Raw genomic sequence first — 72089 nt, forward strand, 5'->3', positions numbered from 1 at the left:
ACTGATGACATAAAAATCCTCTCAATATATGCAGCATGGAAAAAGACTGAGAATTTGAAATCCCAAATCATGACTCTTTTACCAATGTCAAAGCTGAATCGAAAGTGAAGCTAATTGCATGATGAGAGAAAGAACCTTATTCAGCACATAGCCAAAAGGTAATTTAAGAGAATGTAGTTATGTTACAAGAAGAATGTAGCAGGTTTAGCTCAAAAGAATTCCTTTAACCTCCTATTCAAGAGTAGATATTTTACTGACACTAGTTCAAAGGTTATAAATTCAACAAACTGGATATTTGTATTTCTCATATGGTTATTATATATTTTACCAGACAAGCAAAAGTGATTATCAACATGTTAAATCTCTTGCAATGTATGGGTGGGTTATGAAGTCAGAGATTTGTAGATGATGTGACATTTAACTACATTTGAAGAATAGTCTTTGGATGATAGGACAGGAAAATATAGGAAATACTAAGTATGACACTGAGCATGAAGGATTGCTTGAAGTAGTAAATAACTATTACATTTTAAAGGGTTACTGATAGGAAAAAAGAAAGGTACAGTTCAAGGAAGTAGGAAATAAGTGTGCTATAGCTGTGGCTCTACTGGTTGCTCTAAGGACCTAAGCTGAGTCTGTTTGTTTCTGTTCCTTGTGCTGTCATTCCCCTGGGTGTTCAGCTGAGATCCTCACAAGGCAGCACTGCATTCCATGAGGGCAGTGAACTGGTGGCAGCTCTGAAACCCAGTTAGGCACCTGTTGCCAGATCCCCCTACTTTAAAGAGAGGGAATGTTCCTTGATGAGGGTGAAGTTCTTATACTCAGATATGGTTCTGTAACTCATGGCTTTCCTGACATTGATTGAGCACTGGATGGTTACTTCTTTTTACAACTGTCTTCAGAACACAGATAAATAAGAGAAGAATCTATCTTCTAAAATCAAGGTAGTTGAATAAACATAATAAGTGTACTGTGGTAGTATAACACAGATAAATGGGTACAGAATTGGTAAAATTATATTACATATTTAGAAAATGTTAAGTAGTTATTATGGGTAAAATACAAATTTTATTGGCACCATGATATATCTGAATGTGAAAGACTTACACATTCTAGGGCTTCCCTGGTGGTGCAGTGGTTGGGGGTCCACCTGCCGATGCAGGGGATGCGGGTTAGTGCCCCGGTCTGGGAGGATCCCACATGCCGCAGAGCGGCTGGGCCCGTGAGCCACGGCCACTGAGCCTGCGCGTCCGGAGCCTGTGCTCTGCGACGGGAGAGGCCACAGCAGTGAGAAGCCTGCGTACCGCAAAAAAACAAAACAAAACAAAACAAAAAAACTTACACATTCTAAATTGAGAAGGCCATTTTGTAAAATTCAAAATTGTTAGAATATTCTTAAAGGCAAAAAAAAGAGATCCATAAAAGTTAAAGTTTCAAAGTGTGTGTGTGTTTCAGGCTGAGAAAGATATGCATAAACAGGACCACATACATCCATAAGTAGGGTACCTGAGCTAGAGGGCTGGCAAACTTTATATATTCCATCATGGAAAAAAAGGAATTCAGTACCCAGCAACTAGTAATTCTGCTAGATACTATACAGTTGACTTTATTATGCCTTACAGCACCCTATTTTACCAAGTTTTTAAAGAATGGTCATTTATTTTCAAGATGAGGAAGCAGAAAATGAACGATTGTCATTAGCTTGTTTAGTTCAGTCAGTGTCAGAGCTGAAATTAGACTCTAGGTGTGTTCAATTAAATAGCCCGTGTGATATCCAATAAACCAAGTTGGCACAGTTTCCTGATTCAGGTCCATGGACACTCTGTTAAGTTTATAAATTGTAATAATGGGTAAAAGATATTTGGATGTTTGTGACTATAGTCTCTGCATTAAATATTTAATAAGAGTTGTAAGAATTAGGTGTTGAGAAGTAGAGAGGAAAAAATCTACTGAAATACATACTACTAACAGTGAAGATTAGCTCCCAGTTTGAGTTCCCTAAAATAAATGAGCATCAACACTTGAAATAAATCTTGGATGACTTTTGAGTTATTTATTTTATCTAAATACATTTTAAGGTGTTTGCAAATAGATTCCTTCCCTGCTCTCACTTGCCCCATCCCATCCTAACTCCCGAAGGTTTCACAATAAATTTTACCCAGTAGCAAAGAAAAACAAAACAAAACAAAAAAAACAGTTTTTATTATAGTACCTAACTTCTGATGGGAAGGTAAACATTAAATGTTGTTTTATTAATGAATTGAAATGGTCAAATACACAAAAAAGCTTTGTAAGATATCCAGAGAAAAACAGCAGGCAACTTATTGGGAAAAATCCAATTTGAATGACAGTAAACTTCTTATCAGAAACCATGGAAGTCAGAAAGAAGTAGTACAATATTTTTCAAGTGCTGAAAGAAAAATTAATGTAAATTCAGAAACTTAAAGTGAGTCAAAATATTAATTAGGTGTGACAGGTCACTGAAGACATTCTCAGATCAAGAAAAACGAAGACAGTTTGTCACAGGCATACCTATTCTAAAGAATGGCTAAAGGAAATTCTCTAAACAAAAAAGAAATAATTTGAAAAACAAACTTTGATGCTTCAAAAAGAAAGACAGAACACAGTAAGCAAAAATATGGGAATATACGTTTGGCTTTTATTCTCCACCTGAGCATTTAAATTCTGTTTGACAATTGAAGTGAAAATTGTGAAAATGTCTGATATGTTTTTAAATGTATACAGAGGAAAGTTTTAAAGCAATTATACTGTAAATGAAAGAAAGTAAAGAAATTTAAGAGGAGGAAAAATGTCTCTGTTTCATTCAAACCAGTGAAATGAGGACACCAGTACACAGGGATAAGTTATGTGGATATAATACAATGCTTAGAGCAAACAATTAAAAAGCTATGCAAAGAATTACAATCAAACACAGTACAGATAAATGAAAATAAGATTTTAAAATGTTCGAGTAACACAGAAAGGCAAGAAAAAGAAATAAATGAAAGAGAAGAACAAGAGAAAAATTAAAATATCAGACTTAAGCTCTAACAAATCAATAATTACATAATTTCTAAATCAGTGGCTGGCAGAGTGGATTAGTAAACATGCTTCCACTATACTCTGTGTACAAGAAACTCACTTTAACTATAACGATATAGACAGGTTTACAGTAGAAGGATGGAAAAATATACATCATAAAAATTTTAATAAAAGAACAACAGGCATGGCTATGTTAATATTAAAAAAGCCACAATTTAATAAATATTACATAGACTTCCCAGCAAAGAAATTTACCAGAGTAAGCGAGGGTCATTATATAATGATAAAGGATTGATACAATAAAAAGACATATTTCTTTAAAATATTTATAGGAACATTTTCATATCCAAAGATACTAAAGTTTAAAGAGCTATGTAACATGAAGACAAACATTTTCAACTCCTATCTGCAGAAAGGATTAACTTTTGATAATAAAAAAAACATTACACGGCTTCCCTGGTGGCGCAGTGGTTGAGAGTCCGCCTGCTGATGCAGGGGACACGGGTTCATGCCCCAGTCCGGGAAGATCCCACACGCCGCAGAGTGGCTGGGCCCGTGATACATGGCCGCTGAGCCTGCACGTCTGGAGCCTGTGCTCTGCAACGGGAGAGGCCACAGCGGTGAGAGGCCCGCATACCGCAAAAAAAAAAAAAATCATTACAAATTGGGAGGGGTGACCTTCAAGATGGCAGAGGAGTAAGACATGGAGATCACCTTCCTCCCCACAAATACATCAGAAATACATCAACATGTGGAACAACTCCTACAGAACATCTACTGAACACTGGCAGAAGACCTCAGACTTCCCAAAAGGCAAGAAACTCCCCACATACCTGGGTAGGGCAAAAGAAAAAAGAAAAAACAGACAAAAGAATAAGGACAGGACCTGCACCAGTGGGAGGGAGCTGTGAAGGAGGAAAGGTTTCCACACACTAGGAGCCCCTTCGCGGGCAGAGACTGCGGGTGGCAGAGTGGGAAACTTCAGAGCCACGGAGGACAGCACAGCAACAGGGGTGCGGAGGGCAAAGCGGAGAGAATCCCACATGGAGGATCGGTGCCAACCGGCACTCACCAGCCCAAGAGGCTTGTCTGCTTACCCTCCGGGGCGGGCAGGGCTGGGAGCTGAGGCTCAGCCTTCAGTCAGAGCACAGGAAGAGGACTGGGGTTGGCGGCATGAACACAGCCTGCAGGGGGCTAGTGCACCATGGCTGGCCGGGAGGGAGTCTGAGGAAAAGTCTGGAGCTGCCAAAGAGGCAAGAGACCATTGTTTTGGGACACACGAGGAGAAGGGACTCAGAGCACTGCTTAAAGGATCTCCAGAGACGGGTGCGAGCCATGGCTATCTGTGCGGACCTCAGAGACAGGCATGAAATGCTAAGGCTGCTGCCGCCACCTAGAAGCCTGTGTGCGAGCACAGGTCACTATCCACACCTCCCCTCCCGGGAGCCTGTGCAGCCTGCCATTGCCAGGGTCCCGGGATCCAGGGACAACTTCCCTGGGAGAACACACAGCACGCCTCAGGCTGGTGCAACGTCACGCCGGCCTCTGCCAATGCAGGTTGGCCCCGCATCCGTACCCCTCCCTCCCCCCAGCCTGAGTGAGCCAGAGCCCCCGAATCAGCTGCTCCTTTAACCCCGTCCTGTCTGAGCGAAGAACAGATGCCCTCCGGTGACCTACACGCAGAGGTGGGGCCGAATCCAAAGTTGAACCCTGGGAGCTGTGTGAACTAAGAAGAGAAAGGGAAATCTCTCCCAGCAGCCTCAGGAGCAGTGGATTAAATCTCCACAATCAACTTGATGTACCTGCATCTGTGTAATACCTGAATAGACAATGAATCATCCCAAATTGAGGAGGGGAACTTTGGGAGCAACTGTAGACTTGGGGTTTGCTTTCTGCATCTAATTAGTTTCTGGTTTTATGTTTATCTTAGTTTAGTATTTAGAGTTTATTATCACTGGTAGATTTGTTTATTGATTTGGCTGCTCTCTTCTTTTTATATACATATATTTTTTATTTTCCTTTTTCTCTTTTTGTGAGTGTGTATGCTTCTTTGTGTGCTTTTTAATGTATAGCTTTGTTTTTAACATTTGTCCTAGAGTTCTGTCTGTATTTTTTTTTCTTTAAGTATAGTTTTTAGTACTTTTTATCATTGGTGGATTTGTTTTTTGGTTTGGTTGTTCTCTTTCTTTCTTTCTGATTTTTTTAAAGTTACTTTTTCATTTTTAATAATATAAAATTATTTTTATCTTAATAACTTTATTTTATTTTACTATTTTCATTCTTTTTTTTTTCTCCCTTTTATTCTGAGCTGTGTGGCTGACAGGGTCTTGGTGCTCTTTCTGGGAGTCAGGCCTGAGGTGGGAGAGCTGAGTTCAGGACATTGGTCCACCATTGATCTCCCAGCCGCATGTAATATCAAATGGCAAATCTCTCCCACAGATATTCATCTCAACACTAAGACACAGCTATACTCAACGACCAGCAAACTACAGTGCTGGACAACCCAGGCCAAACCACTAGCAAGACAGGAACACATCCCCACCCATTAGCAGAGAGGCTGCCTAAAATAATAAAAAGTTCACAGACACCCCAAAACACACCAATGAATGCAGTCATGCCCAAACCAGAAAGATAAGATCCAGCCCCAACCACCAGAACACAGGCACTAGTCCCCTCCACCAGGAAGCCTACACAACCCACTAAACCAACCTTACCCACTGGGGGAAGACCCCCAAAACAACGGAAACTACAAACCTGCAGCCTGCAAAAAGGAGACCCCAAATGCAGTAAGTTAAGCAAAATGAGAAGACAGAGAAATACACAGCAGATGAAGGAGCAAGGAAAAACCCACCAGACGAAACAAATGAAGAGGAAATAGGCAGTCTACCTGAAAAAGTATACAGAGTAATGACAGTAAAGATGATACAAAATCGTGGAAATAGAATGGAGAAAATACAAGAAACATCCATGAACTACACAATAAATGAAATTAAAAGTTTTCTAGAAGGAATCAATAGCAGAAAAACTGAGGCAGAAGAACAGATAAGGACCTGGGAGATAAAATAGTGGAAAAAACTACTGCAGAGCAGAATAAAGAAAAGAGAATGAAGAGAATTGAGGACAGTCTCAGAGACTTCTGGGACAACATTAAATGCACCAACATTCAAAGTATAGGGGTCCCAGAAGAAGAAGAGAAAAAGAAAGGGACTGAAAAAATATTTGAAGAGATTATAGTTGAAAACTTCCCTAATATGGGAAAGGAGATCAATTCCAGGAAGCACAGAGAGTCCCATACAGGATAAATCCAAGGAGAAACACACCAGGACAGATATTAATAAAACTATTAAAAATTAAATACAAAGAAAATATATTAAAAGCAGCAAAGGAAAAGCAAGAAATAACATACAAGGGAATCCCCATAAGGTTAACAGCTGATAGTCCAGCAGTAACTCCGCAAGCCAAAAGGGAGTGGCGGGACATATTTAAAGTGATGAAAGGGTAAAACCTACAACTAAGATTACTCTACCCAGCAAGGATCTCATTCAGGTTTGACAGAGAAATTAAAACCTTTACAGACAAGCAAAAGCTGAGAGAGTTCAGCACCACCAAACCAGCTTCACAACAAATGCTAAAGGAACTTCTCTAGGCAAGAAACACAAGAGAAGGAAAAGTCCTACAATAAAAAACCCAAAACAATTAAGAAACTGGTAATAGGAACATACATATTGATAACTACCTTAAATGTAAATGGATTAAATGTTCCAACCAAAAGACATAGACTGGCTGATGGATGCAAAAATAAGACCCATATATATGCTGTCTACAAGAGACCCATTACAGACCTTGGGACACATGCATACTGAAAGTGAGGGGATGGAAAATGATATTCCATGCAAATGGAAATTAAAAGAAGGCTGGAGTAGCAATTCTCATATCAGACAAGACAGACTTTGAAATAAAGACTATTACAAGAGCCAAAGGGACACCACATAATGATCAAGGGATCAACTCAAGAAGAAGATATAACAAATGTAAATCTTTATGCACCCAACATAGGAGCACATCAATACATAAGGCAAATGCTAACAGCCATAAAAGGGAAAATTGACAGTAACACAATCATAGTAGGGGACTTTAACACCCCACTTTCACCCATGGACAGATCATCCAAAATGAAAATAGATAAGGAAACACAGCTTTAAATGACACATTAGACATGATGGACTTGATATTTATAAGACATTCCATCCAAAAACAACAGTATACCCTTTCTTCTAACGTGCTCATGGAACATTCCCCAGGATAGATCATATCTTGGGTCACAAATCAAGCTGTGGTAAATTTTAGAAAATTGAAATTGTATCAAGTATCTTTTCTGACCACAATGCTATGAGACTAGGTATCAATTACAGGAAAAAAATTCTGTAAAATACTGAAACAGATGGAGGCTAACCAAACCCTACTAAATAACCAAGAGATCACTGAAGAAATCAAAGAGGAAATCAAAAAATACCCAGAGGCAAATGACAATGAAAATAGGATGACCCAAAATCTATGGGACACAGCAAAAACAATTATAAGAGGGAAGTTTATAGCAGTACAATCCTACCTCAAGAAACATCTCAAATAAACAACGTAACCTTACACCTAAAGCAATTACAGAAAGTAGAACAAAAAACCCGCCAAGTTAGCAGAAGGAAAGAAATCATAAAGATCAGATCAGAAATAAATGAAAAAGAAATGAAGGAAATGATAACAAAGATCGATAAAACTAAAAGCTGGTTCTTTGAGAAGATAAATAAAATTGATAAACTATTAGCCAGACTCATCAAGAAAAAAAGGGAGAAGACTCAAATCAATAGAATTAGAAATGAATAAGGAGAAGTAACAACTGACACTGCAGAAATAAAAGGACCATGAGAGATTACTACAAGCAACTCTATGCCAATAAAATGGACAACCTGGAAGAAATGGACAAATTCTAACAAAAGCACAACCTTCCATTACAGAACCAGGAAGAAATAGAAAATATAAACAGACCAACCACAAGCATTGAAATTGAAAGTGTGATTAAAAATCTTCCAACAAACAAAAGCCCAGGACCAGATGGCTTCACAGGCGAATTCTATCAAACATTTACAAGAGAGCTAACACCTATCCTTCTCAAATTCTTCCAAAATATAGCAGAGGGAGGAACTCTCCCAAATTCATTCTTCGAGGCCACCATCACCCTGATACCAAAACCAGAGAAAGATATCACAAAAAAAGAAAACTACAGGCCTATATCACTGATGAACATAGATGCAAAAATCCTCAACAAAATACTAGCAAACAGAATCCAAGAGCACATGAAAAGTATCACACACCATGATCAAGTGGGGTTTATCCCAGGAATGCAAGGATTCTTCAATATATGCAAAAGCAATGTGATACACCATGTTAACATATTGAAGGAGAAAAACCATATGATCATCTCAATAGATGCAGAGAAAGCTTTTGACAAAATTCAACACCCATTAATGATTAAAAAAACCCTACAGAAAGAAGGCATAGAGGGAACTTACCTCAACCTAATAAAGGCCATATATGACAAACGCACAGCCAACATCATTCTCAGTGGTGAAAAACTGAAACCATTTCCTCTAAGATCAGGGACAAGACAAAGTTGTCTACTCTCACCACTAGTATTCAACATAGTTTTGGAAGTTTTAGCCACAGCAATCAGAGAAGAAAAAGAAATAAAAGGAATCCAAATCAGAAGAGAAGAATTAAAGCTGTCACTGTTTGCAGATGATGTGTTACTATACATAGAGAATCCTAAAGATGCTACCAGAAAACTGCTAGAGCTAATCAATGAATTTGATAAAGTAGCAGGATGCATAATTAATGCACAGAAATCTCTTGCATTCCTATACACTAATGATGAAAAATCTGAAAGAGAAATTAAGGAAACACACCCATTTACCATTGCAAAAAAAGAATAAAATACCTAGGAATAAGCCTACCCAAGGAGACAAAAGAGCTGTATGCAGAAAAATAGAAGACACTGATGAAAGAAATTAAAGGTGTTACAAACAGATGGAGAGATATACCATGTTCTTGGATTGGAAGAATCAACATTGTGAAAATGACTATACTACCCAAAGAAACCAAAGATTCAATGCAATCCCTATCAAACTACCACTGGCATTTTTCACAGAACTAGAACAAAAAAATTCACAATTCGTATGGAAACACAAAAGACCCTGAAGAGCCAAATCAATCTCGAGAAAGAAAAACGGAGCCAGAGGAATCAGGCTCCTGGACTTCAGACTATACTACAAAGCTACAGTAATCAAGACACTATGATACTGGCACAAAAACAGAAATATAGATCAATGGAACACGATAGAAAGCCCAGAGATAAACCCACGCACAAATGGTCACTTTATCTTTGATACAGGAGGCAAGAATATACAATGGAGAAAAGACAGCATCTCTAATAAGTGGTGCTGGGAAAACTGGACAGCTGCATGTAAAAGAATGAAATTAGAACACTCCCTAACACTGTACAAAAAAAGTAAATTCAAAATGGATTAAAGACCTAAATGTAAGGCCAGACACTGTAAAACTCTTTGAGGAAAACATAAGCAGAACACTCTATGACATAAATCACAGCAAAATCCTTTTTGACCCACCTCCCATAGAGATGGAAATAAAAACAGAAATAAACAAATGGGACCTAATGAAACTTAAAAGCTTTTCCACAGCAAAGGAAACCATAAACAAGATGAAAAGACAACCCTCAGAATGGAAGAAAATATTTGCAAATGAAGCAACTGACAAAGGATTAATCTCCAAAATATACAAGAAGCACATGCAGCTCAATATCAAAAAAACAAACAACCCAATCCAAAAATGGGCAGAAGACATAAATAGGCATTTCCCCAGAGAAGATATACAGATTGCCAACAAACACATGAAAGGATGTTCAACATCCCTAATCATTAAAGAAATGCAAATCAAAACTATAATGAGGTATCACCTCACACCAGTCAGAATAGCCATCATCAAAAAATCTACAAACAATAAATGCTGGAGGGTGTGTGGAGAAAAGGGAACCCTCTTGCACTGTTTGTGGGAATGTAAACTGATACAGCCACTATGGAGAACAGTATGGAGGTTCCTTAAATAATTAAAAATAGAACTACCATACAACCCAGCAATTCCCCTACTGGGCATATACCCTGAGAAAACCATAATTCAAAAAGAGTCATGCACCACAATGTTCATTGCAGCTCTATTTACAATAGCCTGGACATGGAAGCAACCTAAGTGTCCATTGACAGGTGAATGGATAAAGATGTGGCACATATATACAATGGAATATTGCTCAGTCATAAATGCAAACGAAATTGAGTTATTTGTAGTGAGATGGATGGACCTAGGGACTGTCATACAGAGTGAAGTAACTCAGAAAGAGAAAAACAAATACCGCATGCTAACACATATATATGGAATCTAAAAAAAAAAAAAAAAAAAAAAGGTTCTGCACAACCTAGGTGCATTACAGGAATAAAGATGCAGAAGTAGAGAATGGACTTAGGGGGAAGGGTAAGCTGGGATGAAGTGAGAGAGTGGCATGGACATATATACACTACCAAACATAAAATAGATAGCTAGTGGGAAGCAGCCGCATAGCACAGGGACATCAGCTTGGTGCTTTGTGACCACCTAGAGGGGTGGGATAAGGAGGGTGGGAGGGAGACGTAAGAGAGAGGGGATATGGGGATATATGAACACGTATAGCTGATTCACTTTGTTATACAGCAAAAACTAACACACCACTGTAAAGCAATTATACTCCAATAAAGGTGTTTAAAAAAAAAAAGCCATTACAAATTGGTGAGAGAAAAACTGAAACCGTGACTAGATACATGGGCGTAGGTTACAAGCAGCTAATTTTCTCTAGATCAGTATCTAATGACCCGTATAAATACAGAAGAATATTCAACCTCACAAACGTAATTAAATAAATGCAAATTAAGAGAAAATGTAATTTGTTAAGCTAATGAAATAAAGGAAGATTAGCGAGTTGATTTGAAAATCCACCGGCAAGTTGCAGAAACATCTTTATTATAGTCATTTAGCTGATGAAATCGACATACAAATGCTTGTGAAAATTTTTAACAACCTCATTTTTAAAATGAATCTGACAACCTTTATAAAAAGCCCACAAATACCTATACCCTTTAACATAATATACGTTTTTCCAGGAATCTTTATGAAATAACCTGTGACAGAGATTTACATGTAAACATATTGATCACAGTGCTATTTGTAATAATAATAAAAGCTAATATATACTGAGTGTTTAATATGGGCAAGATCCTACTATGAAACCTTTATATATTTGTGATAAAGACAGTTAGTGTTCATCAAATATTTCAGGTGTTTCTCCATGTTTTCCAGCCTTTACACCACTTCCATTGAGCCCAAGTGGCTGTTTTGGTCAATAGACTGCCCGGACCTGAAGTGTGTTGCTTCTGGGCTGAGGCAGTTACAAGCCAGTGTACTTTGTCCACCCTTCTCGTCCTCAGCTAAGAGCACCTTCGAAGCCATGTGAACTTATGCTTGTGATGACAAAGAAGCATTACATAGGGAAGATAGTCTTGTTTCTTAAGTTAACAGGTAGAAGAGATTTCCAGTGATACATGTCAGACTTGATGTGAACAAGAAATATGTTTTCCTGCCAAGTCACTGGGATTTCGGTTGGTATGTTATTCCAGCATAACCTTGACTGACTAATAAGTACATTAACACACGCAATACATTAGAAATCCCTAACAGGTAGGAACAATCATTTCTTCATGTTACATGTGAGGAAATTAAGATATAGTGTGGTTAAGAAAAAAATTATCAACGTGAAACATACCGTGAGTGCTGCCTGGTCTAATCTTGCTGTTTATTATGACTGCTGATTCTTGCTCATGGGAGTTCATTCCAGCATGTGATTTGTAATTTTATAATGTGTAGCTTAAAATTTGCATAATATACAGCTATTGTTATAGTTTTATCTGTGAGAATTGCTCCGCTCCTCTTTTGTGGAGAAATTGTATCCAAGGATTGGCTTTAAAGGCAGTCTTCCTATCTATTATAAAAACTATTGTTATTGAAATCAGTTAAAGTAAAGCTCCAGGTCTCGTAAAAAAAAATATACTAATATAAATTGAAATTCCTCTTACTACAAATTCCTAGAAAAGAAGCAAGATATGTAGTAAACATTGTTTTAAATGCATAGCTGAGCTTACAAGAAAGGAAAATCATCAAATACTAGAAATAAAGAAGAAACTCTTAATAAACAAACTGAGGCCATGAGCAGATGTTGTCACTGCCGTGTAGATGTGATTGGTCACGAGGGGTCTTTGGGGTTGGTGCCCACACAGGAGGAGTGGTGAGGACCTTGGTCTCCACATGAGAGGGTGTGAACTGAGAGATGCCTCCAGAGCCAGAATCTTAAAGGAGTAAATCTCACTGGACCAGGGGAAAAAAATCAGCTTTTGGCACAGGAAGAATAAATGTCTTTCTCTGCCTCAAATCTGACCAACCAAAAAGTTTCTCATAAATATATGAAAGCTTAAACTTGCGCTTCATATGGAAATTAGAAATTTATACCATATTTGTGTGCTGAGAAATCTCAAGGTGCAAAAGTTACCCAACTTAAAACAGGTTGATGGAGCTTCTGCAGCTACAAAGAAACAAAGGCAAATGGCTCGGGTGGGATACTCTCACCAAGCAGGAGAGGAGGGATTCTCATGGGGAAAAATGATAACAATTACTGTGCATTAGCTCAATGTCAAAAAGAACAACCCAATCCAAAAATGGGCAGAAAACCTAAATAGACATTTCTCCAGAGAAGATATACAGATTGCCAACAAACACATGAAAGGGTGCTCAACATTACTAATCATTAGAGAAATGCAAATCAAGACTACAGTGAGGTATCACCTCACACCAGTCAGAATGGCCATCATCAAAAAATCTAGAAACAATAAATGCTGGAGAGGGTGTGGAGAAAAGGGAACCGTCTTGCACTGTTGGTGGGAATGTAAATTGATACAGCCATTATAGAGAACAGTATGGAGGTTCCTTAAAACACTAAAAATAGAACTACCGTATGACCCAGAAATCCCACTACTGGGCATAGACCCTGAGAAAACCATAATTCAAAAAGAGTCATGTACCACAATGTTCATAGCAGCTCTATTTACAATAGCCAGGACATGGAAGCAACCTAAGTGTCCATTGACAGATGAATGGATAAAGAAGATGTGGCACATATATACAAGGAATATTAGTCAGCCATAAAAGGAAATGAAATTGAATTATTTGTAGTGAGGTGGATGGACCTAGAGTCTGTCATACAGAGTGAAGTAAGTCAGAAAGAGAAAAACAAACACCATATGCTAACACACATATATGGAATCTAAAAAAAAAAAAAAAGGTTCTGAAGAACCTAGGGCCAGGACAGGAATAAAGAGGCAGACGTAGAGAATGGACTTGAGGATATGCGGAGGGAAAGGGTAAGCTGGGACAAAGTGAGAGAGTGGCATGGACATATATACACTACCAAACGTAAAATACACAGCTAACGGGAAGCAGCTGCATAACACAGGGAGATCAGCTCGGTGCTTTGTGACCACCTAGAGGGGTGGGATAGGGAGGGTGGGAGGGAGGGAGACGCAAGAGAGAGGGGATATGGGGATATATGTATACATATAGCTGATTCACTTTGTTATACAGCAGAAACTAACACACCATTGTAAAGCAATTATACTCCAATAAAGATGTTAAAGAAATAGATTGACATATATACACTAATATGTATAAAGTGGATAACTAATAAGAACCTGCTGTATAAAAAACTAAAAAAGTTAAAAAATAATAAAATTATAAATAATAATAATTAGTGTGCATTATGCAGATTTCAGGCTACACATAAAACAATTACAAATCATATGCAGGAATGAACTTCCATAAGCAAGAATCATCAAGCGTTATAAGCAGCACAATTAGACCAAGAATCATCAGGCATTATAAGCAGCACAATTATGATCATAGTATGGTTTACATTCTTATGAAATTTAAGGTCAAGACACTAGGCAAAAAGAACAGGCAGCTTTGAAAAATGGACTAAGTTGCACAAATAGAATAAAATAGCCACCGAAGCAAAAAGAAAAATAAATTAGCTAAGTAGTGGATGAGACACATTTAATGAGCCAATTAGTGAATTTGGAATTTGTAGAAAGAGAGAGGAAATAGCTAAGAATGTTGCATAATGATTGAGATGTGTAAGAAAAGAAGATAGTTCAATACAGTAGTCTCCCCTTGTCCATAGTATCCCTTGTCTACAGTTTCGCTTTGTGCAGTTTCAGATATCTGTGGTCAATTGCAGTCTGAAAATGTTACATGGAAAATTATGAAAATAAGCAATTCGTAAGCTGTACACTTTTTGCATGGCATAATGAAATTTTGTGCATTTCACTCAGTCCTGCTGGGGATGTGAATTATCCCTTTGCCCAGTCTATGTCCATTAGTCACTTAGTAGCCACTGGGTTATCAGATGGCCTGTCAGTATCACAGTGCTCGTGTTCAAGTGACCCTTGTTTTACTTAACAGTGGCCTCAAAGCACAAGAGGAGTGATGCTGGCGATTTGGATATGCCAAAGAGAAGCCATAAAGTGCTTCCTTTAAGTAGAAAGGTGAAAGTTCTCGACTTAATGAGGAAAGAAAAGAAATTGTATGTTGAGGTTGCTGAGATCTACAGTAAGGATGTATCTTTTAGCCATGAAATTGTGAAGAAGGATAAAGAAATTTGTGCTAGTTTTGCTGTTGTTTGTTGCACCACAGTGTTGTGTGGTAAGTGCTTAGTTAAGATGGAAAAGGCATTAAATTTGTACAATAAGATATTTTGAGAAAGAGAGACCACATTCATAAAACTTTTATTTCAGTATATTGTTATAATTGCTCTGTTTTATTATTGTTGTTAATCTATTACTGTGCCTAATTTATGAACTTTATCATAGGTATGCATGTATAGGAAAAACATTACATATACACACACACACACACATATGTATAATACATACATACATATATATCCACAGCTTCAGGCATTCATGGTTTGGTATATCCATGGCTTCCAGCATCCACTGGGAGTCTTGGAAAGTATCCCCCGTGGATAAGAGGGAACTACTGTATGTCTTACTGGATTTCCAGACATATAGACAAGAGTTGGACAAAAATATCTCATGTAGTGGCTGATTTTTGTCTGGTATGTTGAAATAAATAATTTCTCAGATTCAAATTAGCTCAGTGTATCCTTAGCAAAAAGAAAAAAGCATAAACACCTAGGTAAAACATAACAGCATTATAAAATAACACAGAAAACAATGTTATGAGTAGTATAATTGCACTGACAGCAGACTCCTTCCTTAATAAGGCATGCTGAGGAAATTCTGAGGCAAAACATCATTTAACATAGAATTCTATAAACCCGCATAAACTAAAATTCAAGAGAAAGGATTTAAAAAAGGAAAAAGAAAAGACTTAAAGAATTTGCTATTAACAGAGCCTCATCAAAGAACTATTAGTTAAAATATATTTTAGAAACAGGGAAACTGAATCCAGAAAAAAAAGATTGAATTCAAGAAGCAATTGTGAGTAAAGAAAGTGATACATTTGCCGGCAGATCTAATAAGAAAAGGCTATATAAACACCACCTCTATATTAATAGTGAGTCATTTAGGGGGGCATAAAACCAAGATGATTACAAAGTACTATAGAAGAGTAACATGCCAGAAATCGGGACAGGGTAATAGATGTCAGAGCATACAAAAGCCTTTGCAGTATTTTAAGGAGGATAGAAATAGGATCAGCAGTGAATTTTGTTATTAAGCCAATTATCTTTTAAGAACAGGATATTGAATGGGACAATACAGTGTGGAGGCTGCCCTTGAGGCATTTGTCATGGCTAGCAGCAGTGTTCCCTGTGGGGAAATTCACTGGGCTTACTCATGGCTTCCCCACAGGAAGGTGCTGAGGCAGGAGCTGTTTCACACACTCTCCCCCTCCGCCGACACAGGAAGAGCTCTTGCTTGCACATGACGTCACAGAGAGCAATGCTTATGGCAGAGGAAATGTCCTGCAACCTTCCCATAAAACTGCCATGATAGAGGCACTTCCGGTCAAAGAAGAAGTGCGGATCCTCTGGGTAAGTCTTTACGTCTCATGCCATCCTCGTGTGCCTTGATTTGAAGGAGTCACAAGACAGAGGAGAAGGAGGAAGAAAAGAAAGGGACGCTGAATATATTAAATCTCCCTCCCATCACAGGCGTCTGGGGCAGGTGAGTGGAGACTGATTGGATTTGACGTGGGATCAAAGTTTTAATTTAGAGTGGCTGAAATTTTAATACTAGTAGATGCAAATCATCAATAAACAATCTATAATAGAAATAGAAGAGTTTCATTTGAGCCAAACTGGGGACTAGGGGACACAGATTCAAGAAACACTGTAATTGCGTTCTGCAGGGCTGCAAAATAGGGAAGGCTTATATAGGCAAAAGCAGCAAAGTTACATAAATCATGTGTCAAAAATCAGGTTTGGGACTGGCAAGAAGTAAGGGTGTTTGTTAAGCAAGAACTGGTTGGGGTCTGAAATGGTTGCATAGTTACAAGGGGAGACCTTGTGACCATAAGGTTGCAGCTGGCACCTGCTAGTAGATATTGTTTTGAAAATGGCTGAGGGTATCCTTTAGTTTGATACAGTTCAGAAAATTCAAGTTCCCAGGGATGCGGGAATGCGTCTGAAACCACATCCACAATGGCCGCCGGGCTCCATTTTGAATCCCTGAATCACAGTTACTCCATTTTGATTTCTAAATGCATTCTTTTCTTTAATGGTTAAAGCTGTCGGACAGTGTGGGATAAACAGGCCAGGAGACAGGCCACTCTCATTAACATAAAGTTCAAGCCAGAATGATTTCTGTATACCTCAATATGAGAAAATTTCTTCTATCACACTTGAAAGTGAATAGTAAGTCTCTAAAAGACAGAACTGAAATTCATAACAAAATTGTGGGTTCTACCCAAGATGACATCTAAATTGAAGAAGGGCATTGCTACATGGCATGTTAGAAGAATCAATGGGAGAAGCATTCGTTCATGTGTACAAGGAGACATGTTCAGGGGTCTGGATTCTCCATGAAATTGAATACTTTGAGTTAAAAGTGTATGCAAATTAAAGAATAATGTTTCATATTGTAAATTTAAAAATAACATTTAGGAAATTAAGCAAGTTGCAAAAGGATACATGCAAAATGATATCATTAATATAAAAGCCTAAACACAAAAAATGTATAAGCATTTTGTGTTTATATACATTTTTGTGTTATATATATTTTGTATAAATATATGTGTAAAGCCTTAAGTAATTCTTGGACATGTTATGTGGACAAATATATTACTATGTCTAATGTAGAATCAATTCCAAACTTTAACTATTTATACTATTTTTTCAGCATTTTGTTAATATTCACAAAAATAAGTAATGATTTATATGTTTTTACACTATTAAGTGTGTTGAAATTCTTGATATTGGCTTTAGTACAGTTCTGTTTAATGATATTAGAAAATTTCTTAGTTCTGCCTACAACATGACATGGGTTTTGCAGTCTAATGCATTTTTAATAACACAGCAGTGTATCCATCTATGGCCCATTCCTTTATACATAAAAGGAGATGGCAGTCGTCATATGCCATTAAGTGTTTATCAATGGAGTGAATGTAATTTCCCTAAAGCATTATTTACACGAACATTGTTAAAAACAGTGTCATACACACACACACACACACACACACACACACATGTGTATATATATAAATATATATATATATATTTATAATCATTTTATCCAGTGGAACTTGTTGATAATAAAACCCACTCATACAAATAACATAAGATCCAAAAAAGGTATTTTAAGATACTATATTTTTGAGTTAACTTATCAAGCTTGATACATTTGTAAGTTTAATACATTCTGAAGTTTAAATTATCAAAGTTTTGAGATGATAATTTATTTTTCTTCAATATCGTAGAGATTGATTTTTAATCTTACAAGTTTAACATGACCTTCCATAGTTGAGGTAGCTTAATACATGGAGTGGTGTCCTTTGTATTTTAATAGTGACATAGGATCATAAATATGTAAAATATAAATGGAATGAAAAATATAATCCACTTATCTTCTTACAGTTAATTGATCCAAGAAAGAAAGTTGATAAAATTACCATAGAAAATTAACAAATGTTTTCCTCATAAATGGCTGTCCTTATTTCTTGCATGGATGATCTGTTTGTAGGAAGATTCTGGAAGCCTACATAAAGAATATAACTTTTATGATAGGGCTCAGTGACTGCCTTTATCCAAGGTCAAGTTTCCCGGAAAATTTGAAGAACCAAAATTCTGAAGTTTATAAATTTCAAGATTTATTTACTCTTGACAATATGCCACCTCTTAGTTCAAAGGAAAATAATACATATACATTTAAGAGCTAAGAAATAAAGCTCAGCAGAGTATTTAACTTTATGTACCTCTTTAAAATGAAAAATTTTTATGACTTGAGTGCAAGATAGTAAAACAAAAAATCATAGATTAACTTTTCTTCACCATGGATTTGGAGCTTTAAATGAAAGTTGAAAGTGACCATAAAATGTTCTATTGGTTTCATACTTTCCAAAGGAAAAAAAATATTGGTGATAATGTATGAATTCAGCTATTTACTTTACTTGGCTGACTGGGGAGGAAACAATATATGAATATTAAGACAGTGTCTATAAGACAGCAATAACTCCTTTGAAAAAAATGTAATTCGGGAAATCAGACACTTTTCTTATTTTTATTAAAATTATAAATTTGATGAATGTTTTCACTGAATTGGCAGATTATCTACATTGTTTTGTCTGTTTATGCTGATTAATTTCCACCTAATAATTGTATTATGAAAGATCCTACCTGCAGATTTTGGGAAGGAGTAGATTGATTACAAGTGGTCTTATGAGAATATGTGTGAAAAAAACTCAGTTTTTCTACATGGAACTAATCATAACAATGTGAATAACTTTATCCCTATGAATTGAACACTTGGTAAAATTGGCCTAATGTATTATTTTGGCATTAATTCCAGTCACACAGTTTGTTCTCATGTAAATTTAAGAAATGTAATCTTTTCTTTCCTCTCTCCTTTTTACATCCTTCTGTCATTCCCTTAGCCTAATGCATCTTCCTCAAAAAACAAAATCATGAGATGATCAGTATACTGAAAATTATCAATCTCATAAATTTTGAGTCCAAATGCCCTAAAATTTTGAGTCTCTTTTGACTCCAAGAAAGTTAGAATAAGAACACAATTATGGAGAGAGCTAAATTTTGTTTCAAAGTTCTTTATTACCATCATTATTATCATTATTATTATTTTTAATCTAGGGAATTGTCAACAATCAATAAGGAATTATGTAAACAAATTGCTGTATATCTAGAGAATGGACTTCAATGGCCTTGCAACCATTAAAAATATCATAGAAGAATACCAGCCTACATGGAAAGATATTACTGATATTTCTTAAACTGATACTAATTAGAAGTATTACATACAACAAAGGTGCCCTTCAATAGGTGAATGAATGGACAAACATCAAGGAAATGGAATAACGCTCAGAAATAAAAAGAGCTATTGATTCCTACAACAACACGACTGAATCTTAAATATGCTTTGATAAGTGAAAAATGCCCGAACCGAAAGGTTATGCACTGTATGATTCCATTTATAGGACAATATGGAAAAGGCAAGGCATGAAGGCAGGAAATAATGTTTGTGTGGTTGTGGTTGTTCTCCGCTGTGCCTCCCTCGAGTCACGCAGAGAATATGTCCAGTCACAGTTCTAGGAGGACGTGACCCTATGAAGAAGACCTTTTCCCTTTTTAGTTGGATCCCAAATCTGCTTCATCCAGTCCTCATTTGAACCCCAACTACCCACAATTGTAAAACTGAGAGAAAAAATGCTCATGTGACATTGATGAGACATGCATGACGTTAAGACTTATGGCTGTTCGTTACAGAGCATTATTGTGACAATATCAAAATAACAGAATCTGACTACGTAAAAAATATGGTTAAACGTACACTTAACCATATTATAAAAAATTAAGAAATGAGAATTGTAGCAAATATAATATATGATGGAGTTTTATCTGTAACACACAGAGAGCCCTTATTGTGGAATATAATCATCAAAATGGACAAAGTTCATAAATAGGAGACACAAAATATGAATATATTACAGTATTCTTAGCACTTCAGGGGTAAATTCAAACAATAAGGAGAACCCATTTCCCACATTTAATGACTTTTATTCTATTTGTAGAAGGAGGCTGTTAGGAATATGAATGAGTATAATAGTCTCTAATAATGTTTGATGATACGGAGCATGTTTTAGGCCCAGTAATTACTTTCCAAGCAATGAATCTAAGAGGCATGTTCATCTTTAAAAATCCATTTGTACATTCAGTACAAATAGTCTAAATTTGTACAAACTTACACAAAATTTGTATATATACACATATTTTTACATGAGTAAAAACACTACAAGTAGATGTTTAACTTTCTTATAGCAACAACAACAAACTCCTCTATATCAAAATAAGGTGACTGGTTATTAATAGATGCTACATCTATACGTCTATTAAATAATTAATGAAAATTTTATAGATAAGTACATATATATATATAGTTCTAAGATGTATATATATATATTATAAATTTGGTTGGAAAAGGCAGGTTGCAAATACATATATGTATATTCAAACATATATCGACACATAATATATGGTATATATATTTCAAATGACACATATTTTTTAAATGTCAGCTATTTTTAAATGACATCTATACACAGAAGAAAAAAAAGACTAGAATGGATTGTGTCAGAATGTAAGAAATTTTTAGTCATTGGTTATCAAACTTTGCATTGTATGCTCTTAAAAAGTATTGAGGATCCCGGAAAGATTTTATTTATGTTGAACATAACTGCTCATATTTATTGTATTATAAATTTAAACTGATAACTTTTTAAACAAAAACAGTGACACACAGAGTAATGACATCCATGTAATGCAGCCTCTGCAACAGAGTACTCATGACAGAATGAGCGTGAACAAGGCAAATATAGGTTTAATATTATTATGAAAACAGTTTCAACCTAACTGACCCCAGAAAGGATCTTGGGAACCCCCAGGCATTCTTGAACCACACTTTGTGTATTGATGGTTTAGGTAGTGTCATTAGTATGAATTTAATTTTTTACCCATATTTTAAATTTTAAGAATAATTTTACATCTTAATCATGTACGCATAATCAGAAAAAAGTCAAATTTATTATTGTAATAACAAAAAGGTCACTAGAAAAGCATCTCCAGTCTGATCTTTCTCATATTCTGCATGTGACACTAGAATACTTTTTCCTTATGTCTCTATTTCTTCTCCCCTTTGTCCTTCCTTTCTTTCCCTGCCCTTTGACCTTCCAACCATTTCTTTGTTTCTTTTCTTTCTCATTTTTTTCATACAAATCAAACTGAGTACCACACACATATTTATCCCTGGACATTTAAAAGAAAGTGACCAATGCCCTGTTTTAGAAGCTTATAATTAAATGAAAAATAACATGTAAGTCCTTGATTGTCTTGCATTCAACTCCCATACTAGATAACCCAGATTTGGGATTTTTTCCCATACATTCTCTAGATTGCCTAGAGCCTCATCTTTCCAAATATTTTCTCAGTGTTTTAGGTCAAGTTCAGGCCCCCCACCATGAAGAATTCTCTGAGATTTCTAGAACACAAAGCTTTGCCCCTTCTTTATAAGTCATTGTGAGATCTTCAGTTATCTCTATTTCTCTGCTCTTCCCAAATACATTTAAAGGAATTTAAGGCAGCAGATGTGTATTATACTTGATTATATTCCCCAGAGTATCATGCATCTTTTCAGTACTTACTTGATGCTCTCTGAAGAACTGTTGGCTTATCAATTGCTTTTGTATCTGAAAATTTAGGAAAAAAAAAAAAGACTGTCATACAATGAGATAAATGATACTGTTAGACACTCATACTCACTGGCAGGAAATAAATCTTTATTGTCTTTAAAATGGAAATGACAAAGTATCTTGAATAAAATTATTATTAGGATATAAAGTGCAAATTGATATTAGTATAGATGAAATCTCAAAGGTATGCAAATATGATAGGAGGTATGTTTAGAAATTATATAAGAAAGTATATGGAGAATTTTAGAAATTGAACTTAGAAATGTCTTTAACTGTTACCTTTTCTTCTTTGTCAAGTGCAGCAGTCCTTTTTATTGTTTTAAAACAAAATCTTTTAGCATTAATTCATAATAGTGGTAGTTTTATCCACTGATTTCTTTCAGAAATATGTTATTAATATACTTTCACAGACCAATTAACAGACCAATGTTGCTATAAGGGCCAGAATAAATTCTTATATAAACAATTTAGAATATTGTCATTTTCTTATAAGAACCATATATTTTAATTGCATAATTTTAAAATTATAGTGAACCATTTAAATTTAAGAATAAATAGTAAGACCCAACCATATGTTTTATGGGCATTACTACTGTTGAAATTTTATTACATTTCATTCATATTTATCTATATATCTCTGTTTACCTGCTCTATCAATATATAACTACACATATATGCACATAGTTATACATATGCATATAAAGAGAGAATTGTAGCTATAACTTGAATGTTTTGACATGTCCGCACGTAACATGACAAACTTGTTACAACTTAACAAACAAAATTATATATTATTCTTATGATACTTTGATTTCCTTTTTAAAATTCTACTTGTGCATTTCCAATATTTTATTTGGTCATTAGTAATTTTTTCTTTGTCCCTTTGTGAATTTTTTGGCCATGGCTTTGCCATTTGATTGATTAGAGCATTTAATGGAATATTTATTGACTGGTATGGACTATATTTTGCACCAGCGCCAGTGGTCATGAGTTTGAATTGACAAACAGCTCACATCTACATTATGTCCTTCTATGTCTGTGCAAGAATTTCTGTGAAATATAAACCCAGGAACAGAATCACTGGATTGAAAGATGTACGTGTGTGTGTGTGTGGGGGGGGGTGTATGTATATGTGTATATATGTGTGTGTGTTAAATTGGATTAAGTGATGCCAAATGCATTCATATTTGTAAGATTTCTCTAGTGTATATGTATCTGGGTAGAAGTAAAAATATGTGTGTAAGTGTGCAATCTTTGTGAATTTCAGCATTAGTTTCTGATGAAATTTTATCCTTTATCATGTTCTGGCTTAGTTAGTATAACATAAAAGAAACCTCAGGTAAAATCATCTGCTCTAAATGTAAGAATGCAATGTACTATTTTTACAAAATCTTTAGCCTCTTAGAGATTAATTTTATTCATTTTTATGAGTTTTAATTAATTAAAAATTTCCAATGTCTTTGTATTTAAGAATTATTTTTTTTTATTTATTTCCAGTGCTGTCTATTTTATTTATTTGTTTTATTTCTGTTTTCATTTTGATAACTTTCTTTTGCCTTCCTGTCTTGTTTAATATGTTTGATTAACAACTTGAGACATAGTTTAGCTCATTTATTTTCATAATTTTGCATTAAAGACCATTATTTTACATTAAAGACCATCATTTATTACATATATTTATAAGATTAAAAAGTTCAAACACATATTATTCCATGTTTATTAATTGCATGAATGGCGTTTTTGTTATAGTAATTTTTTCTGTCAGAGAAATGTTAAATTATTCACCATAATTATGTACAGATCTACCCAGAAGAGTCCTGATTTATTGCTGTTTTCTCCAGTATAATTATAAATAATGATACTTTCATCCTCAGAATATCAATTTGTATTACAAATTATGTGTTCATTCTAACAAAATTATTTCTATTGATCTCTTCTGTTATGTTTAAGATTTGCTTTATGTATTATGATGCTAATTATGAAAAAATTATAATAAAAATAAAACTAGTTAAATTTTACCTGAGAACTAATGACGTGCTAGACATTCTTCCATACACTGTCCATGTGCGAAATATTTTAATACTCAGGCCACCCTGTGAGGGGGCATTAGCCTCATCGTACAGATAACAAAAGGGAGACATAGAGAATTAAATGTTTCCTTAGGTTTCCTTAGTTTAACAAAAATAAAAATTTGCATGCTTTCTTATTTAATTATGTATTTTATAATCATTACATAGTTAATTTTATCTCAATCTGAGGGATTGTTGCTTTATAACAGATTAGGATAAATCATCTAAATAAATAATTTAAAATAGGTTTGCTTTTGTTCCAGAAAATGACAGAATAGGAAGCTCCAAGCTCTTGTTCCCCCCAGGGAGACATCAAACAAATAAAAACGGGGCTAAATTAACCTTACAAGAACTGTGGATAGAAGACTTACACCAACCAAGTGAACAGCCCATCAAGAAAAAGGCACATCATAAAGGTATGAGATTTGGAGCCATTTTCACTTGTGCTCGCCTCATCCCCTCACCAGCTCAACCTGGTATTTGTCTGTAGGAGGTGGCAGCCGGTCCCCAGTTCTCTCGCTTGAAGTGGAGGAAGCAGAGAAGACTTGCTTGAAACATTCTAACCTGAGTGGGGGCTGCCTGAAGGACCAGTGTTTGTTTCACCTAACTTAGATCTCAGGCAGGGAAAGCAGTGGACGCCTCTTGGGAAGGCTGTAGGGAGACTGCACCGGCAGACACCTGGAGCGAGAGAGTACAGGTGAGGCAAACAGTAGACCATCAAAGGCCCGGGGAAGCTAGGGTGAGACTCTTGAAAATCAAGACATTTAAAAGCAGTGCATGTGGAAGGGAGAATCAAGAAAGCCATCCTCAGACCCAGGCAAGACACATGCTCAGGAGAGACCTGAGAAAACCTTACTATTAACTACAATCACCATGCTGTACATTAAAGCCTCAGAACTTATTCATCTTATAACTGGAAGTTCGTGCTATTTGACCAACATCTCCCCATTCTCTCCCAGCCCCCTCCCCAGCCCCTGGTAACCCCTGTTCTACTCTGATTCTATGAGTTCTGCTTTTTCATATTCTAAATACAAGTGTACTATATGTTATTTGTCTTCCTCTGTCTAACTTATTCCACTTAGCATAATGCCCTCAAGTTCCATCCATATTGCTGCAGATGGCAGGATTTCTCATGGCTGAATTTCATTCCACTGCGTATACATGCTGCATCTTTTTTATCTGTTCATCCGTCAGCAGACTCTCTGGTTGTTTCCGTAACTCGGCTATTGTGAATAATGCTGCAGTGAACATGGGGTGCAGATCCTAGTTTCATTCCCTTTGGTAATATACACAGAAGTGGAATTGCTGGATCGCATGGTAGTTCTAGTTTTTAATTTTTTGAGAAATCTTCATACTGTTTACCATAGTGTTTGCACCAATTGACATTCCCACTAACAGCGCACAAAGGATTCCTTTTCCTCTACATCTTCAGTAACACTTGTTATCTCATATATTTGATGTTAGCCATTCTAAGAGGCGTGAGGTGGTATCTCACTGTGATACTGATTTGCACTTCTCTGATGATTAGTTAGGTTGAGCATCTTTTCATGTACCTCTTGGTCATTTGTATGTTTTCTTTGGAAAAATGTCTATTCAGATCCTCTGTCCATTTTTTTTTTTTTTTTTTTTTTTTTGCTGTACGCGGGCCTCTCGCTGTTGTGGCCTCTCCTGTTGTGGAGCACAGACTCCGGACGCGCAGGCTCAGTGGCCGTGGCTCACGGGCCTAGCCGCTCCACGGCATATGGTATCTTCCCGGACCGGGGCACGAGCCCATGTCCCCTGCATCGGCAGGCGGACTCTCAACCACTGCGCCACCAGGGAAGCCCCCTCTGTCCATTTTTAAATTGAATTGTTTGTTCTGCTATTGAGTTGTATGAGCTCTTTATATATTTTGTATACTAACCCCTTATCAGATGTATGATTTGCAAATATTTTCTCCCATTCCATAGGTTGCCTTTCATTTTGTTGTTTCTTTTGCTTTGCAGAAGCTTTTTATTTTGATGTCAAATTCAGTTAGCTCATGCGTTACATTGGCATAAATAAGAGGAAGCTATATAATCCAAAACAGAGTTGAAAATTAAACATAATAATCTTTAAAGTTTTTTTATTATTGTTTATTCTCAGACCGTATGTTTCTGCATTATACATCATTATATCTTGCAAACTCAAAATCCTCAATTTATAATTTCAATTGGTTTTTTCTTTAAAAACATTATATATCCCATACAAACCTTATCTTCTAAAATACTTTTTAAAATCTTAACAGAAAACAGATTACCTTTGTTTGATTACTCTTATTTAATAATATATATTCTGTACATACATTACATTCAAGAAGATTAGACATTTAAGGATTTCAATTGAAATAAATTATGAAATATATACTTATGTAATTTAATAGAACTGATATTTACTTCTTATTTTGAGGTTACCTGGAAAATGTATATGCATGTTACTAAAAAATAACTTAACTATTCCATAATAAACACTGTGAGAAATAAGATAATATTTACTACATTGTTTCTGATCTCATGTGAGGTACTGGGAAATATGTCTAAAGTACTAAAATTCTTGAAAACAAAGCAAAAAAAAATTATTTGTAAAGTTTGCCAACATGACACACACTCTTCATGGACTGCCACCTTAGGTAATAGTTAACAGGAAGACACTGTTTGGTTTTCCATCAAAATTATAAAAATTATATTATAAAATATAGTAATTGATATTTATGTAATCCTCTCTATCTTCTAAACACTTAGCTTTGGGCACTTTCAAACCAGTTCATACTCTTATTGAGTCCATTTTTCCTAGGTATTCAGGCTCAGAGTGCTTAAATAAGTGACCTATATTCTTTAACTCCATGGTCCAAGCTCTTTTCACTGTACCATTAAAATGTGGGTACCTGGGTAAGGACATTAAAGAAGCACAAAATATTAGTAGGAAATAAAGTAGGGGGAGATACACACATAAACACACAAACACACACACATGCACATATTGACTTTGAAATAGTTTTGAGTTATAAAACTATAAAATAACACTACAAAAATAACACTAGAGAAAGAAAGAATTAAGGAGCGATATGGTCACAAAAAACTTCTGTTTATGAATGTCCTATCCATCTGTGGTTTGTGAAAATACAAAATTCCTCAAGTTCAGCAATACAATTTGCTTCTAATCTAAAGGAACTGCCTTCCCAGATTGCTCTTGCAGACATCTTCTTATAGTCTTAAGATTTGTAATACAGGCAGAGACTGTAAAACTCTATTTACTTTGAAAAGTAAAATATTTCAATCCAGCCATTCGCATAACTCTGGCTTCAACTTCAACCTAAGTCAACTCAGTGGGAATTGGCAGACAAAAAATGTTAATATTCTCAGTTGTTGCCGTACTGTGTCTGCTTTCTCATTGTTATAGAATTCATCCATCTCACTGTATTGAAATGGGTTTATGGCTTCCATAATACATGTATGGATTAACATAATTTTCAGTGGTAATATTTGTTGAGTTTTAACATAGTTAAAAAACAAGAAAATAGCAAATGATATTTATTCATATTCAGATGTTGAAGAATAGCAGGGTTCTAGTATTGAGGACTGAAAAAAGAACAATGACTGTAATAGACAGAGACACAAAGTCTCACCTCTCCTTTCTATGTTGCTGCAAAAACACAGTATGCTTTACTGAATGACAGTGGCAATTGCTATGATATCAGCACTTTGGTACTGTGGCTTTCAAAGACCTCAATGATTATATTAAAGACAATTGCATGTCATCATTTCAAGAATTCTCTTTTAAAGATTCTGAGAATAATTGTGTTACATTTCAAGAAAATGTGTAGATAATAAGGAGTGCAGATTTTATACTAAAAGTGCGCTTTCACATGTATATCAAAACATCCCAGAGAACATACCAAAATTTTTTTTCATACTTCTGCTAGTAATTATTTAGGATGTTTTTCAACAGCAATTGCTGTTTACCCAGAGATCATCCTGCCAAGCATACAACTGCCAAAAAATCTACCCTAAGCACATTCTTTCTTCTAGAAATGGAAAACTTAATATAGATACTAATGTCAATAAACGCTTTAAAGGAAATTTAAACAATAAAATTAAACATTCAGTTAATACACAGAAAGCTTGGTGGAGATAGATTTAAATGCAGAATTTGAGTGTGGACCAAAAAATGACATGGTGGAATAGAGGAAATATAGGAGCAATAATGAAGTTATTGCACTTCTGTGTGTCTAAGAAACATCTTAATGATATATGGACATGCTCATAATAGATGATTACATGATAAGTTATTGCATATATATTATAACTTCAAATATGTAAATTTATGAAATAAAGATTAGCATGCAAAGTTTTAAAATATAAATTGCTTATATCTACATGGCATGGGCATGCATTGTTGTTCTTTATTCATACATCCTTACATTTTTCAAATTTTATCATTGGTAATTCTTTTATTTTATAAAAATAAGTTGATTTATGCATTAGAAATAATTCTATTTTCAATATTTACTATATAAGCTTTGAAATATACTAACAGAAAACTAAAGGAAAACAATGTCTATCATGAAAATAGAATTCTTGTACTTCTGTGATTTCTTTCAGTTATGGTGTTTTTCTACATTGTGTATAACCACTGGAAATTCATTATTCTCCTTTTTATTTGATATATATATATATACACACATATATATGATGTCAGTTATATATATATGTATATCTCTCTGTATATACACATACATGTATACACATACATGTGTATGTTTTCTGAACATATGATCAAATGTGAATAATGACAATTCAAATTTTTTTAACATTCATTCTTGAGAAAAATTTGTGTGTTCTCTATTTTTAAAGAATGAATTATAAAACTAACTTCAAGATTGTCATTGAAACTTAAACAAAAATAGTATCTTAAAATCAGAATGTTTACACTACTGGCAAATGCAAGTTATTTTCTCATTTCTTTAGTATTAATTATGTCCCTGATTAGGTTAGAATTTCCTTCTGGGCTGACTCTTAAAACCTAAATCAGTCATGACTAACTGGCCAAAGTGACTTCCATTTTTCCCTTAATTTTATATTGATATCTATGTAGACATATGAATGACTAGCTGAAGGCTGATTAATATTCAAAAATCACTGGTGGTTCCAAGAAAAATGCTAGTGTGATATTTAAATACATCATTCACTAATGATTACGTGGAAAGTTTTAAAAAATGGGAAAATAAACCACTGGACATCTGAGGTTAATAGAAAGTGTGAGATGACAAGTAAACTAAAAGACCTACAATGAGCAGGCTGGTGATATTGAAGTCAAAGTTTGCTTCCTTCATATTTTAATCTAGATGAACTTCATATATACACTGAAGGATAAAATGCTAACCTGTAACTGTGTGAGATAAACTGTATGATTTTTTAAATTCCTCATGGATGATCCTTTGTGAATCACTTGTTTCTCAAGAGAAACTGTTTTTTCCTCGAAGGTGTAATGTGGGCTTATATGTTACACTCAGAGACAATTTATGCTCTGGTTACATAACATGGAAGTTGAGAAATCAAGCTTAGAATAATTACATTTTAATTCATGAGACTACTGATGGTATCTGAACTGTAAAATTTCCATTTGAGAACATATGAGTGTGTGAACGTACATGTACATGTACAGAGAATTGGAATTTATTGTGTGTATGATTTTTATAGGCAATAATAATGTTAATTAAATGCCTACTAAGATTCAGAGAGATGCAAATTATCTTAGAAAGATAAAAATCTGAAATACTTGCTATCATGACTCAATGCGCTAAGGATTTTTGCCAAAGAAAAGGATCTTAAATTGGCCTCTGTTTTTATTTGTATTTATAAAATAATAGCTTGAATCTATCATATTGACAAATACCTTCAGATTGTCTTCAAGCAAGAACTTTTCAAAGCCGGAGATGCCACTTTACATTTTATTCATTTCACACCAACTGAATCTGATATCTCTTATTACTTAACATTAAGAGAACTTGAACACTCCCAAAAGGGTGGAATTCAAATGTACATTCCTGACTTCCAACACGTATTTACATACAATACCTATTATTTGAATTCAACCAAATTTTCCTGTATTAGATACATGCAAAGTAAAGGTGTTTCCCAGCTTTTCCCCCCACATATTTATTTATAGATTTTTTTAAACCACATCTATTAGGCTTTGTTCATAAGAGTGACTCATTGAATGCTATAGAAAAGATCTGAGTTGCCGAATATGAAAGGTAAGAAAATATAACCATTAAATATCTGTCATCCAATTATATTGGATAAACTGATTTATTTTTCAGGTTAATAAAATTGCATTTTATTTTTTGCTTTTTCTTTTATTACCTACAGAGTTAAATTACTCCTGTTGCTTCATGCCAATGTCATTTTCTTACAAACAAAATATGAAAAAAAATTGATAACTCGAAACTATTTTAAAAATCTAGTAGCAAACTCCATATCTAGTGAAATGGCAAATAAGGTATCCTGAAAGATGCTATAAAGGACACAGCTAAAAATATTTTACATAGTTAAATAAGTATCTGTTAAAATTGTATTTGAAGTATCAAGAAAGCTATAGTCAATTTAGCAGAAGCATGACTCCAGAGATTTAGTAAAACGTTGACACCAATGCTACCCTCAGAACAAAGACTGAACATTGGAGCTTTAATATTCACAGCCTCGTAAAGGAGAGGAGATAAAACCTAGAAATTATTCATGGTCACTAATTTAATAGTATGTCTTCGCCAGATATCTGGCACTAAAATAGCATTATTTTCAGGGAGAATGAAGTGGAAATAAACCCAAGTGAAAATAAGGAAAATAGACTGTCTCCAGTTTTGGAGCAAGGTGGGAAAAAAAAGTCATCTCTAAAAATTTGCAATCATAAGCTTGCCCTAACAAAGATTTTCATTCTAAACAGCACTACCTAAGTCTTATAAAAACTTCAGGTAAGGTAGAGAATCATCTTCAAAAGAGGCCTCAAAAAATTCTTTGAATTTTATTTGATATGCGTGCAGTCAAAATTCTCAACAAGGCAACTAAACCATGAGCAAGAGAAAACAAGAACAACTGTCAGCAAAATCATATCAGCAAAGACTTTAGATACTAGAGTTATTCATAGAATATGAAAGAGTTATGCTTAATATTTTAAATATATTCTTAACTTTTTATTTTGAAATATGCTTAGACTCATAGGAATCAGCAAACATCATGAAGAGGATACCCGTATGACTTTCTCCCAATGATAACATTTTGAATAACCATAGTACATTACCAAACAAGAGGAAACTGACATTGGTACAATACTATTAACTCAGTTATAGACCTTATTTAGATTTATCAATTTTTGCATGCACTACTCATTTTTGGTGTCTACTTCTATAAAATTTTATCACATGCATAGTTATGTGTAACCACCATCGCAATCAGGATACAGTATTATTCTCTCTCCCCAAAGAAACTTCATGATACCCCTTTACAGGCTCACCCACCCCCAACTCTAAACCCTGACCCCCACTGATCTGTTCTTAAGCACTGTAATTTTTGTCATTCTGAGAATGTTACATAAATGGAATCATAAATATGTAACCTTTTGAGATGAGCATTTTTCACTCAATATAATGCTATTGAGATACATATAAGTTGAGTGTATCAATAGTGTGTTCCTTTTTAATGTTGTGTATCCTTTGTGGTGTAAATGACCCACAGATTATTTATCCTTTCACTCACTGAAGGACGTCTAAATTGTTTTCATTTTTTGGCTTCTAAAGTTAAAACTTCTATGAACGTTTGTGTATAGCTTTCTGTGTAAACACGTGTTAACTTCTTTAGAAGTCTAATTGTTGATTCGTATTGGAAGTATACAGTTTTTACAAAACTGTCAAACTATTTTGCAGAGTTGCTGTACCATTTACATTCCCAACAACAATGTATGAAAGATTCAGTTGTCCCTTATCCTCACTAACACTTAGTATTGTCGATGTTATTACAGCTGTTCTGAAAGATGAGTGTAAAATCTCATCATGACTCTAAGTCTTATATCCCTAATGGCTAATGATAATGAGCATCTCTTTCATGTTCTTCTTCATCTTCATAGATGACACAGATGTCTGTTCAAGTCTTTTGCACAGTTCCTCATTTGATTGGTTGTTTTCTTGCTGTTTCATTCTGAGAGCTCTTTAAATATTCTGGATACAATCTGTTTGTCAGATGTATAACTTGCAAATATTCTATCCCATCTCATCTGATTGAATTTCCATTTTTAAATATCTTTGAGTAAAAGAATAGCAAATAAAATTAAGTCATTGAGAAGGTCTGGGTAAAACCAATTTGCATATGCTTTTCAATACCCAAATTGAGTAGAAATTTGGTTTAGAAAGAGAATGATTACATGACTAACAGGTGAATGATTTTACAAATTATTTGAATTCTAATTTGTTGCTTTTAACAAATTTGTAGAAAGATTTGATCATATAGATACATAATATATCGCCAAGATAATTCTTTTTGATAGACAACACTTGTGAATTTTATCTCATAACTTAGAAACACTTTAAAAGTCAGATAACGTTGCTGTACAAAACACCTTCCATTTCCATTGACTTACTTTCAGATACACTGTTTTCTCATTGTTTTCATTTTTAAAAATATACTATAGAATAAAATTGATGCTGAACTCACTCTAATTCTTGCACCAAGTAATACTCATTCATAAATATATGAACTATTTAATAAAACATTAAATGTAAGTAGATATAATATTAAGAACCTTTTTTAAAATTTATTTTTATTGGAGTATAGTTGCTTTGCAATGTTGTGTTAGTTTCTACTGTACAGCAAAATGAATCAGCTATACGTATACATATATCCCCTCTTTTTTGGATTTCCTTCCCATTTAGGTCACCACAGAGTGTTGAGTAGAGTTCCCTGAGCTATACAGTAGGTTCTCATTAGTTATCTATTTTATACATAGTATTCAATAGTGTATATATGTCAATCCCAGTCTCCCAGTTCATTCCGCCCCCTCCTTCCTCGCTTGGTGTCCATACGTTTGTTCTCTACATTTGTGTGTCTGTTTCTGCTTTGCAGATAAGATCATCTATACCATTTTTCTAGATTCCACATATATGAGTTAATATACGGTATTTGTTTTTCTCTTTCTGACATACTTTACTCTGTATGACAGTCTCTAGGTCCATCCATGTCTCTACAAATGACCCAATTTTGTTCCTTTTTACAGCTGAGTAATATTCCATTGTATATATGTATCACATCTTCTTCATCCATTCATCTGTCGATGGGCATTTAGGTTGCTTCCATGTCCTGGCTATTGTATATAGTGCTGCAATGAACATTGGGGTGCATGTGTCTTTTTGAATTATGGTTTTCTCTGGGTATATGCCCAGTAGTGGGATTGCTGGGTCATATGATAGTTCTATTTTTGTTTTTTTAAGGAACCTCCATAATGTTCTCCATAGTGGCTGTATCAATTTACATTCCCACCAACAGTGCAGGAGGGTTCCCTTTTCTCCACACTCTCTCCAGCATTTGTTGTTTGTAGATTTTCTGATCATGCCCATTCTAGCCGATGTGAGGTAATACCTCATTGTAGTTTTGATTTGCATTTCTCTAATAATTAATGATGTTGAGCATCTTTTCATGTGTTTGTTGGCCATCTGTATGTCTTCTTTGGAGAAATGTCTATTTAGGTCTTCTGCCCATTTTTTGATTGTGTTTTTTTTTTTGCTTTTGAGCTGCATGAGCTGTTTGTATAGTAAGAGACATTTTCAGTATAACTTCCATTTTATGCCTTTTTTTAAAATTTGCAATACATTTTTATTGTTTTGACCAGGTATGTTCTAAAATAATTGAAGTCTTAACTCAATCCTGAAAAAATCTTTTAAAACATACAGGCTTATGGCCTAAAGAATTAAACATAGAGTTCAATACACATATGTGATTTTATAGATACAAATTATTACATGATGATTAATAGAAGACTTTCCAGTTTAAAATTTATAATATATAAGGGTAATAGTCTATGAGAAATGTGAAATGAAAATATGACTTAAGAGGGAAAGGTGACATGGTCAACAATTTGACTATTAAAGATGGGTTTATTTATGTATTTTTTTCTTCATAGATAAATGTGAGTTGTCAAATTGCTTTGGTATTGAAATGGTTCATTTCAAAGAGAAATGTACAATTTTATTTTAAATATAAATATTTACAACAATATAATGGAGATTACATTTGTTATTTATTATAAAACTATTAAGAAGCCTCTTATCTAAAATGTAGATCTCATCATAAAATATGTGATTATTCATCAAGGGCAAGGACTGTTGTCTCTTTGCTTGTCCAGCACAAGCAAAATCTGAAGTACGAAGACATTGCAATTTGCCGCAATTTATTAAATTAATATTAGTAATTAAATAACTAGGTTAACCAGTTAGGATTTGTTATCTCACCATGTTTCTGAATTTCCCCTTGAAATAATGTCCATGCCTTTGGGATAACATATTAATAATACTAACATAATCTGTGAATTAAATCCAGAAAAATAGAAACAGTTTCTACAAAAGGATATGTGATGCTGTTGAGAAAATTTTGAGATGTATGAGATTATAGAGAGGACATATAAAATACATTGTAAAATAAAGTGCATATACAAAATAACAACCTCATAATATGTTCTTCAGTTTCTCTCAGTGTTATTTGAAGCAAAGATTTCAATTCATGTGAATAGTATGCTTAGACACCTCTTTCTGGTTCTAAGTGCCTACTTGAACTTCCCTCCTTAAAACTTCTCATATATATTCTACTGACTCATACAAAAGTAGTTGATATCTGTGTATTCTTATTGGTAAAATAAAGCAATTCTTTGAATATTTCTGATATCTTACAATTATATCTAGAGGAAAAATCTGCTTCTATCCATATATTTCAAAGAATTTTACATAATTTCACACTTATATACTAAAATTTAGTCTTGTGTTTAATGGATACTGTATTTATGCCATATAATTTGCAAAAAAATTGCAGATATCTATTATTCATATTTTTTGCTATTTAATGCCATTGATTACTTCAACTTCCTACTTTCTAGAAGTACAAATAAGACTAAATTAATTTTATTCTCTCAGAAAATGCATCATATATTTTATAAAATTACTTTCATTTTAATTAAATTACTTCAGTTTTGCTAGACTACAGTATCTCCTATGCACCTTCATGGAAAAAGTGATTTGAATAATTTTATATAATAAAGATTTATATAGATCATATCATAAGAGATAAAACATAGATCATGAAACATTTCAAGATGTAGAGAAACCACAAAAATTGTATACTTGCAAAGGAAATGACAACTTAAATTAAAATTGAAGGAAAATTGTAGTCTGTTAATTTGCAGTGATTTCAAGAAATACAAGCATAAAAGTGTCAGATTCTTGGTATATTAGTACCCATTTTATTTTACCCCTTCAGAGAAAATTAACTGCTCTGAATGAACACACAGAACAACCAAGGGCACACAGTATATTGCTTTGTACACTAGCAATTTATTTCTTAATTTTCCAAAATATTTCTCCCATCAATACTTTGAGTGTCCTAGAGAATATTAAGCTACAGCCCATCCAGTGCTCTTCAAAAGAAAAAAATAAATGAAACAAAAAACAAACAAATACCAGAGAAATTGCACTCTCGAATGAGAAGAACAAGGGTTGTGTTTATTCATTTCACTCTCCTATTCTAGAGGAGACAAGTGGTTTGTTTCTGTCCCCAGAGAAAGCTCTTGGTATGAGCTTTGAAATGTCAAGTATAATTAAGACAAAGTATTCTTTTTAGCCCAACAAAAGAAATACATCTTTCAAAATAACTGTCTCTTGAAGTTAGAGAACACAAACAGTCGATCTCAGTTGAAACAGCTCACTGTGCTAAATCAGTTGTCAGCTTCAGCGTGGCTTCAAGTTGGCATAGCATCTAGCTGGTGCCCCATCACTGCCCAGCATGGCCGGTCCAACCCATGGTACAATCACAGCACATTTATAAAGTTCTGACTATTCAGTCCAAGAGAACCAAGATGCCAACTGCCATAAAATGTAAACAATATGAGTTTGTTTGTGACAGAATCAACTTAAGTTGAAATAGTACATTCAGGAGTAGTTGGAATGAAACGTGTAAGAAAAAAGGAAGACTTAAACACAGTTTAGCGTTTCACTGAAATTTCTGATTTAGCGCTCATGGTACATGCTATATTTTAGACATGTGAGAGTTCATTTCTTCAGAGAACAGCCATACAGCACGCTTATATAGAAAATATACAATCCTTTGTGATTTCATGGATGGTTTCTCCTAACAGAATGTATATTAATGTAACACAAAAATATGTGTAAACCTTACTGTAGGAGAGTTTTTCAAGGAATACACTTATACTCAATGCCTGGCTGGATACAAATATGTTATCAGAAAAAAAATTTTTTTAATTTATTAAAATTTCCTATCCATATTTTTTCAAATGGAAAAGAAACCAGTGTGATTTTTATGAATAAATAATTTTTATTTTCATTATTTTTTCTTGTGAACAGCTAAGAAGAAGCTCCAACATGCAGTTGACAGACCATGCTCTTAGATTAAGGGATACTTTCGTTCCCAGACAGATATGCCACTAACAGACTGTATGATCTCAGCCCATGGTAAGTGACCTCATCATCATAATTATTACTTTATTAGGTGCTGTGGGCTTTATGATTAAAGCCAGTTTTCATTCAATGTATAATAATTCCTATCTATACTTCTGTCAAATGGGTGTTCTTGAAGTTTCAAACCTGGAAGATATTTTTGAAACTTGGAAGGACCTTTTATTGAAGGGATGCATATAGCTGGCCTAATTTCAGCTTCATTTTGCAGTTTTGAGAACTCCATGACTTTTCTCATACTCTTGCTTCTGCTCTACCTGGCATTCTCTAATTTTCTCTTCCTGGACATGTTTATCTGTTCTTCAAGACAAGTCAGTTGTGACCTCATAAGTAGAGTGTTCCCTAATACTTGAAGGCACTTTAATAACCCCTTTTACTTTGTTTTCAAGACATACTACTGTTGTATTTGTTCTAGTCCTTATTGCATTGATTATGGTAGGTTAAATATGTACCTATACTCTAAGCTAATTATCAGTTTTTCAAGGGCAGAGGATATATCTTATTAATTTTTAAATCATTAGTTCCTGATAACAAGTAAGAATTGATAAAGTACCTGACATAAATATAATTCAGTTTAAATGCCACGCTCACCATTTTAATCAGTCCGTATTAGCATAAGTGTAAAAGTTGTAGAAGATAATTCACATTGCATTTAGGACCCTGTTTATATGTCTTCAAGACTCATGTCCACATCTCATGGGGAAACAATGTGAGCAGGACAGATTAGACGATAGGTGCAGAAATAATGTCAAGAATACGAATGATTTGGGAGAACTATATTTTACCAAAAATACAATATATTCTAAATTTGAGCCCCTTCTTGACAGAGCAATGCATAGAAAGACTTCTTCTTAGACACCCCCAAAATTCACCAGGCTTCTTGTAATAATTTTGAGCTTTTTAGACAACTAGAAGGCATGAAAATAAGCCCAAAAATCAGTCAAGAGAAAGGAAAGTCTTCATTTTTTTAACAGAAAAACTGAACCTCAAGGAGATCTCACATCCCCTTTTACCCGTCGCTCATCTTCTCAAGTCTGTATCTGTACACAGAGTGTTAAATCACTTAAGAGCCATGAATGGATGGTACGCATTCTAACTGACCCATCAGTTAATCATTTATTGGGCCATATATATGCCAGAGTATGTTATTTGTACGTTTTGCCTTATTTCATCTTCATAACAATTTTAGGAACTGTATTTATGGATGGTAAAATTGACGCTTATAGAATTTTCTCAAGTCTGTACAATTTGAAAGCCTGTGTTCTAAAAACTCCTCTGAACTCCTTTCTTAAAGGACAGCTCTTGATGACTCTTCCTCATTAATGATTGTTGTGCTAAAAATATGGTTTTTGCCAGTGTGTTAAAAAATTTCCATCTGCTTTCAAAACATATTTATAAGTATAGATTATTAAAAAGTGGTTAAATTTTGCAATGGAAGTAGCATGTTGATCTATAATATCAGGAAGAGAGACTCAGCTAAAATGAATAATGCCAGAATATTTCAAAAATAAGATAACTCATGCACGTTAAAATATGCTCAGTGAAAGGATAATCTGATCAGGTGTGTCTTCTCCCCCTTGGCCTTGCATGTGACCATAATTCCATATGTTCAGGACCATGTTAGGAGGCTGGCTCCCGGCTCAACCTCTTTACGTAATTTTTCCTGCTGACCATTGGCCAGAGGCTTTATCTGACAGGCCTCAGGGTCACGGTGCTCCTCCCACACCAGACGCCCGGCCCAGTCTTTGCAATGCAGTCTCTGAAGGGAGTTGCCGTCAAGGACCCGGGCCCTCCTCAGGTATCTACATTCCTAGCCCTGATGCCTTCATTCCCGGTCATTTGTGTGAGGCCTGGGGCAGCGGTCTTCTTCTTTAGGCATGCTGACAGCTCCTCGTGGGAAGGAGGAGAAGTCCTTACAGACACTTTTCCCCACCCTGACCCTGTACCCTCCACCTCTCCACCGCTAGCCCTTCCCCCTGATGCTGTCCTCCACCCCAGGCTTGTTCAACTGCGGAGCCTCTGGGTCAGGGCTCCCTCAGCAGTGAGATGACCCCGACATGTGCACACCTGCCTGACCCTCCAAGAGTAAGCCTTCCCATGAGGAAAATAGGACAGGGGGCCGGGTTCCGTGTTAGCCTCCTGCCTCCCGCTGCAGTGACTAAAGGCTTGACTCCTTCATTATTGGCTTGTTGCTCTAATGGGCAACTCTGATGCCTGGCTGCCTGGTTCCTGCTTTCCCTGCTCAGCTGAGCTCCTAACACCACATAGTAAGGAGCCTGAGGTTTTTCTTTTTTGATGTCTCACCACTGACAGCTTTTCAGCATCACTCCTCTCCATCCTCTGCCTCACATCTTGTCCAGCTGATGAGAAACCCGGACGGTGACTCCTTCACTCCAGCGAGAGATTCAGAGCGCTCAGACCTTACTCTGTGTGCCTGTGTGCGACAGCCTTCATCCCAGCCCTGCCTGCTAACCACAGTTAAACCCCTTTCCTTGCTTTTTCCATCTTAGGACTTTTTTAGGGAGGTTGCCCTGCACTCTCCAGGAAGTCTCGTTATGTAAATGATAGCATTATTCACAGTCTTTTATGTACGTATGATTATCAGTCTTACTGTCTAAACCAAAGTTTGGGTAGGGGTGCATCCTCTTTTTGAAGAGTGGCTGCCACAGACTATACTAGGAAGAATAAGTGATGAAACCAGTTACCATCACTAGGTTCAGTCTAGAGATTCAGGGCCTTGTTTCCAGAGACGGTTGCACCGTAGGTGAGACGCGAAGAATGGAGTGGGATTACCCAGGTCACGTGGCCAGAATGTTCTTGGTGAAATAAGTATATTGGAAAAAGCACAGAGACAAGAGAGTTCATGATCCAGAGACATTTGAAACAGACTCTGAAAGTAAAACAAAGGGAATTGTTGAATTTTGTGAAGTGTATGAGTGTGTTGAGGATAAAAAGACAAAACCCAGAGTCCTGGCTTGGATAACTTGCTGATAACTTGGTTCATGTGTATGAGATGCGAAATACTTCGGATTATTTGATGTAAGATATTTGTGGGGCATAGAGTTAGATTGTCTAATATACAGCTGAGTGAATCAGACACTCCGGGGAGAGAGCTGGGCTGGAGACTCAAGGCTGTGTGAAATATAAGTAGTAATTTATGTCGTAAGAAGGAAAGGGTGTTGAGAGAGTGCACGAACAGTAAATACACTGGAGGGTCAGAATGGTTAGAAGAGGTTAAGTAATTTGACCTCAGGTAAGCTGAGAAGTTTGTTATGGACCAAATTGTGTTCTCACCGAATTCCTGTGTTGAAGCCCTTACCCGCAGTAAGAGAGCCGGGGCCTTCGGGGAGGTCATTAAGGTTAAATGAAGTCCTAAGGATGGAACCCTAATCCAGTGGGACTGATGTCCTTACAAGGAGACAAGGCACCCAGCGCTCTCTGTGTCGGCCCCAGGGAAGGGCCATGCTAGGACTGGGCGGGAAGGCAGCCATGTGCGAGCCAGAGAAAAACCGAGCTCCTGGCACCTCAGTCTCCACCTTCCCTTCCAGAACTGAGAGAAAAGAAATGTCTGTTGTTTACGCCACCAAGCCCGTGATGCTCTCCTATGATAGCCCAAGCAGACTAATTCAGATGTGACCAGTTCTGGAGCGTGTGGGGAGGATCTTGAGAAGAAGAACTGCATACCATAGAAAATTCATGTAAACTAAGAATCAAAAGGTCCAGTTGCTTCAGAAAGAAGTATTTCTATTTACTCTGTAACCTAGGTCGAAGTAGTTGCAGGGCTGGAAGTGGAAGTCAGATTACAAGGGGAAGAGGAGTGAACAGGATGTTTGTTATGACAAAAAGGGAAGGCGCTATGGGACAGAGATAGAAATAAGGCTTGAGGCGATGGGAGAGAAAGTTGATGGAAGGCTCCTGTTGACTGTGATTGACTGGGTCATGTTTAAATGCTAATGAGAAGAGCCCCCCAGAAAGGAAAATGCTGATAATATATGTGAGAAAATGCCTCATCAACAAAAGAGCCTCCGATGAGGAAACATCTGCGTTGGTTTTATACGGCTCTGGAGATGGACCCAGCTTCAGCTCCTATGACGTCAGAAAGCTGACCCTGAGAGTCTGGGTTCCAGCGTGAGATGTGAGTGATTTGCAGGGATGATCCGAAAACTGAGTGCCCTTTAGCGTTTACTCTTTCGTCTGGTACCTGAAAGTACATAGTAAAGTATTCCATAGTGCCACTTAAACGTTATCATTATTTCCTCATAACTTAAAACTGTTCCAGATAAGAAGAGATCTAAATGCAAGTTCCACATCTCGGGAGCAGAGATTGTCTATTTGTGAGTACATTGAAAATAGATGCGTCTCAGAGCCTTCAGGTCAGGTAGCTATTGCCTTATTATAGATTGCCCCCAAATTTGTTACTTCCCCCTACAACCATCATTTATTCTGTACAAAATCTGCAATTTGGGCAGAGCTTGGTGGGGACAGCTACCTCTTCCCCAAGTGGCACCGGCTAGGTTGGCTCAACTCTGAACTGGAAACTCCACTCTTAAGAGAGCTGGTTCACATGACGGATAGGGTGATGATGACTGACAGGTGGCAGCTAAGGGAGGCAGGGGGGCAGCGTCCCTGGAGTCCCTCCACCCTCCACACAGGCATCTGCGCGACCCGCTTGAGCGCCCTTAGGAATGGTGCCGAGGAATCAAGAATGAACGGCTCACGAATGACTTCACTGGAATCTGCCAGTTTATTAAGGGTTGATCCTGTACACCGTAAAGTGTAATTTCCACTGTATTCTGTTGGCCAAACAGTCAGGGTCCATATCCAAGGCGGGCTGACATAGACCTCACCTTTCAATGAGAGGAGCGTCAAAGAATTTTCCAGACGTGTTTCACAATGGGCACAAACCACAAACGCTTAAATCACTTGCCATTTTAACCCTTTGTTATTGAAAAGATAACATTAGAAAAAACAATATTTTCAAAACAGCAGTTAGAGTAAATGTTAACCAGAAAGGAGAAATATATATTTACTATTAAAATATAGCATCCATGTGTATTTGTGAGTAAATATCAGTTATTTGCAGCTGAGCAAATATTTCGTAATAGTCTTGACATCTAAGAACACCTTCTATAATTCAACTGCTACATTTGTTAATTATTTTCACTAGAAATTCATAGAACTTCATACTACCCTCTTGGAAGGACTTTAGCACCATGGTTAAGAGTTTAGTTTCTGAAGCCAAAAGGCTGAATTTACCACTCCTTTTTCCTAACTTACTACTAATTTTCTAACTCCTCTATTTCTCAGCTTACCTACAGGGAAAAAGAGGTTAGGAAGACCACCTACCCAAAAAAGACTCTTTTGCAAAGGTAATGAGAAAATGCTTCTAAAGCATTTACTTTGGTGATTAGCAAATAGTGAGCACTCCACAAGTCTTAGTGTTTTTACTGGGAGGGTCTGGTTTAAAATGGATTAAGTTCAGATGTCCTTGTTGCAGCATTGTCATTTAGATAATTTGAAAGATGATCAAAAAAGATAAAAACTCATGAACTATTAAAAAGTTTCACTGGAAACCTATATAATGTCAGATTTTTTAGAGAGTGCTGCACACTATAATACAGATGAACTTAATTTATACTACACGTTATGAAAAATAATTTTCCCTCTACTCTTCTAGGGCTCGGCTGAGACACCACCCTTCCCCATTGTAATAAAAGATTAACAGGAGAAAAACAAACAGAAGTTTAATAACATGTATACCTCCTGTGTTCATGGGAGAGACCCAGGAAAGTGAGTAACTCCCCAAAATGACCCAAGCCACCACCTTAAATACTGTGTCCACTTCAACCAAAGAAGGTGTTGGGACATGGGGAAGCCAGCTGTGGGCCGCGGTCAGGAAGAGCACAGTGAATAAGAGTAAGGTTATTACGCAGATTTAGGGCATTGTCTTCTCCATTGATAAGAGTTTCTGGAGATTTGGTCATCCTCTTCGTGGTAACCAAGAGGGAGACACCCTTTCGAATGGAGATTCCCCATATACCTGTAAATGTCTCTTACAAAAGGGTAACTTCTACTCAGTTTTCAGAGCTTTTCCTAGGTCTGCTGCTTCTTAAAAGTAATCAGCCTATAATAATCCTTATGCCAAGGAGGTATATTTTGGGGTGGCAAATTCTGCCCTCCTTCAGTACACACACACTGTTTAGTCAATGGCTCATGTAGGCTTTATTTCTTACAAAAGACACTTCCTGAAAAGAGGTTAAAGGCTCTTTGTTCCTACTTTAGTAGTTTCCAATCCTCCGTGTAGAGACCCATGGTTGGTATCAGTCAGAAACCAAAGCCCTGGTCTTTGTTATAACTAGAGCACTGCCCCAAACTCTCCACTTTTCTGCATTCCCTCAGATATTGGACAGCCCGTAAATTAAAAATCTAGTGGATGGGAAATGAGCATGTGGAGGTAGAGAAGGAAATGGCAAGGATTGTGAGGACTTAATAGCATTCTGGGAAGTGCAGAACTGATTCCAAGTAAAAGAGGGAAGGTTGCAGTGGAGGTGGCTACCATAATTACAGTTCATACAGGAATTAATATTTAACTATTTATATATTTAAAATATGTGAAAAGTAGGCCATGAAGGAAAGACTACATCTCTTAAGTTGGAGTAACAGTAGCACACATAGTTCTCTAAGTAGGTGAGACCTTGATAGAAGCTGTGTACTTTATACAACTCAGAATTTACCGAACTGAGGAAGGATTTGGGCCACCCCCCAAGTGTACTGTGTAGACAAGGCTATGAGATAATAAATCTTTGAGAGGAATCTTAGCTGGTCAAGGTAAAAATTTAAAGAAAAAATAAAATAATAGTGTTATTGGTAAATACAAGACAGAACCAGATAAAGAAGTATTATATGACTCCTCAGAAACAAAATCTATTCCTAGAAATTATCTGTCTCAGAGTCCAGGAGACAGTTTCAACGTATTTGTCATTTTTAATGTTATGCTAGATGACATGGCCTCTACTGTAAGAGCCCCAAGATCCTCCTGAGAAAACCAAGTGGAGTTGAAAATTCAGCAGGATCCAATTAAAATTTAACAGAACATGAAGAAAAAGTAATTTCTTTAAATTAAGAGAAATAAATGATCTATGGCAGGACTTCAGAAGAATTTAAGTCTAATGTCAGAATACATTTCTATAGTAGAAGTGGTAAAAGGCAGACTTTATACTGTGGAAATCAAATTTCAAAGCTCAGTCTTGATGACAGCCTGAGCTGACACGTGCAGTCCCCCTCTCAGTACACAGTGACACATGTACATGGTCAGGCTTCAAAAGGAATGGGAAATTCTCTCCTGGAATAGAAAGAAAGAGAGAAATCAAAGCCATTAAGTGTGAACTGATGCCACATCAGTTAGTGATGGGGCTTGTATGTGCTTTGGGGCTGGTAACTGGAAGAATGCACCCTGGCTCCAGAAAAGACTGGAGACACAGCAGGAACTGTAGGAGCTGGACGTGAACTCCCCGCAGGGCTCCTGGAGCCTTGAAGTACCACCAGGTATGTGAACCAGGGCCGGATTTGGCTATTCCTCCCAGAATGGCAGATGAGGCGATTTGGTCCCATCTTTCTGCTGATGTCATTTAGAAGAGTTGAAAAATATTATAAAACATTTTTTTTGAAGAGACTCAAGAGCTAACCAGGAAGTGAAGAATTGTGATATCAAGGTCCAGAGGGGGTTAACTCACAGGTATGACATGGTATTTGTGACCATTTCTTCCCTAGGCACATCTGTTGATTTCAACAAGTAGCTTAGAGGAAGTAAGAGTAAATCTGAGAAGGATAGTGGATTTTTCTTTTAGAAAAAAGAAGAGGAAGTTTAAACGTGGATTAGGCTATTATATGCATAGGTGGTTCAGAGAATAGATAATGCAATCAATTTGTAACAAGTTGAGTTTGATGTGTATTATGTGTAGAGTTTGATCTGTATTTTCAAATTATCCAGGCTATCTATTAGGTGTTATTTATCCATTTGGTTAATTTGTCAGTGAATAAATGAAGAAAAAATGGAAAATGAATGGGGAAAAAAAAAAATAGACATACCCAAATCAGAAGAATGGCTTTTGGAAACCTAATACATATGAAAGAGCTCACTTGCCAGTATTTTTCAGCTCTTCATAGATTAATGGGCATTATGTTAAAATAGTTTTTGTATGCTGATTTAGCTTAGTATTATAAAACAGAGGACCTGTTAAAAACTACTGACTTTTATATTTGGTTTACATTCTGAAATCTATTAATTTACTCCCTTAATGTTTTATCTATTGAAAAATACACAAATGTATTCCGTATAACACCGATACTTATTTTCCTAAAGAAATTGATATGCAACACGGCATGAGCACGTCTCTTTCTCTTTTTCTTCCTCTACACGTGAATGCACATGCACGCACACACACACACACACATACACACACAACTCAATCAGGATTATAGACCTACTGAGCAGATGGCCTTTGGCTTGGAGAAAATTGGATCCTGGGATATCTTTCTGAATTTATCTTCGATTCAAATTGTCTTTAGCATGCACAAGTCATTAAAGCACTAGTCTGGGTCTGAAGAGGTTTTCCTTCAATATTTTATAGGTAGGATTTTGATCTATGATTTATCAGTCAATGGACAGCACTAAGGACAGAGAGGATTTTTTCTTTCCATTAGGAATCAATTCTTCTGGTAGATAGATTTTTATTTCCATCCTTATTCCGCTCACTGAAAAAAATCTGCTTCGGGATATGTCTGTCAATTTGAGTGACCAGGCACATAAGTGGTATAAAACACAGGAATTTTTAAGCTGTGAGAAGGACTGCAGTGTTGCAAAATACATAAAAAATGAATAAATAAAAACTACCAAGCATCTTTTATGATTTGTAGGTTCTTTTGAATGCAGGAAATATTAAAGAGGAATGCATTTTATTTATGTAAAGGTCACCATTAGGTTTTATTTTTACATATATCTTCCCAGCTCATGGATAGAATAAAAAACTTTGTGGACAAATGTGATTATATATTTCAGGGAGATCTGTAGTTCATCTTCACAGCATTTTGTTTAGTTTCATCTATTTTGTTATAGTTTGTGATTTATTGCATGTCATGCCAGTCAGTATATTTTCCATTCCTCAGAAATATGTGACTGAATTGCAAGTAAATTTTTCAGTCAGTTACATTGGCTTGAAAAGTAAATATTATGGAAAAGAAACTATCAAATTTTATAAGGAGATATATCTTGCTACTATTTATTTCTGCATGCAAGGCTGACTGCAAAAAGCTGTCAGGCACAGAGAGCTGGGTGGCAGCTGCTAGACTTCAGGTGCATATCAAATAATTTGGAAATGGTTTTCTTAGAGTAATGTTCTCTTCTCCTAAGAAACCATGGGTTGGGACTTCCCTGGGGGCGCAGTGGTTAAGAATCCACCTGCCAATGCAGGGGACATGGGTTCGAGCCCTGGTCCGGGAAGATCCCACATGCCTCGGAGCAACTAAGCCCGCGAGCCACAACTACTGAGCCCACGCGCCTAGAGCCCGTGCTCCGCAACAAGAGAGGCCACCGTAGTGAGAAGCCCGCGCACCTCAACAAAGAGCAGCCCCTGCTCGCTGCAACTAGAGAAAGCCTGCGCACAGCAACGAAGACCCAACACAGCCCAAAATAAATAAATAAATAAATTTATAATAAGAAGAAAAAGAAAGCATGAGTTTTAGGAGATCTTTAGTCTTTCAAACTGCTTCCCTGAAAAGTTGCTAGGTTTTCATGAAGGTTCTATTATGACAGTGAATTACAGTTAAAACAGAGCTCTACCACCGGTGTGAGGAGATACTGCAATTAGTAGACTTTTATCAGGTTCTTCCTATTGATTAAATAAAGCATTTCAGGGTCTTTATTCATGTGATGCATGAATATGCTGCTACTAAAACTCTAACAAATATAGCACTTATTTATATTTATCAGAATTATAGAGATGCCTCTACGTAGTTCATGTAGAGGAAATATCTTTAAAAATATGGTTCATTCTGGTCCTAGGACTTTAGCCCCCTGCCCCCCGTCATGATCTTCTTAAAACAGAGGTTTTTGCTTCTATCCTGTACTACACTCTTCATATGACTGTTTCTTTTGGAATCTAAGCTACTTGGAAGTATACATTTCACCATTTATTATTAGGATCACTAATTTGCATATACCCACATATTTGCTGAATATCTTTAACCAAAACTCCACTATAGCTTTCAGAATGCTTTTACCAGGTGCAGAGCATAGCATGTTATCACTCTACTTTCCTCCCTAGGATACCAAGTAGAATAGTAAAATGGCGTATTGTTTCCCCTCTCTTTAAACTGCCACTTTGTGGCAAATACCCATGTCCAGGTTTACATGTGGTACACATGGGTGTGTGTGTTTGTATTAGAGTGAGAAATACTAATATTTAATGTGTGTGAATGGATGGCTGTCTGTTTTCCCCAGGAAATACTAGTTGGCTCAAGTTGAAGAAACACTGCTCATCACATCCTAAGATAGAGGCAGAATAAAAGTGTTAGGCACAGGAGATACCACTTAAAAATTTAGGATATTTTTTTGGTTTCTAGAGGGATACTATTCTCAAGTAACCATGGGGGTTTGGCTCAGCTGGGGTTATCTATTTTGAAAAAAATGATGATGGGTAGAAAAACAACTAGGAAAATAGGAGCATAAACTATGGATAAAATATAAGATGGAATGATGACATTCAGCCTCATTATGGAAGGATAATGGAAGTCATTAAAAGTATCTTAAGATTGACTCGGCATTTACTTTAGATATTTTTAACTTCTTACTGGTGAACAATCTGTAGTGTGAAATATGTCTATTATGAATTAACAAAACCTTGTATTGAGGATACACACCCACACACAACTGGGTTATGAACTAGTTGTGTTGGAAGACAGGGGGTCACTGCAGGTTAAGGAGGCTATATTTCTGAGATAGAAACTATATAAGAGTTACACTCCTTCCAAAAACGGCACATGTCATTAATCTTTCAGTCATGTAATCATGTAAATGTGCCCCATTGCCGTCAAAACAAAATCTAAATGTCATAATCTGATCCCATCTCCATTTACATTCTAACCTCTCACCATGCCTATTTTCCCAATGTAATTTAGGTCATACACCTGCTTGCAAAACACAGTACGTGCACATCTTTTGGATTTCTTGTCTTTTCACCTGCTGCCCTTTTGACTTGCACTGCATTTACTCTTGCCCCATTTCTTTTATGATCCTATTAAATTATGGTTTAGCTGACATTGCCTTCTGAAAGCCTTCCTCAAATACCAGCTGTAACTGGGTTATGCGTTTTGTGCGCGGCCATAGTTATGTACGCATGCTTGTTTCATAGAGTCTGACACTCCAGTAGTTACTTTAAGTCCATCCTTATGACTTTATGATTCCTGAAGACAAAGAAAGCTTTTATCCATCTATGTTTCTTTAGCAACCATCCTGGTGCCTAGGCCATGGTGGAAGCTAATCCCTTGATGAAAGGAGGAAGGGAAGGAGAAGGGAGGAAAAGAAAGAGGGAGAGGTAGGAAGGAAGTAATGAAAATAATGACGTATAGTAAGGGAAAAAAAACAACTTTCTTCCAAGAAGAAACTTAACTTTAGTATGAGAAAAGAATACTAATATTAAGGAAAAAACGCTGGTCTTAAAGTCTGGATATGGGTAAGTGTCTTCATTTCCAACTCTTGTTCGTCATGGGAGCTTAGGCAAGTACTGTCATCTTAATGAGCCTTAGTTTCTCATTCTGGAAAGCTGAAATAACAACGTACATTCATCCTTCTACTCCAGGGTGCAACAGGTGTCACATTTAGTGATATTTGTCTATGTGCTTCATAATTATAAAGTACAGAACAACTACAGGGTCTTATTATTTCAAAACATATCAAAGATTTTTAAATGACTAGATAAATATAAAAAGTTAACTTATACATAGCATATCTGTAAAATTTTTAAAGAACGAGTGATTTTCTAATTAAAAGTAGTCTTAAATGGAAGTCGTAAGTATTCTGTAATTAAATATGCTTTTTTTGTGTTCTTAAGCAAGTACTTTGGGCAATTACAGAACATTTTCCAGGAAGAGTGCTTTAGTACCTAGCTGCTTTTGCTTATACCTACCATATCCCTCCATTTCTTCTCTATTCAGCATTGTTAGTTTATTATCTGGGCTTCCAAACAATTATTTCAAAAATGCATTCATTAATTATAAGATGAAAGCCTTGGCCAGTAGTTTTACCTATAGAGCATTAGCAGGCTTATTTTTCATGTGCAGTTTTTGTATCACAAATCTAGGGTAACTTGAGGCTTTATTTGTGTGGAATATTCTATTCGTTCAAACTCACCATCTCAAATACTTTCTTTTTTTTAATTTCTGGGGCTATCTGGAAGCCTATAAATTCAAAATAAAAAACTAATGTGTGAATTCCCTTAGTACTTCAAGGAAAATTCTTTTTTTTTTTTTTTTTTTTTTTTTTTTTTAGCGGTACACGGGCCTCTCACTGTTGTGGCCTCTCCCGTTGCGGAGCACAGGCTCCGGACGCGCAGGCTCAGCGGCCATGGCTCACGGGCCCAGCCGCTCCGCGGCATGTGGGATCCTCCTGGACCGGGGCACAAACTCATGTCCCCTGCATCGGCAGGCAGACTCTCAACCACTGTGCCACCAGGGAAGCCCCTGGAAAATTCTTTTATACCTCATTTAATCAACAGTGTTCTCAAAAGCTAACAATGTATCTTATTATACTGTCTTATTTGTCATTTTTGCTGCAGTAACAAATGACCAGAATATCTCCAAAGGTTTATTTCTTGCTGTCATTCCATACGAGTTTTGAGTCAGTGGTAGTTCCACATTTCTCTTTCATTTCATGATCTAGACTGGAGAAGCTGCCCCCCATATGGGGTATGGTCTTCTGCTGGAAGAGGAAAAAAAAAGCAAGAGATCCTGAAGCCAGTACACCATGACTCTTAAAGCTAAAGCTCCTTGAAGAACTGGTCTATTGGTCGTTCTGCTCACACATTTATGAGCCAAGTAAGCCAAGTGGCCAAGTTCATGTTCACGGGTAGAGAAGTATATTCCTTCCCCCAGAAGGCATGGTGGTTGTAGAACAACACAGTGATGCATTATCCACTTAAAAGGAAGAGGAAAACAAAGAAAACAATAGTGCAAAGATCAGTGTCTATCGTCTTAGTCACAAACATTCGCTTCTCTTTTTTCCAGGTGCTAAATATTGCCAACCCCTCCCCAAGGAAGATATGACAAAATCCAATGCAGTCATGACAATCAGATTCAAATTTCAAAACGTGTTGATAATCACTATTGCAGGTCCAAACCTGGCTTGTTAAATTTGGGTGGTACGTGAACACACGCACGCACACGCACACACACACACACATACTCGCTCTGCATTCTGATTTCTATCTACTCAATGATAATAGAGGAATAAGGGTCAGATACCCACAATTAACAGTGTTACTCAGAAATGGGACAAATGAGTGGCATATGGTGATCAGTGGCCCATAGTAATTCTGGAATTCTGTTGGCCAGGTTTTTCAAGGAACATAAAATATTTCTTGATTATGACCTAATCTTGCTTCCTGGAAGCTCTCCAATCTGTTCTTCTCAGTGGCTCTCAGCTCTACTTCCTGGACAATTTTTCCTTATTATACAATTAAACTTGGTTATCTCTGAAGAGGGCATTGAAGAGCACACCTTCGTCTGTGCTTGAACAGCTCGCTTACCACTTTCGGAAGCTACACATCTCTACAAAGCTGTTACACACCTCAAATGGTCACAGTCTCGTTTAATTCACGTTGGCGGTTCTTTTGACAGTGCATCCCTCTTTATAACTTTACTTTTCATCTGTTTGATTCCAGTCATTTCCATGTGCAAACCGGCATACTCACAGTGCCTTTTTTTAATTGAATTTTTATTTTATATTGGAGTATCGTTGATTTACAATATTGTGTTAGTTTCGGGTATTGAGCAAAGTGATTCAGTTATACATATACAAATATCCATTCTTTTTCCAATCATTTTCCTGTGTAGGTTCACGGTGTTTTCTGAGGCAGCCCCTGACGCTCTTCTTCTGCCTTGTCTTTATTTAAAGTCACGTTGAGTTTATCAGACTTCACTCTGAAGCCACCCTTGGTATGTTTTCTGAGACATATTTTGTTCAACTGAAATGATTTATCTGTAGCTACCATAATCTATTCAGACTTTTTAAACGAGAGCAAGATGACAATTATAGGTATCCCCTGCTTCTGGAAAGTTTGCCGTAGGCCACTTTGCTTTTACGAAAGACTTGTTTTTTTATATTGGTACCTGTTTTCACTAACAGAAAAATCTGAAGAGGATTTTAGCTTTTACAAAAAAAGGGGAAAAGGGAAGATAGCTTTTCATCTGTGTTTTGCAGTGAGCTGTTCCAGAGACAGTGCACACCCAGAGCAGCCAGCACGGCCCCGGCGCGCTTCTTCCCAGGGAACCACACTTAGCATCTCAGCATCAAGCTGCCAGAGCCTTGAACTGTCCATGAGCATCTGTGCTTTGTCATAGTTTATTCTGTGCATCCATTAGCAAACATGTGTTCTAACGTAATTGCTTCTTCACTTTATACTATTTTGGCTTATGAAAATTTTCATAGGAACTCTCTACTTTCCCATGGGAAGGTGAATCTGTGTCTTAATTTGGTCTTTGCTCTGGGTTAATTAGTCTTAACTGGTTAGAGTACTTCCAAGTTTTATCACTTATTGGTAGCCTATTAGAAACAGTTGAGCTTTTCAACCCTGGAAGTCCTTAGTTGTCTACATTGTCTTATTCCTCTTTTACTCCTTGCTAACTAGTGAGTTCTCTTCTGTTTTCATCTTTGTTTTCTTAAATCCAGCCAATAACAAAAGAACGCTTCATAAAGTTGTGTCTTATCCCTTTTGCCAAGAGTCACAAGTTAATTACGTACCTTAAATGGCTTAAATGTTATTGTAGAAAACACTGTTACCAATTTCATTAATACATAAAATTTCATCAATCCACAAAATGAGTTGCCATTTTCCATCCTTCAATTATAGTTTACTTCATGCCCATAGCACAGCCCCAGAGCCAATAGCACATACGTTGTTTTTTCTACGTAGCAGTGCTTCACTTCTTGGACAATTTCTGAACTACTCAGCCTTGCTGTGTTAATAAACCACCCCAAAGTATCAGTGACTGACACCAGCACATATTTATTCCTCTAACGTTGGCTGAAGTTGACAGATCTGCTTATACTCCACTTTTTTCTTCATTTCAGGATGAAAAGGAATTACTCCATATTGTGACATGCTGCCTTGTGGCAGATTAAAAGCAAAAAACAAAACAACAGAGTTGGATAAAACCTACAGTGGCTCTCAATGCTTTTGTTTGGAATTGACATCCTGTCACATCACTCACCAAGAGAAAGCACATGGCCAGGTCCGTGCTTAAGTAAATGCATTCTTCCCACCCCCTGCTGGAAGGCACTGCTGATCCAGGCCACGCAATTGATAAATAATCCTCTTCAGGGAACGAGGTAGTAAATAATTGAGAATAATTATAATCATGATGTCACAAATGGTCTGATACCTGTTTATCCCTCAACGCTCTCTGTAAAAAGCTCATTAATTTCTTACAGTTTTCTGCGCCCAAACTCTATCACACAGTTTAGGTAGTTAGCTTTGTGTTTGTCCTTGACTTCTTCACCTCCTCCCAATTGTATGTCCTTCCAGCTTTCTATGGGCTCAGCTTCGCCTAATTAGTTTAGCCTGGCAACACACCAGGAACCAAATTTACAAAAGTAAATTTCATCTGAAATTGGCTCTCTGCCCTAAGTCTCATATATATAGTATAAGTGAGTTGCAGTCCTTCTGGTGGAAATGAAACCTGCTCTTGAAATCCAGGAGGTTTAGCTAAGGTTCTGATTTCCTGTCTGGCAATTGCCGTCCCTCTCCCTGGAGGGTTGGTCCTATTCTTTTCCCTTGTGGGTGTCTTAGTTTCCGGCATCAACACTACACAAATATATACTGAGATCTCTGTAAAGTCCTTTCCTGAGACCCCTCCAGCTTATCCTCATCTGAATATTTTAGAGAACAGAGACTAAAGTAAGACTAGGTTTTCTATTCCAGTCGAACATTGCAACTTAAACTATGATCAGCCCAATAAAGGCATATTCCCCCTTTACTCTGATCTTCCTGTTATCTCATTTAGCATTTGCTTCAGCCAAAGCTACATAGGTTTTAAACTTTGGCATAAAGCGTACATGTATTTGATTTGAGTCTGACAACCTACTGTTGGTGGAATACTTGATAAAATATTTAGTTTTCAATAAATGACTACAAAAAAATAGCTATCTACATGATAGAAACAGTTTGTTTTCCTTTTACTACCATCATTTTAAAGAACTAATGTTAGCTGATCACTGTTCTGAAAAATTCATAAGGGGACCCCATAGTGGATGAAATACAAAATTGTGGGTATCAATTAGAGCCCTAGTGTTTGTTCTTTTTTCTAAATTAATTAATTTATCTATTTATTTTGGCTGCGTTGGGTCTTCATTGTAGTGCACGGGCTTCTCATTACAGTGGCTTCTCTTGTTGCGGAGCACGGGCTCTAGGCACTCAGGCTTCAGTAGTTGTGGCTCGCGGGCTCAGTAGTTGTGGTTTGCGGGCTCTAGAGCGCAGGCTCAGTAGTTGTGGTGCACGGGCTTAGTTGCTCCGCGGCATGTGGGATCTTCCCGGACCAGGGCTCGAACCCGTGTCCCCTGCACTGGCAGGCGGATTCTTAACCACTGCGCCACCAGGGAAGCACCCACCCCTGTCCAAGTGGTTTCAATAATTATTTGACAACTAACAAGCTATAATTTTGTCAAAGCACAAATTGTATGTTTGTAAGTTATAGAGCTGGTGAGAGTGTAATAACCATTCTTGATATTATGTAAATGATGATTTGGCATCTTAAAAATCATAGGCCAACTAAAGGCCAGAATTGCTTACTTATATATCCATATGATCACTGTGTTTTCATAGGCATGCGAAAATCATATTATCAAACCTCCAGGGCTCTCTAGTCACCATAAATACTTCTTATGAATTGGTTGAAAATTTAATTTTCAGGTAAACATGGACATCAAAGAGACACGGGGTTTTTTTTGTCTTTTTTTTTTCTTTTGGCCGTACTGCCTGGCTTGTGGGATTTTAGTTCCCGACCAGGGATCAAACCTGGGCCTCAGGAAGCAGTGAGAGCACAGAGTTCTAACCACTGGACCACCTGGGAATTCCCCGACATGGTTTTGTATAAAGATGTACAGAGGAAACACATGGATCTCAATAGAGGTATTATTTAGAAATAAAATAAGTAAAATAAAATAACTATTTCCACACTTAAAATTTGGAGAACTGCAAATATTTGAAGTGTACTTTCCTCACAAAACCTTAGCGTCTTTTGAATGTTAATTGAATCAGTTCTCACCACAGTACTAGAAGTTTAAAAGACTCTGGTCAACAAAGGAACACACAACGGCAATAAAAAAGTCTCTAAAGGTAGCTGTGAGGCAATTTGCATGGCATTATTCAGGAGGTTTATGTATGTTTAGTTCTCTACCAAAAGTCTTAAAGCCAAATATACATTCTTGTAATAGTCAAAAATGCAAAGGATTTGGCCTGAATGCTTTACTCTTGTTATATTTCCAACATTCAAATTGTGTTTGTATGTGTATATACACACACAGAGACATATATATATATACACATATATACACATATACACATATATATGTCTGTGTATATATAGAGAGAAAGTTAAAACTATAATCTATCATTTAGCAAATTTTTAGTTCCTCCAACATGTATTTTATGTGTTCTGGTGGATCCTGAGCCTGCCTTTTTCTCAAACTGCTAAGTCTGAGAGGTTTGGTGATGAAGCCGTGTCTCTTTGTTTTTCTGTGATTTCCATGCTGCTGCACAGATGAAAGGGTCATTGTTTAGATTAGAACCATTTAACCTTGGTGTTAGTAGTTCATGTCTTTTCTCTCCCTCACCTGGGATTTCTTACAGATGAGTCCTTCTTAGTTGCCCCCACGTAACTGATAGATCTCTCCTACAGGACTGGCATAGACTTACGTAATGAAAAGAATAACACTCCACACTTCACCATCAGTGAAGTAAGGTGCTAAAAAGAAATCATAGGTTAACATTTTATCATCTCTGAATATATTTGTTTTAATGTACAGTTGTCATGTTCATCTTACAAAGGGCTGTCATAATTGTCACATAAAGTACAACTTGAGGTGACAGTTCCTGTACAAAAATATTGTCACAGGTGGATCCACCAAGTCCCGAAGACATAGAAACATTGGCCTCACCCAGCCATGCAGCGCTCTTTTCCTCAAGCTGTCTCTGTCTTCTTCCATTATTTCCCCACCAAGCTGCTTGAAAGAGGCTGTGTTTCCACTTCCTCAGCTCCCACTCATATTTTAAATTATTAATCCCCAGTTTCACACTCTGGGATCTCATCAGTGGTCATCTAGGATCTGGTTGATAAGTTGAAAGGCACAGTTCATTGTATCCGACATCTTCTTCTTGGCTTTAACTGAAACGGCCCTCGCATCTGTGCCAGCACCTCAGCTATTTACACACATCTGGACCCGATCTGCACCTCTCTGAACAGGTCCATCTTCTGTCCAGCCAGCACCCAGAGCTCCACCAATGAAAGCACAAAATATTACTGCTCTCTCACAAACCCCCTCTGCCCTCCTGTATTTTCTAAATGGCATGACCATCTACCTACTCTTTAAAACTAGCCATTCTAGGCTCAGTGTCACTCTTTCTCATTCCCTGCAAAAGTTAGCCATCAGTTCAGGTTCAGTTCCTGAGAGCATCTCTCCCCAGTGGCGTCTCCTCACCTGTTACTGCCTGCGTCCTGCACCTCGGCATCTCATTTACATTATTACAATAGCCTCGTCGACATTAGGATCTTCCCACACCTAGCCATCAAATTTACTATTTTAAGAAGCGAAACTGTTTCAGTTTTTAAAAGCTCAAATCCTCTTTCCCACAGGATAAAATCCAAACTCCTCAGCCTTTCACAGTTTGACTCCCATTTCCACCTAAATATCCAGCCACTAACCTTGTAACCCTTCTCCGTTTCTGCCCCATTGAATTGCTTTGAAACTCTCTCCCTTCACACATTTTCTTCTTTTGCACTTTGCTTTTAATGACACTGAACCCTCTTCTTTTATCAAACTTATCTGTCACCCAATTTAGATAGCTGTTCATCAGGCAATATCTTCCATAATCCCCCTGAAAATTTAATTACCTGACATCCCGTCCTCCCATAGTACATCGTTCATGGACATTTCTGCCCTCAGCCAGGATGTGTTGGATTTGATCTGCGGCAGAGAGTTCCCCTGGCTCACTGAAGCTCTGAGTTCTTTGAGGACATAGGAACTGTTGATTCCCATTTGCTTCTTCAGCTCTGAGTACTTCAAATGAGCTGATTAAAATCTTCACTGACTGCACTGCCTTCCAAGCAGTGCCTGAACCCACGTTCTCAGACCTCTGTGGCATAGTCCCCAGTGCATACTTCCCACTCATATCAGCTCAAGATACCTTCTTATTCCTGCCTCTGAGTTTTTACTTATGTTCAAGTTGCTCCTAAGCTGTAGGTCCTCTTCATTATACAGCATAATCTCCTCCTCCTTTGAACAGTCTTATCCAGAGCTGGTAGCTGGCTGGTTATACAGCAGGGCTGTTACATGAATGTAGGCTGGTACCAAACACACACCAGTTAAATATTCTGATAGGCAATCCTATCCGTATCAAATTAGATGTAACTTTCTTAGAACATCTGTGTCTGACCTTACAGTTATTATTTATCATACATGAGTCCTGGAGGTGTGTTGGAGCGAGTTCCTGATGGCTCATGGGAGCCCATTGTTAAATCTTCAGGAATTTGTGTGAAAAAGTTGTTAAATACTGACATTACTTGAAAGTTAAACTATATAAAATTATTATCTTAAAAATAGAAGTAATAAATACTCAAAACTCACTATTTCATAATCAGTTTGCTAGTATACGTTATGAGGTTATTTATGTCTAGTGTGGGAATACTGTGTAACATGCTACCGTGCTTCTCTTCTAAACGTCGCCTTCAGTAACGCTGCACAGCTTGAAATCAGATAATGGAAATATTTATATCACAGCAGTCAGAAAGCTTTACAGATCAGGCCTTGAGTTATTGTTTCAACCAAACAAAACAGAAATTGTCTAAACTTCAGAAAGTGATGTAGAAAATATTAATAAGGCAATTTAGGTGTAAAAGTGTATTGCGTCTGTAGCCATTGCATGGAGAACAGTTTAAAAATTTGAGGAAATATTCCTTCATTTTCTGAAAACTTGTTTTCCAAATCAGAAAAGAAGCTATTCATTTCATTGTTGAGTTCGTATTTTCAACGTCTTCGTCGTTTCTTTTTTCTCACTCATTAATTTAAATGAAAGTATCAAATAACTTTCATTTTGGAATGACAGTTTTTCATCAATTGCAACTATAGGTGGTGGGCTGGTGATGCAAAAATTCAGCAAAATCAATAAGAGCATTCTGTGAGCATCAGCTGGCTATACGAAAACGGCAGTAAAGAATACTGCATATTATATTATTTGAATCATGTATTAAAAAGCTTTATATTAATACAATTTACACTAAAAATATGTATGTATATGCACACATTTTTTTAGAGAGAACCAGTTCTTGTACGTTTACTGGTTCACCACCAATAAGACTACATAGGTATCAACCGAAAAAAAATTACATGATTGAGAGCACTTGCCCGTTAAGTCATAGAATAATACAATTGAAGAATATTCACAAGGGTTTATATTTTCTAAATCAGTATTCTGTTAATAAATTTTTCTAAATAACTTTCTGTAAAGCTTGGAGTTAAGCCCAGATTTCCTGATACTCACTACCATTTCATGTTTAATTCCAGTTATTTTTGCCACCCATCTGTATGATTTGGTACAATGTTTTAAACATTTTTTTGTTTTTATATTCATCTGTAAAATTAAGTTACTAGAATAGATGCATTTCTTTTTTCTTTTTTTTTGCGGTACGCGGGCCTCTCACTGTTGTGGCCTCTCCCGTTGCGGAGCACAGGCTCCAGACGCGCAGGCTCAGCGGCCACGGCTCACGGGCCCAGCCGCTCCGCGGCATGTGGGATCTTCCCGGACCGGGGCACGAACCCGTGTCCCCTACATCGGCAGGCAGACTCTCAACCACTGCGCCACCAGGGAAGCCCTAGAATAGATGCGTTTCTAATATTATGTAACGTATTAATTTTCTTATCAACTACAACACTATCTCAATTACAATGCATTTGTAAGATATATGCCAAAATGAAATATTTGCTGAATCTATGGTAGGAGGATGATTAAACTGAGTGAAGAAAAGTCTTAATCAATAATCCTTGGTTTCAAGGAAAAGAAGCCACTTGAACAAGTTTAAACTGGGGGAAAAAAAAAGTATACTTCTTAGGAATATTTAAAGGTATCATAAAATTTAAGTCTAAATGAACCACACCTGGGACTGTCACAATCTGGGACCTCAACCCTCTTATTTCAGGAATCTTCAGGAGTCTTCCCCTCTTTCTCTGCAGTTCCTCTGCTTTGGTTATTCATGAATAATCACAGCTGCTCCTACAGGACTCCCATTGCCTCAAGTCAACACCCCATAATCTAATATTTGTCATAAACTGACCCCATTTAAAAATTCCATTGAAAAAGTCATCCACTGGCCCCATTTGGATAAAGAGCACCCTCCTCCTTCAATCAATCATGGTCATGAGGCCTGTATTGCAGTCAGCACGGGCTGCAGGTCCCGCTCAGGCAGTCCTTGGAAAAGAAATAAGAGCTGAGTGTCACCTTGAGATTTTTCTGAGCAACTTTCTACTTAATCTTAAGCAGCTTCATTATTTGGCGTAGTATGTGTCTCCATCTTATTTGATTAGAAGGATAGCCTTAATAAAATCATACTTTTGAAGAATATTCTTTTGCTGGAGAGTTTTTAGCAAATCTGTTTTTTTATACCACTTATTTTTCTCTTCTAAATTATCCATCCTTTAATCTTAAAATAGTTAACTTTATCCATTTCTGAAAGCAAGACCATTACAGAGTCTGTACTTCCACTGCATATTATATATAAACCAAATAAGATATAAAATTTAAAACCATTATTTGTCATAATAATTTTTCTATAGTTTAAGGCAAAATGTAAATGGAAATTCCACAAAGAAATAATAAACTAACAGTACCTTAAGTGATTTCGTTACAATGTTTTTGATTAATTAATTTGCATATTAATATGACAAAAATTACTGAAATCATTATTTCTTTAAATAGGCACCAGAAATGATGTTTTAATGCCCTGGAGGTCATCAAGGCATGAGAACTTCAAAACAAATATAACCAAGCCCAAATGATGATTTCTTGGCGTGAGTATATGCCAATTAGCACTTTTTATAACCCTAATTATATTTGGAACCAAGATGTACTATTGATACTGCTATAAAACAAAATTCACCATTTTCAAAATATTGGTATACAAAAAATACAATATTATTTTCAGGGAGAAGGTCAGGGATGGTTGATTTAATAATTCTCATTATGCTATGTATGGTGATCCAAAGACACTTTTAATGTCTGTGCCACTTTTAAAATGAATTTTAAACAAACTGAAATGCTATAGATTTGTCCTAACAGAGTGAAGCATGTAGATCTGGTGCCTAGTTTTCTAATAAATACTTACATGCTGTCAGATGTGCTTGTCAGGTTGGCACACTTTTAAGTAAGAAGCCATACCCTTCGAATAAATAGTTGGTATCTGTAATGAATACTCAGGGGCAGCAATAGTTACTGTCTACTAAAATTATAACCCAACTATTATTTTACAATTTCAGGAAGCACCGTAACTCATAATAGCAGTAATTTACATGCAAACAGATACAACTGTGTTATTTTACTACCAATTATAGTCTTCGGTGTATTTCCGTGTCACTGTCTACATCTTAAAATGCACTTAATTTGGAGGCTTAAAGAATACGAAATAGTTCACCACAAGAAAACATGCTAACAAGTTCTGGATTTCTAAAACAAGGAATTACTGAATGCTTATTAAATTCATATTGGTTATGAATAAAACTACAATCAGGTGTGGAGAGGCTGTAGCTTGCCTTTCCAGTATCTGGCATCACTAAAGAATATGTCTTAAGATAAATGAAAGGAAACTCTCAACTTCATATAACATATATTGTAGCTCTTTGGCTTTTGAAAAATCTCAATTTCACATTTCCTAGCTTTTATGGGAAAAACATATATTCAATAAACATTTAACCTGCAGTATGGTTTAGATGATACCTAGATGAGTGATTCACAATTCTCCTCTCAACGAGTTTGCAGTCAACCACTGAGAAAAGATAGACATATACATACATCAAAAGAAAAAATACTATAAACACTGAATATGATAAACTTTCTTGAGAGAAATATAATAACAATAATGTGAATCTCTTGAAATTGGTTTTGTGATTATGTTCTCATTACTTTTCACTAACTATGCAACGTAATCACAAGAACAGCTTTAAAAGATTCTGTATATAGTCTGTAAAGATTCTGTGTGTATACTCCTCCGGTATCTGAGGAGTGGTATTTGGTGTGGTTATTTCCAATTGTCCCTGTAGACACCTTGTCCCGTGGGGAGGGGCATGACCAGAGGAAGCTCAGAATGGGGATGGGGTTGGGAGGAACAGCTAATTTACAGGCTGAAATTAAAGGTGGAAGATCTGGTACTTTATGAATGCTACTTAAGTTCAGTTAAAAATTAAATAATGATGATAAAACTGTTTATTTTGAGGTGATAACACAAAGACAATTTTCTATGATACATATAGCATTATAGCAAAAAGGATTCTCACTTAATTATTAAAATCTTATTATTAAAAACCTTCATTAAGCAAACAAGTCAAATTAAAAGACTGGAAAAGAAGAGATTTAAAAACCCTGTTCTCAGACATAATTATCAACATATAGAACTGCACACAATCTGTTAAGAAGCTACCTCAACAAATAAATGAGTTTAACAAGGTCTCCAGAACACAAGTTAAATATACAAAAAGCAATACTATTTCTATATTTTAGAAATGAAAACTTGAAAGTTGAATTTTAATAGTACCATTCACAACTACACCACAAAAATTAAATACATAGGTGGAAATCCTACAAAATACATGCAAGAGCTCTCTGCTGCAAAGTACAAGGATACTCACATATACACGGTTAATTGATTTTCTGCAAAGGTGCACAGGAAAAACACCTATAAATGAAATGTACTTGGAATTGATTCTGTTGCAGACATAATTCTCAAATACTTCCAAATAAACTATACTGTTTAGTCATTGAATCAGCAGCCAGTTTTCAAAATGTATAAATATATTCTCTATATAGTTTACTGTAACTAATTTTAGTAAGGAAGATGCTACTGAAGACAAAAAGATACTTCAGCATATATTTTATTCTGTCCTGCCTATTATCAGTTGGAATTTTAAAACATAAGAATTTATAAATCCATCTAAGTGTCTTACAAGTGTTTTGATTTTTATTTTAATGACTTCTCTGATTTTGTCTTTTTTGCTTATAACTTTTGTAAGCTCTTTAAATTAATTAGTTAATAATGATACCTCCAAAATTTTTCAGTTTTTAAGATTGCATTGAAATACAATTATTGAAAAAAAAGATTTGGAATAGAAAAAAACATTAAAATGTATCACTTTACTGTCAAGGACACAAGTAAAAATATTAAATGGTGGGTTTTAAATTGTGTACCAGAATCAATTTTTAAATGTTATAATTGGGGATATTTTTTTTCAAAGGAGCTCCTACTTGTAACTGAATAAAATTATATTTCATAGCATAAAGGAATTACATTGAGTCCTAAACATTTTGTAGCATCTAAATTTGACAAAGCGTATAAAGAGTTATCCAAATTAGCAAGTTTCTTTCATTTAAATACTATTTGTAAAAAAATGTAATCTAATGAAGGCAAAACAGATTATACTTATGAAAATATTTAGGATAATATGTACACACTTCAAAACCAAATACATATAATTAAAAATTCCCTCTGAATTTACCAGGTAAGCTGTAGAGAAAGTGTTTCCTAAATTTAAAAAATTATGGTCTACAACAAAGAATAAACAAAGGCGTAAGATATTTAAAATTTGTTAATCATAAAATGCAACTTTGAAGACTATTGTTGGCAACTTTATAAGAAAAGAATAATAAGACGATTTAGAAACAAACTTTTCAGTAAATGCTAGTTACAGAATATTGAATATTAGATCAGATAATATAAATTTTAAAATATAGAAATATAATACAGAATAATAATTTTATGTATGCTGTTTTTAAAGCTCATATAATCAATAAAATGTTCATGCAATTTCAGTTTAATAAATGTAGATAGATGTCAATTTATAGGAGGAATTTATTTTCAGTGATATTTTGAATATAAATATTTTTAAAATAAATAGCATAATAAACCCAACATTCTGTTCAATAAATATTTCATAAAAGTATATAGAATAGAGTTAATTAGTTTTTGAACTCCCATCAACTCTTAGAAGTGTCCAGTTTGGGATTGACACTTTTTTTAAACATTCCCTTCTCAACTCTAATTCTGTACTTAGGTCTAGCACAGATTTTTATGTTAAATGTTTTCAGTATTTTGTTTTTCACTCTTGGTTCCCTGCTAGTAAATATATTATCTTATAGTGAGTAAATATATTATCTTATATAGTGATAATATAGTACATTATCTCATGTACAAATTCCACTTGATTATGGTGTATGATTCTTTTATTGTTCTGTTGAATTCCGTTTGTTAGTATTTTGTTGAGAATTCTTGCATCTGTGTTATCAGGGATATTGACCTTTAGTTTTCTATTCTTTAGTGTCCTCACCTAGCTTTGGTATCAGGGTTATGGTGGCCTCGTAAAATAAATGTAGGAATGCTCTCTCCTCTTCGGTTTTTTGGAAATTAGGAAGGATTGGCATTAATTCTTTAAATGTTTGGTGGAATTCACTCCTGAACCTCAGTGAGTTTTTGCCCCTATTTTAAACTCCTACACTTGTTAGATTAATTCTTCATGCACCTTTGTGTATGGTTTACATGGTAAGGTGAAAAATCCCCTTTGTTTTGAGAGTTCATTGTGTCACATCCAGTTTCCCAAACTGCTTTCTTTCTTGGAGTGAACCTAAAAATGAGGACCATTTAAAATAAGGAGAGGGGCTTCCCTGGTGGCGCAGCGGCTGAGAATCTGCCTGCCAATGCAGGGGACATGGGTTCGAGCCCTGGTCTGGGAAGATCCCACATGCCGCGGAGCAACTAGGCCCGTGAGCCACAACTACTGAGCCTGCGCGTCTGGAGCTTGTGCTCCACAACAAGAGAGGCCGCGATAGTGAGAGGCCCGTGCACCGCGATGAAGAGTGGCCCCCACTCACCGCAACTAGAGAAAGCCCACACACAGAAAGACCCAACACAGCCAAAAATAAATAAATAAACAAAAATTAAAAAAAAATTAAAATAAGGAGATCTCTGAACTCTCCTATTATTTGAAGATCAGATCACAAACCTGCACCTTACTGTCCCTTCATAATGTCACTGCAAATGTTGGTATAAGTCAGGCGTGAATTGTGTATCCCTCTGCATTTATAGTATTTACTATGGTTCAAATTCTCATCCTGCGTTGTACTGTGTAATTGAAACAGTTGAGGTATAACTCTGAATTTTGTGATTTGTTGAAATTACTAATTTTGGCATATTATAATGTGTAGCACAAACAGAAAATAGCTTATTCAAAGCAGCATTCACTAACTAGAACTGCACAGTCCGCACTGAGATAAAAATTCCTTTCCTTAAGTAATTATTTTTTGATAATACATATTAATTGAAAATGTTGGAAAACTTTTCAGGGAGAAAAACGACCATGATTTCATGATTCCCGCACCAGAATTAACCATTGTTAACATATCATGAATAGCCATCAAATTTGTATTTTTACATGTAAATTAGAATCATAAACACAACGTACACTGTAATGGTACATTACATTTTGTGTCCTGCCTGTTATGCTTAACAGCAAATCGTTTTTCCATATTCCTAAGTATTCTTGCATATGTTGCATTGCTAATTTAACCCATAATGATCAGAAAAGCACATAAGTAAAATTCTTAACTAGAAATGACCTGTTGTCATACAGAGCTGACCAGGAGTACATCTGAAGTCCAGGTGGTAGAGTCATTTCGTCTTTACCACTGTCCTCAGGTCCTTTTAAAGCAGTGACAGAGTGGACCCATATCAACATGTAGAAGACTCCTCCTCTGGTGTCCTTCCTTCTTACCGTTTCTGCTTCTTTTCCACAGGTAACAACTCTGCTACACACTGCTCTTCCTTTAATCTACATGCTGCTATCCATATTTGCAATTGTTCAGAAAGGAGGATCTAAGAGACAAAAATGTACACACACACACATATATATGTGTAATTTGTTTTTGATATTTAAATTCTGATACCTTTAAAAGGTCATTTCCTACTTCCAGTGTCAGCCACACTTGATACGGATATGAAAATTCTAGTCTCATGATAGCAAATAACTAAACTTGATCGCAAAGATCCTAACCTTCTAAAGTGGGTTCAGGAAGGTGTTCCTGACTCCGTGGCTGCTGGTCTCAGTCATGAATGATCCGATTTGCCTGTAGCGCTGTGGTTAGTACTTGTCAAAAGGTAAGACCCCGAGTCATGAGCAAAACCACACATCTGCCAAGCCGGTGCCCACGTGCTTGTCCCCAGTGGTCACCACCAAATCAGGATGACCTCTCTTTGGTTCTGCCTTCCAAATCGTACACAGTGCCTCTCCGTGGAAGAATACAACTGAACCCTGTTGTGAAAAGAATCCAAGAAATTCAGTGAGCACTTAGAAGAGTGAGAATATTTCTGAAAATCAACAAACTGTATCTAGTACATCCACCCCCTTAGACAATTATGTACATCTTCTTTATGTACATCTTCTACTCTTATTTAAACTTCTGCACTCATTGGTGGTAGCATCATATTTTGCCAAACAAAAATGGTGCTAGGAAGCTGTATCCATTATGAACCCTACAATAAGAGACCAAACCTTCTTATAAGTCTCTGTGTTTTTCTGTGATGTATTTTCATCTGCTAGACCAATCATCATCCCCTTTAGATATCATATAACTTAATGACCACCATCACCAACTCATCTTATATACAATATTAGTATATGGGGATGAGACTCTGCCAAAGTTTCTGCTAATTGTTACAAGGCTGTAGTTGATATTTATAATTTCTTTTTTCTGATACCAATTTCTTCTCTTTGCCCTCAGCTAGAGCCTTATCCAATCATGGTTCTTAATTTCATAGAATGAACCAAATCATTATGAAAAATTCTGAGTCATTAGTGATCTTACTTATTTGGTGGTGTTGTGGTCTTTCATTAAGTTGTAGTACTGGCCAGGCACATCACTAAACAGAACTACCAGAGAACTACCTGAATTCCAGACATTTTTCTTGAGCCAATTTTAGAGTAGCAATTCCATTTCTCCCTTGAAAAACAGGATCAGTCAACTGTGATCATTTGTTGCTGATTGATGAGCCATAAGTGACAATGTGTCAGCCTCAACTTGTGATTCAGAGCGACCATTGTTGTGATTCCTGGTGGAAACATGTTTTCTTTGGGATCTAAGACCTATATATTAGCAGTGTCTTTGCTGAAATGCTAATGCTTTCCTTTTATCTCCATAGTAAGCATAGTTATTTATAAACTATATCTATTGATTATACTATCAGGAGTTACTGAGAACCAGTTTTTGCTTAATATTTTGTGTGTATTGGTCTCCATTTAGATGGCATGTTTTCTTATGTCCCTAGACATCATTGATTGTGTGCTAAACATTTTAGTTGAAATATTATTTTTTAAAAATAATTGTCAGAGTATTGGATGAGGTCATATTCTTCCAGAGAGAATTTGTTAACCTCTTTCAGGTACCTGAGGACATTAGAAATACCTGATTAACCCAGCCCAGTATCAGGGTATGAGGGGGTTTTTTTTGATCACTGATATAACGCACAGGAGTGCTATAGTGTATGTAAGGGCTTGTTTGCTTCCATTTCTATTTACCCTTAGGATACAGCACATTAAATCCTCAAATTTAAATAAAGGTGGTTTACAGTGCTGCAGAGTTAGCATGCTCTGTATTCCAGCTCCCGTCCTGCTAGTTCCACGAGGATGAAGGTTTCCTGCTCATTCCCTCAGCTGTTGGTCTTGTTTTAATACCGGGCAGAATGATCCCAAATGCTGGGCCCTTCTCACTGACATCCAGTGTATTCCACATCTTAGCCTTGTAATTTCTTATTACACTATTACCTAGTTGATTCTTTTAGGAACCAATTTTATTTATTTATTTTTATTTAATTTTTTAAATGTTTATTATTTATTTATTTATTTTTCTTATTAGTCATCAGTTTTATACACATCATTGTATACATGTCGATCCCAATTGCCCAATTCATCACACCACCACCACCACCACCCGCTGCTTTCCCCCCTTGGTGACCATACGTTTGTTCTCTACATCTGTGTCTCAACTTCTGCGCTGCAAACCAGTTCTTCTCTACCATTTTTCTAGATTCCACATATATGCGTTAATATACGATATTAGTTTTTCTCTTTCTGACTTACTTCACTTTGTATGACAGACTCTAGATCCATCCACGTCTCTACAAATGACCCAATTTCGTTCCTTTTTATGGTTGAGTAATATTCCATTGTACAATATGTACCACATCTTCTTTATCCATTCATCTGTCGATGGGCATTTAGGTTGCTTCCATGACCTGGCTATTGTAAATAGTGCTGCAATGAATATTGGGGTGCATGTGTCATTTTGAATTATGGTTTTCTCTGGGTATATGCCCAGTAGTGGGATTGCTGAGTCATATGGTAATTCTATTTTTGGTTTTTTAAGGAACCTCCATACTGTTCTCCATAGTGGCTGGATCAATTTACATTCCCACCAACAGTGCAAGAGGATTCCCTTTTCTCCACACTTTCTCCAGCATTTGTTGTTTGTAGATTTTCTGATGATGCCCATTCTAACTGGTGTGAGGTGACACCTCATTGTAGTTTTGATTTGCATTTCTCTAATAATTAGTGATGTTGAGCAGCTTTTCTGGCCATCTGTATGTCTTCTTTGGAGAAATGTCTATTTAGGTCTTCTGCCCATTTTTGGATTGGGTTGTTTGTTTTTTTAATATTGAGCTGCATGAGCTGTTTATATATTTTGGAGATTAATCCTTTCTCTGATGATTCATTTGCAAATATTTTCTCCCATTTTGAGGGTGTCTTTTCGTCTTCTTTATGGTTTCCTTGCTGTGCAAAAGCTTTTAAGTTTCATTAGGTCCCATTTGTTTATTTTTGTTTTTATTTCCATTACTCTAGGAGGTGGATCAAAAAATATCTTGCTGTCATTTATGTCATAGGGTGTTCTGCCTATGTTTTCCTCTAAGAGTTTTATAGTGCCTGGTCTTACATTTAGGTCTCTAATCAATTTTGTGTTTCTTTTTGTATATGGTGTTAGGGAGTGTTCTAATTTCATTCTTTTACATTTAGCTGTCCGGTTTTCCCAGCACCACTTATTGAAGAGACTGTCTTTTCTCCATTGTATATCCCCACCTCTTTTATCATACATTAGATGGCCATAAGTGCATGGGTTTATCTCTGGGCTTTCTATCCTGTTCCATTGATCTATATTTCTGTTTTTGTGCCAATACCATATTCTCTTGATTACTGTAGCTTTGTAGTATAGTCTGAAGTCAGAGAGTCTGATTCCTTCAGCTCCGTGTTTTTCCCTCAAGACTGCTTTGGCTATTCGGGATCTTTTGTGTCTCCATACAAATTTTAAGATTATTTTTTCTAGTTCTGTAAAAAAAATGCCATTGGTAATTTGATAGGGATTGCATTGAATCTGTAGATTGCTTTGGGTAGTAGAGTCATTTTCACAGCATTGATTCTTCCAATCCAAGAACATGGTATATCTCTCCATCTGTTGGTATCAGCTTTAATTACCTTCATCAGTGTCTTCTAATTTTCTGCATACAGGTCTTTTGTCTCCCTCAGTAGGTTTATTCCTGGGCATTTTATTATTTTTGTTGCAATGGTAAATGGAAGTCTTTCCTTAATTTCTCTTTCAGATTTTTCATCATTAGTGTATAGGAATGCAAGAGATTTCTGTGCATTAATTTTGTATCCTGCAACTTTACCAAATTCATTGAGTAGCTCTAGTAGTTTTCTGGTGGCATCTTTAGGATTCTCTATGTAGAGTATCATGTCATCTACAAACAGTGACAGTTTTACTTCTTCTTTTGCAATTTGTATTCCTTTTATTTCTTTTTCTTCTCTGATTGCCATGGCTAGGAATTCCAAAACTATGTTGAATATCAGTGGTGAGAGTGGACATCCTTGTCTCGTTACTGATCTTAGAGGAAATGCTTTCAGTTTTTCACCATTGAGAATGATGTTTGCTGTGGGCTTGTTGTATATGGCCTTTATTATGTTGAAGTAGGTTCCCTCTATGCCCACTTTCTGGAGAGTTTTTATCATTAATGGGTGTTGAATTTTGTCAAAAGCGTTTTCTGCATCTACTGAGATGATCATATGGTTTTTATTCTTCCATTTGTTAATATGGTGTATGACATTGATTGTTTTGTGTATATTGAAGAATCCTTGCATCTCTGGAATAAATCCCACTTGATCATGGTGTATGATCCTTTTAACGTGTTGTTGGATCCTGTTTGCTAGTATTTTGTTGAGGATTTTTGCATCTATGTTCATCAGTGATATTGGTCTATAATTTTCTTTTTTTGTAGTATCTTTGTCTGTTTTTGCTATCAGGGTGATGGTGACCTCATAGAATGAGTTTGGGAGTTTTCCTTCCTCTGCAATTTTTGGAAGAGTTTGAGGAGGATGGGTGTTAGGCCTTCTCTAAATGTTTGATAGAATTCACCTGTGAAGCCATCTGGTCTTGAACTTTTGTTTGTTGGAAGATTTTTAATCACATTTTCAATTTCAGTGCTTGTGATTCGTCTGTTTATATTTTCTATTTCTTCCTGGTTCAGTCTGGAAGGTTATACCTTTCTAAGCATTTGTCCGTTTCTTCCAGGTTGTCCATTTTATTGGCATAGAGTTGCTTGTAGTAGTCTCTTAGGATGCTTTGTATTTCTGCCATGTCTGTTGTAACTTCTCCTTTTTCATTTCTAAATTTATTGATTTGAGTCCTCTCCCTTTTTTTCTTGACGAGTCTGGCTAATGGTTTATCAATTTTGTTTATTGTTTCAAAGAACCAGCTTTTAGTTTTATTGATCTTTGCTTTGTGTTCTTTGTTTCTATTTCATTTATTTCTGCTCTGATATTTATGATTTATTTTCTTCGGCTAACTTAGGGTTTTGTTTGTTCTTCTTTCTCTAGTTCCTTTAGGTGTAACGTTAGATTATTTATTTGAGATTTTTCTTATTTCTTGAGGTAAGCTTGTATAGCTATAAACTTCCCTCTTAGAACTGCTTTTGCTGCATCCCATAGGTTTTGGAGTGTTGTGTTTTCATTGTCATTTGTCTCTAGGTATTTTCTGATTTCCTCTTTGATTCCTTCAGTGATCTCTTGGTTATTTAGTAATGTATTTTTTAGCCTCCATGTGTTTGTGTTTCTTACTTTTTCTTCCCTGTAATTGATTTCTAATCTCAGAGCATTGTGGTCAGAAAAGATGCTTGATATGATTTCCATTTTCTTAAATTTACTGAGGCTTGATTTTTGACCCAAGATGTGATGTATCCTAGAGAATGTTTGTGTGCATTTGAGAAGAAAGTGTAATCTGTAGTTTTTGGATGGAATGTCCTATAAATATCAATTAAATCTATCTGCTCTATTGTGTCATTTAAAGCTTGTCTTTCCTTATTAATTTTCTGTTTGGGTGATCTATCCATTGGTGTAAGTGAGGTGTTAAAATCCTGCACTATTTTTGTGTTACTGTCGATTTCCTCTTTTATAGCTGTTCACAGAGCCTTATGTATTGAGGTGCTCCTATGTTGGGTTCATATGTATTAATAATTGTTATATCTGCTTCTTGGATTGATCCCTTGATCATTACATAGTGTCCTTCCTTGTCTCTTGTAACGTTCTTTCTTTTAAAGTCTATTTTGTGTGATATGAGAATTGCTACTCCAGCTTTCTTTTGATTTCCATTTGCATGGAATATCTTTTTCCACCCCCTCACTTTCAGTGTGTATGTGCCCCTATATCTGAAGTGGGTCTCTTGTAGACAGTATATATATGGGTCTTGCTTTTGTATCCATTCAGCAAGCCTGTGTCTTTTGGTTGGAGCATTTAATCCATTCATGTTTAAGGTAATTATTGATATGCATGTTCCTATTACCATTTTCTTAATTGTTATGGGTTTGTTTTTGTAGGTCCTTTTCTTATCTTGTATTTCCCACTTAGAGAAGTTCCTTTAGCATTTGTTGTAGAGCTGGTTTGATGGTGGTGAATTCTCTTAGCTTTTGCTTGTCTGTAAAGCTTGTGATTTCTCCATCAAATCTGAATGAGATCCTTGCCAGGTAGAGTACTCTTGGTTTTAGGTTCTTCCCTTTCATCACTTTAACTATACCATGCCACTCTCTTCTGGCTTGTAGAGTTTCTGCTAAGAAATCAGCTGTTAACCTTATGGGAGTTCCCTTGTATGTTATTTGTTGTTTTTCCCTTGCTGCTTTGAATAATTTTTCTTTGTCTTTAATTTTTGCCAATTTGATTACTACATGTCTCAGCGTGTTTCTCCTTGGGTTTATCCTGTATGGACTCTCTGCACTTCCTGGACTTGGGTGGCTATTTCCTTTCCCATGTTAGGGAAGTTTTCGACTATAATCTCTTCAAATATTTTCTCAGGTCCTTTCTCTCTCTCTTCTCCTTCTGGGACCCCTATAATGCGAATGTTGTTGAATTTAATGTTGTCCCAGAGGTCTCTTAGGCTGCCTTCATTTCTTTTCATTCTTTTTTCTTTATTCTGCTCCATGGCAGTGAATTCCACCATTCTGTCTTCCAGGTCCCTTATCCATTCTTCTGCCTCAGTTATTCTGCTATTGATTCCTTCTAGTGTATTTTTCATTTCAGTTATTGTATTGTTCATCTCTGTTTGTTTGTTCTTTAATTCTTCTAGATTTTATTAAACATTTCTTGCATCTTCATGATCTTTGCCTCCATTCTTTTTCTGAGGACGTGGATCATCTTCACTATCATTATTCTGAATTCATTTTCCGGAAGGTTGCCTATCTCCACTTCATTTAGTTGTTTTTCTGAGGTTTTATGTTGTTCCTTCATCTGGTACATAGCCCTCTGCCTTTTCATCTTGTCTGTCTTTCTGTGAATGTGGTTTTTGTTCCACAGGCTGCAGGATTGTAGTTCTTCCTGCTTCTGCTGTCTGCCCTCTGGTGGATGAGGCTTTCTAAGAGGCTTGTGGATGTTTCCTGATGGGAGGGACTGGTGGTGGATAGAGCTGGCTGTTGCCCTGGTGGGCAGAGCTCAATAAAACTTTAATCTGCTTGTCTGCTGATGGGTGGGGCTGGGTTCCCTCCCTGTTGGTTGTTTGGCCTGAGGTGACCCAACACTGGAGCCTACCTTTGGTGGGGCTAATGGCAGACTCCTGGAGGGCTCACGCCAAGGAGTACTTCCCAGAACTTCTGCTGCCAGTGTCCTTGTCCCTTGGTGAGCCACAGCCGCCCCCTGCCTCTGCAGGAGACCCTCCAACACTAGCAGGTAGGTCTGGTTCAGTCTCCTATGGGGTCACTCCTCCTTCCCCTGGGTCCCCATGTGCACACTACTTTGTGTGTGCCCTCCAAGAGTGGAGTCTCTGTTTCCCCCAGTCCTGCCA

At 36.3% G+C, this 72089-nt stretch overlaps 1 long non-coding RNA gene across 2 annotated transcripts; it reads left to right on the forward strand.

Moving 5' to 3' along the window:
* Positions 1-16253: 16253 nt before the first annotated feature.
* On the forward strand, positions 16254-52478 carry LOC141277521 (uncharacterized). Of its 2 annotated transcripts, none has more exons than XR_012329031.1 (6): positions 16254-16427; positions 24492-24661; positions 36874-36981; positions 42292-42353; positions 42662-42774; positions 52328-52478. It is a non-coding gene; the product is annotated as an uncharacterized lncRNA (long non-coding RNA). The 2 variants fall into 2 exon arrangements; XR_012329032.1 differs by having other exon boundaries at positions 24509-24661.
* The last annotated feature ends 19611 nt before the right edge of the window (positions 52479-72089 follow it).

This window comes from Tursiops truncatus, chromosome 21, assembly GCF_011762595.2.
Source record: "Tursiops truncatus isolate mTurTru1 chromosome 21, mTurTru1.mat.Y, whole genome shotgun sequence".
Classification (NCBI taxonomy): domain Eukaryota; kingdom Metazoa; phylum Chordata; class Mammalia; order Artiodactyla; family Delphinidae; genus Tursiops; species Tursiops truncatus.